The 70,979-nt window shown below is 40.8% G+C and overlaps 6 protein-coding genes across 9 annotated transcripts in view; 2 read left to right on the top strand and 4 right to left on the bottom strand.

Moving 5' to 3' along the window:
* Window positions 1–3,930, top strand: part of LOC146628134 (uncharacterized) — a 9,850-nt gene extending 5,920 nt beyond the window's left edge. For 2 of the 3 annotated variants that reach the window (XM_085359368.1, XM_085359367.1), the window contains exons 15-19: window positions 2,546–2,660; window positions 2,747–2,884; window positions 3,023–3,189; window positions 3,274–3,356; window positions 3,559–3,930. In XM_085359368.1, coding sequence (XP_085215494.1) covers window positions 2,546–2,660; window positions 2,747–2,884; window positions 3,023–3,189; window positions 3,274–3,356; window positions 3,559–3,754 — 699 coding nt within the window. In that variant the 3' untranslated portion in view covers window positions 3,755–3,930. The remainder of the gene's footprint in view (window positions 1–2,545; window positions 2,661–2,746; window positions 2,885–3,022; window positions 3,190–3,273; window positions 3,357–3,558) is intronic. The other variant, XM_085359369.1, reaches the window with a different exon arrangement.
* Window positions 3,931–4,842: 912 nt separating this feature from the next.
* cnot4a (CCR4-NOT transcription complex, subunit 4a) lies at window positions 4,843–14,263 on the top strand. Of its 2 annotated transcripts, none has more exons than XM_085357603.1 (13): window positions 4,843–5,055; window positions 6,870–7,067; window positions 7,269–7,466; window positions 7,750–7,836; window positions 7,963–8,064; window positions 8,297–8,422; window positions 8,509–8,633; window positions 8,723–8,929; window positions 9,047–9,104; window positions 9,235–9,490; window positions 9,847–10,344; window positions 10,580–10,813; window positions 11,795–14,263. In XM_085357603.1, exons 2-13 carry the CDS (start codon window positions 6,894–6,896, stop codon window positions 12,121–12,123), a joined length of 2,394 nt encoding a protein of 797 aa, XP_085213729.1. In that variant the 5' UTR covers window positions 4,843–5,055; window positions 6,870–6,893; the 3' UTR covers window positions 12,124–14,263. The 2 variants fall into 2 exon arrangements, with proteins under 2 accessions (XP_085213729.1, XP_085213728.1); XM_085357602.1 differs by having other exon boundaries at window positions 6,845–7,067.
* Window positions 14,264–32,352: 18,089 nt separating this feature from the next.
* LOC146628132 (potassium voltage-gated channel subfamily A member 1-like) lies at window positions 32,353–34,649 on the bottom strand. Its single transcript, XM_085359365.1, has one exon. It carries the CDS (start codon window positions 34,382–34,384, stop codon window positions 32,909–32,911), a length of 1,476 nt encoding a protein of 491 aa, XP_085215491.1. The 5' UTR covers window positions 34,385–34,649; the 3' UTR covers window positions 32,353–32,908.
* Window positions 34,650–37,061: 2,412 nt separating this feature from the next.
* LOC146628131 (shaker-related potassium channel tsha2-like) lies at window positions 37,062–40,446 on the bottom strand. Its single transcript, XM_085359366.1, has 2 exons — window positions 38,728–40,446; window positions 37,062–37,561 (listed from the first exon to the last, which is right to left on the bottom strand). The coding sequence occupies exon 1, from the start codon at window positions 40,176–40,178 to the stop codon at window positions 38,748–38,750; it is 1,431 nt and encodes a 476-aa protein (XP_085215492.1). The 5' UTR covers window positions 40,179–40,446; the 3' UTR covers window positions 37,062–37,561; window positions 38,728–38,747.
* Window positions 40,447–52,624: 12,178 nt separating this feature from the next.
* On the bottom strand, window positions 52,625–53,548 carry LOC146628130 (galanin receptor 2a). The gene has a single exon (XM_085357601.1). The coding sequence runs from the start codon at window positions 53,546–53,548 to the stop codon at window positions 52,625–52,627; it is 924 nt and encodes a 307-aa protein (XP_085213727.1).
* A 4,920-nt stretch (window positions 53,549–58,468) lies between these two features.
* On the bottom strand, window positions 58,469–60,567 carry LOC146628129 (parathyroid hormone-related protein-like). Its single transcript, XM_085357600.1, has 3 exons — window positions 60,161–60,567; window positions 59,891–59,996; window positions 58,469–59,373 (listed from the first exon to the last, which is right to left on the bottom strand). Exons 2-3 carry the CDS (start codon window positions 59,992–59,994, stop codon window positions 58,977–58,979), a joined length of 501 nt encoding a protein of 166 aa, XP_085213726.1. The 5' UTR covers window positions 59,995–59,996; window positions 60,161–60,567; the 3' UTR covers window positions 58,469–58,976.
* Between the last annotated feature and the right edge of the window lie 10,412 nt (window positions 60,568–70,979).

Below are 70,979 nucleotides of genomic sequence, written 5' to 3'. Positions count from 1 at the left end.
AGTGTGACTCTGAAGTGCTGTACTGTATGTTTGTAAGATTTCTCCCCAACAAACACAACAATGTCGACGAAACGTTTGCATTGCCAAAGGCACCTGTGGTAGCACCCAAAAGGCAGAGGAAGATGGTACCGCACAAAAAGTTGGACTTCTGGACATGCTAAAGTAAGGTAGAAGTATAAGGCACACCGGATTATAAGGCGCATTAGGCAAAACAAATTTCACCTATTGCCGGTTATTTTTAGAACGTAACTCCCGCGATAAACGAGAGACCACAATACACAAATTTTTAAAAAAAATTACATATGATAAAGGATCTAAAGGTAAGGACATTTATTAAGACGAAAACAGAACTGCACTGTGTTTGTGTCTTATTATGGAAGAACTCCACATTCATTTCTTATGTACTTGCTAACATTTGTGGTGGCAGTACTCATAGCTTTCTGGCTTTGTATGTTTTCAGACAAGCTAGCTTCTGACATGATTAAAACATAAATTTTAAGATGACCTACCCAACTAAGAACGTTTTACAGACATGGTACACAAAAACACTTGCAACAGAGGCAAAGTTACCCAAGTATACGGGAACTGTATATACAGGAACTGTATACTTGGCTGAGCACATTACTGCCCTGTAAAACAGGAGAAATAGTGCAGAGGAAACACGCTGCAGTTGGCCTGGTCAGTCTTGCCAGAACTATGTGCACAACTCAGTGCACAACTGAAGAGAAAATCTCCGTCCCGGTTTCCCTCCAAGGCGTGAGCACCGATAAGCAGAGTTTTGTCCTTTCCTTATAAGATTCCTAATTATTCAAAGTAACGCTCAGGTATGCCGTTCAGCGGGTTAGTTACAGCGCCGGGAGTAGCTTGGGAGAACAAGGAAACACAGACTGCTTCAGGTTGCCTTCCCAAACCAACTCAAAGGTTTATTTAGTACAAAACAGCTTATATAGAGGAAAAAAAGGTTCGTGTGTCAGCAGATTCTCAGTTCAAACCGGTACAGACCAAATAAGGAAACGTCTTCCTGCCTTCTGAGCAAAGAAGTATCCTGTGTGTAGTTTATCAGTTCAGCTACAATTTATGATCATCCCAGCAAAATACACTCCTAGACATAGAATACAGAGTTCTTTCATTAGTGAATTCTGAAACAAACCACCTGGCTTTTAACAAGCTCTTTTATAAAAGATAAGGAAGGGAGGATGGGAGTAAGGAAGTGGTCTCGTCTCTGTGGTATTTTCGACCTTGGGGTACCAGCCTGTGATTCTTACACATCAATTCTTGGGTCACAGAGAAAGAGAAAAACAACTAGTAAATGGGCCTTATTGAGCAACTCTTTTCTGTATAATATCACTACAAAACAATATCCTGTAAATGCTACCATGGTATCAAAATATCACAACAACAACAACTTGCCTACTGGTGTTGGCCAGAGGGGCCGATGGCGCGATATGGCAGCCTCGCTTCTGTCAGTCTGCCCCAGGGCAGCTGTGGCTACAACCGTAGCTTGCCTCCACCAGTGTGTGAATGTGAGAGTGAATGAATAGTGGCATTGTAAAGCGCTTTGGGTGCCTTGAAAAGCGCTATATAAATCCAATCCATTATTATTATTATTATTCAGTCCTAAGGTACTCTACTGCCATCTACTGTCCAAAGTGATATGCATGCATTTGCAATACAAAACTTGGAGGACTTCTTGAACCTTATCATACCAGTAAACAAAGTGAAGCATCCATGATTGCCTACATATTTAACAAGACTTGATTCACAATTTTGACCACATATTTGTGTGGGTCACAAAGGCTATAGTAACACAAATAATCTGTGGTTGCAGCCAATGTATGCAGAAGAGCATCTCTAAATAGTATGGAGCAGCAGATGACCACACCAGGCTCCAGTCCTATCAGCTAAGAACAGGAAACTGAAGCTAACGTTTGCACAGGCTCACTTAAATTGGACAGCAGGAGATTGGAAAAACATTGCTTGGTCTGATAAGTCTTGATTTCTGGTGGTGATTTGGGGCCAGCATTTGAAATAAGCAACATCAAACCACTGAATGATCATGCCTTGTATCAATGGCTCAGGCTGCTAAGATATTTTCTCAGCTTCTTCCAGCAGGTCGCCACGCCGTGTCACAAAGCTCAAATGATCTCAAACTGGTTTCTTGAACATGACAGTGAATTCACTCTACTCAAATGACCTCCACAGTCACCAGTTCTCAGTCCAATAGAGCACCTTTGTGATGTGGAGAAGCAAAAGCTCCTCATCAGCTGTTGAATTTACGAATTAAGGCAGTTCTGAAGGCAGATGGGCCCAACCCCGTAGCAAGATGTACCTAATAAAATGCTTGGTTGGTGTATTTGGGTTTTGTACAGTTTTGGACAGTTATATTTTCTCAATTTGCTGACTGATTTATTAAATTTATGAAATGATTGATTTACATTTTGCCATTGTTTTCCCTGAGCCCCTGTGAAGAACCTCTGGTTTTACAAAATGCTAAATACGCTGTACTTACCATTTCAATATTCTGTCACTGAATAATTTTTTGTAGGTGTCACAATTCAAGACGCAACTTTCATCAGCCACACTCGTGTGTCTGGATGGTAACATTCCCACCTCAACCATCAACTATGTTTGTTGTTTTGCTGAAAAGCGCAACATAAATGGTAACCAATGGAAAGACATGATTCTAAAAAATCTCAAAAATGTGCTTTTATTGATTGTAACACTAAGATTTCCATATGTATCGCAGTTTGGTATGAACCGACCGACTCAGAAAAGGCTTGTAAGCCTTTCCTTTCAAATGCCTGGAAGTCTTTGTCCTATTCATCTCCAAACCTGGCAGAGCTGTGCACCATGAATAAAACACTGGGTGTCAAAACACCTGAAGGTAAACTATGTTACTCCTCTTTTATCAGCGAAAGCCATCAAAAAACAAATTCACACCCTCTGCTATTGATGTTAGAGCTCTTGTCAAAAATGCAAATACTCTGACGGAAGCTGAGGATGTGGTTTTGTATTGCGGCAGTGCTGCCGAGCACACTCGACGAGACGCTCAGTGTTGCTGTGGCTCTCTCGCGCCCTCTTCTGGAACATCTTCACTGCCTGGTGGTGACTCTAGGGGCTAATGGCGTGTTGCTGTGTGGAGAGTATGATGAAGGCACAGTCAACTTGCAGCCAAGAAAACAGAAGAGGGTAAGGATGGTCTTCATGCCAGCCTGTAACGATTTGCTCTGACAGTAGTGGTAAAAATGGCTTTTTTCCTGCTTCTGTTTGCAGAAGAGGCAGCTTTGTGGTCTCCACTACCCAGCACTTGCTGTGACCCCAGAGGAGATAATGAATGTGTCGGGAGCTGGAGATAGGTGCTAAAAATTTGCTTGACCTACTTCATCCATCTTGTTCTTATTTGACTTTCATTTCCTTTGTTTCTTCTGCTGCAGTTTTATCCACTTTTCAATTTCTATGACCTCTTTCTCTCCCCATCTCACTGGCATTCTTTCACTGAGTCACAAAATGATGGTGAAACACTCAAACAAAAGACTCTCATCTCCCCTTTGTTTCCAGTCTTGCAGGTGCCCTAATGGCAGGGATTGTCCTGGGGAAAGACACAGACAGCTGTGTTCGGATGGGACTCTTGGCTGCAAGGACATCTCTGGCATCCCCGCACCCCATCGCTCCAATGCTCACTTTAGATGCTGTAAACCCCAACAAAGTCCACACTCAGACCTGGCCCAAACCAAGCCTTGTGTGGATTGATTAAAAAATAATAAAAAATTGTGTTAGCTTTGTAATATTCTTATGGAAACTGTGTGTATTGTGACCGAGGAAACTATAAAGAACAAAAGAAAAAATATTGAATTCTAATTTTCCTTGATTATTAATGTTCTGTAATAATTGTATCTTGCAAAATATGTCAAGCAGCTTTGTTAATTTTATACAGCCATATGATAACCAAGTTCAATAAACAGATTATAAAAAATTATGAATTCAAGGGCATTCTGGTGCTTTGATTTCTAAAGAATGAGACAGTCAATGGCTTGCAGTTGAATAATTACTATGATGATTTTGTGAAAGGCACTAAATACAAAAGAATCTATAAAAACATTACATTAAGGACAGACGGAAAGCAAGTTATTATGAACCAGTGTTTTTGTATAAATATTTTCTATTTATGTTTTAATTATGCTTACACAATAACATATAAAAACAAGATTCTATAATATTGGATGGGTAAGATATTCCTTTATATTTTTGTGTCACCGCAACTATATATTGAATAAAATCTGTTAAAAAAAAAAAAAAGCTTAAATAATCAGAATCAGAATCTTTAATGACATTGTAGGAGTGAAACAAACATTGAACAACGAAATTGAGTGTCAATTATCTCAGTACAAAAGAAGACATAGATAGATAGATAGATAGATAGATAGATAGATAGATAGATAGATAGATAGATAGATAGATAGATAGATAGATAGATAGATAGATAGATAGATGAAAAGTACACATAAGGAGCTAAAGATAAAATAGTGTAGAAAATAAAATAATGGCGAAAAATAACACAAAATCTAAATGTAGTGCAAAGGAATGATATGTAAAAAGTTGAATATAACTAACATAGTAATGACGGCTGATTTAAAATATATGCATTTTGAATTTAGAAAATAATGGCGAACAAAATTTCTTCGTAAGTGCGTTGCAGTGGGAACTACATTCCTCTTGAACGTAATGGAACGATGGGAAAATGTAAAAACTACATCTCCCTGAAAGCATCAGCCCATCTGCGCAGACTCAGTGGCACTGAATACTTGCCCCACTCCCTCCTCCCAACTATAATGCTAGCTAAGATGGTGGTTTGAGCGTAAATTGTCTCCACAATACCAAGAAAAGAAAGGGGCAAAATATCTTTATAGCCTTTTAATTACAACAGAACAACACAACTACTGGTATCTTACGTAACCCTCTATAGATATTTTGACATTTCAGATACATTGGCTCGCAGTCCCCGCCCAATTTAGTGTGACTCCCTTGGAGAGGAATCCTAAGCTAAATACGGACAGGGTAAGTAACGCTAACCAAGCTGCTAGCTGAGCTAGCCAGCTTCCATTCTGCCTCAATAAATGAAGGGCAATTATGTCTGTTGCGATTTTACTGACTGACTGTAAAGTTTTCTCACTCTTCATGAATTTCTGCCCAGCTAATCTTAATGTCGTTTGAGCAATGACAGTTGTTTATAGTGCCAACAACTTGTTCCCTGTTCAGTGTTAGCTTATGTAAGGCCTCGTCGTCAGCTCAACTCCAAACCCTCGTACACTCTGATAATGTAGCCGGCTAACTACGGGTTAGCTTAAGCAAGCTGTCACTTTTTATATAGGGGGGCACCATAACGTTATATCATACGTTTTTTTTAAACTACGAACGTCAATATTGGGGAACGTCTCATGTCCACATGCATTATATTTGTGATTAACATCGCAGTTGTCACGGAATACTTGGTCTCAATCAGACCGGCGTCTTTTGCCAGTTCGCGGCTAATGTTAGCTTAGCCCGTGGTTAGTCAAATAACATCTGTCATAACGTACGATCCAGGAGACTAAGCAGCTAAAGTTACCAGCTTGGCCAACACGATTTGTTCACGACTTTAGTGGGGATGTCTGCGAGTGAAAATGCTAAACGGCGATAGCCGTGTACGTGTAGGGTTATTTGCGAAAATGCTGCCCGGCATTGGATGTCTATAGTCTTTTAGGTTTTTATCGAGCTCTCGATGGGCTCGTCTGCTGGCAGCGGTGTTGTCACGTAGAAAACAACAGGCGATTCATTCCTAAATAAACCTATTTTATTGTATTTGTCTTTAACGTCGACCATGACGTGTCAGCCCAAGAAAGATACCACAACATCCGCATTATCACTTTGCGACCATTAGTTCTGTTTTTTTAAGGATTGGGTTGGTACGTACACCAATTTGGCTTATTTTAGACCTAGCTAGAAAAACCAGTGCCGCCCAATGAAAAGACCTCAACAGAATGCAACAAATCTTCCATCTGTGGAGGCCAGAATGACCCGTTATTATTCAAGCCTTTTCGTGGTCATCTGTAGAGGTGTTACCGATGAGTGTTTCTCTTTGCGCGATGTAGCACACTCAGATATATTTAACTGTTATTGAGGACTAACGAAAACGGTCGGATATATTAATTTAGGACCGTTTGAAATAGTATTGAGACACAAATGTGTCAATTGTTGACACCTTTTTCTTAATCTTTGATGTATCACTTAAATATTACAGCTCTGTGTGTAGCACAATGATTTTCAGCTGTATTACTCGGGAAGCACTGAAATCCTGAGCTGATACAATGTTTGAAATAACAGTTTGGCCTATAGCTGATGCCGATAGGGGTGGGTGTGTTGTTGTTTTCATTTATACCTCCCCCCCCCTTTTTTGTCTTTTTTTCTTTCTTTTTTTTACAAAAGAAGCAAAAAATCTTGACCAGATTGTTTTAAAAATCTCCAGGTAATCAACTAGGCTGATACTGATGTTTAGCTATTATAGTGGTGCTTCTCTACTTTGTGCTGTCATTTGATTAAAAAACGTTGTTTTAAAATGCTGGGTGATCTTAAGTAACTGTTTTGGCATTCAAAAAATTGCATTTAAAAATGCAATTAAAAGTATTTTGGCGTGTTCACTGATATATTGTCACGTTGGAAGTTCAATTGAAACTGCTATACCTTTCTGCTGTTAAGCATCTGCACTGACAACAAGTTCAGTCATTCTAAATAAATTGTAAATATATTGCTTGCTATATTTAGTCAGTTCTGAGTGGAGCTCTTATACTCTTCATTTATGTTTTGGTAGCCCTGTGCTCTGTGATCCGCTTCAGTACTCAGCCTTGCTGCGCCATAGGATGTCCCACAGCCCTGAAATGAAGGACGACCCCATGGAGTGCCCACTGTGCATGGAGCCGCTGGAGATTGATGACGTCAACTTCTTCCCCTGCACCTGTGGCTACCAGATCTGCCGCTTCTGTTGGCACCGCATCCGTACAGATGAGAACGGCCTCTGCCCCGCATGCAGAAAGGTGAAATGGATGTAGATGCCATTAAGCTCATTAAACAGGAGGATGATTTGTCTGGCTCAGCAGTCTTGTTGGAGGAGACATCATGTAATTAGAATTACACAGGTGTAGCTTGTGTGTAACCATGCCTTAAATTAGTAATTTTTTTTCCTTTGAATGGGAGATATTTCTGTTTGTAATGCAGTTCTTTGTGTTTTTGTGTAGCCTTATCCAGAGGACCCTGCTGTGTACAAGCCTCTGTCACAGGAGGAGATCCAAAGGATAAAGAATGAAAAGAAGCAGAAACAGAATGAGAAGAAGCAAAAGGTGACAGAAAACCGCAAGCATCTGGCCAGTGTCAGAGTGGTCCAGAGAAATCTGGTGTTTGTGGTGGGGCTCTCGCAGCGACTCGCTGACCCAGAGGTGAGTGTAATGCTGACATTACACTTCAGCTACCTGTGACAGGAGCGTTGAAACTTATGGTATTCAGTTTGATGCAGCTAAGGAAGTGGCTGTGTCACTGTAGATTTGGGCTTGACAGATGCAGTGAAGTTTAAATGTACTTTGTTGGAGAATGATCTTTATGTATATTTAAATGTTTTTACCTGCAGCTTCCTCGTGATTCGTGATTCTGTTGAATATTCAGTTTGAAAGAGCTCAGTATCTCCAGCACTTTGTCACAAGTGTTGCTGTGTTTTACCCACAGGTCCTAAAACGGCCGGAGTATTTTGGGAGGTTTGGGAAAATCCATAAAGTGGTCATCAACAATAGCACATCTTACGCAGGTTCACAGGTGAGGAGGGTGGATTAGGTTAAAATGGCAATTTAATAATGAAAATCCTCTTTCATAGCTACAGTGAGCTCATAAAAGTATGCAACCGCATCAATGCCATGTTTATTTACCTGTTTTGTTTTTTAGGGGCCTAGTGCCAGCGCTTATGTTACTTACATCCGCTCTGAAGATGCTCTAAGAGCAATACAGTGTGTGAACAATGTGGTTGTTGATGGCAGAACACTCAAGGTGAGAAGTTGACCCAAAAATCTTTGTTAATTTTTAGTGATTTTAGTAGTCTTTTAAAGTGCACAAAAATTAGTCATTTTATTCTTCATTTTCTTTTCTGCTTCTAGCTATTTAACACAAACGTCATTGTAAACAATGTAGATTACACAGAGAAGATAAAGAATTCTTTGAAAAGAATTAGTATGAATTTCTATGTAAAAATTTCTTCTTCTTCTATTTCTTTCTTTTGCAGGCTTCTTTAGGCACAACAAAATACTGCAGTTACTTCCTCAAAAGTATGCAGTGTCCCAAACCTGATTGTATGTACCTACATGAGTTGGGGGATGAAGCAGCTAGCTTTACTAAAGAGGAGATGCAGGTAGACTTTTTTTTTTCCTCTTCCCACAATGAGAGTCAGTTGTGGTTTAAAGCACCTTTTTGACCCATGTTATGTTGTTTCTTCAGGCAGGAAAACATCAAGAGTATGAGCAAAAACTCCTCCAAGACCTCTATAAAATTAACCCTAGCTTTCTACAACCTCCAGCTTGTGGAACAGAAAAGTCAAAGAGTAAATCCAACTCCACACAGAGGTTGGTTTTTATTAATATTTAGATTTGTTGTATTTTTATTATTTACTCACAGTGCAGCGGAGGCTAATTTCTGTCCTGCTTTGTAACAGAACCAACAGTAGCAATGGTAAAGATGGGTGGCCGACGCTGTCAGGGCATAACAAACTGTCCAACGGGCTTTCAGAAGACCGCAAGTCCCCTCCACTGCTAGACTATCTAGACCAAGAAGCTATTACTTCAGATGGGCTAGAAACAGAGCTAGGTCCAGGCCAGCGTACTGCCTTGTCCCCCTTTTCCTCTAACTGTGACAGTAACAGGTACATGGATTTTTCCTCCGGAAAAGGACTTGCATGTTATTGAATAAAGCAATTGTGTATTTATTTTGCAATGACCTTTTTTTTTTTTCTGTCTATATATAAATTTTCTACCTGCAGTCCCAGTGACAAACCTCCAGAGTCTATCGGCATGGTAAATGGCGAGACTTTACAACAGGTAATATAGCATTAACCAACCTCTGTGGTTCTTTTGTTTGAATATAAATCTGAGTATGAATCAGCAGTAATAAGGACAACTTCACAAACATTTTCTTCTTTCTTGGTTTTTTTTTTCTTTTTTAATAAAGATACCCACAAGTGACTCGCCCTCCCCTCCCCCGGGTTTAACTAAGCCCAGCCTGGTAGTGCCCATCAGCATGTCAGACATCACAGCCCGTTCGCCCTTTGAGGGTGCTGCAGCTGAGTCCCAGTCACTCTTTTCAGACAACAGTAACTTCAGACATCCAAACCCCCTCCCTGCTGGTCTGCCACCCTTCCCCAGCTCCCCTCGCGGCAGTTCCGACTGGCCTATGACCCCTGAACCACAGAGCCTCTTCACATCAGGTAGAATAACACCATGTTTAATCTAGCTGTCAAACATTTAGATTACTTCTATCTGCTGTATTCTAAATTTTCTGTTGAAAAATGTTCCGTTTTCTAAACATTGAGCCAATATTAACTAATGCCAGTAATGTAAATGATAAGCAGAAAATGCTTAGGCACAAGTTGCACTTAAATTTTAATGTATCTAATACCTATTCAAGCTCAAACGTATAAGACTATAATAAAAAGGGGAAGTTTGTTTAATTTGCATGTAAGGAAATTTCAAAACTATTGCAGGTGTAATCTTTATCATCTAAGTTTATCAGGTAGTCGAAGTTTTGTGTCTCCTATAACCTCTGTGTTTTCTCTCCCTTCAGACACAATACCAGTGTCGTCCTCCACAGACTGGCAGGCGGCCTTTGGCTTTGGCTCATCCAGCAAACAGCAGGATGACGACCTGGGCTTTGATCCTTTCGATGTGACTCGCAAGGCTTTGGCCGACCTGATAGAGAAGGAGTTGTCAGTACAAGATCAGAGCCCTTCATCCCCAGGGCCCCTCACCCAGGGGAGCAACCATGGACCCAGCCTGCCACCCTCCAACCCTAACCCCAGCGCTTCCCATCACTTCCCCAGTGGCCTCCCACGTGTCCCACAGCACCACAGAACCATCTACAGCTCCTTCAGTTTCCCCAGCACTCACAACAGCCAGGCCAGTCAGCAGCAGCCAGCTGCCAGACACCCCTGGTTGGGCGTGCCCACACGGAATAACCTCACACACTTGAACCACTCAGCCAGTGCTGCCTCACACAGTAATTTTCTGGACCTGAATCTGCCGCCTCAGCACAACACAGGGCTGGGAGGGATCCCCATCTCAGGTACCAGACCCGTGGGTCACTTTGGCACCTTTCTGTGTCACATTGCAGTAGTGCATGTTAAAACAGACAATCAACAAGCTATTTAATTTCACAGCACATGTGTGCCGCGGCATGGCATTATGATACTTGTTTTGATTAGCATGTATTGATTTTTTTTTTGCTGGCAGATGCAGTTTTGTACTTAAACACAAAAACACCTGAGGAGCTGACATGTCTGTTTACTTCTCTCTTGTAGAAAACAGCAGCTCTATAGACGGCTTAAATGTGAAAGAGTGGCAGGATGGTCTCAGGGCTCTTCTGCCCAACATTAATATCAACTTTGGGGGCCTCCCAAATTCCTCGTCCTCTTCCTCCTCCTCATCCTCCAACAGTGTTAACCACATTGGTGGGCCAGCTGGACCTGCAGGCATGTCGCACAGCCTGAGCTGGGACGGCACAGGCAGTTGGATGGACCCCGCTATTATTACAGGTTGGCAATTAGTTCACAGCAACATTTCACATCTTTTATGAAGCAAAAATCCAAAATAACTGGTTTGGGCTTTTGTTTGTTTGAAATTATTGTTTAGTCCTAAAAGATTGGTCTGTAAAAACATCAGCACTATTAGTGAAATTACTTGATATTTAATATTTAACATGATAAAGGCTGACACGTTTAAGCAAGTTTAAAACTGGGTATATACAAATCATGGATGAGTTATTAGATTCTTTTTTTGTTTTGTCTTTTGTGGTAATGGAAATCAAGTTATTATCTTTCGCCAAGTCATAATTGTAAGCAGTCATTTTCCATCTGGTCTGGTAGTGAGGATGAGTAGTTTGGTATGACGTCTGATTTGAATGTCAAACATATCCTGGGAAATTCCATCAGCGTATTTAGCAGAATAATAGCAAGGAAAGAGCACCATAAATATTTTACAGGCATCAAAATGCTTCCTCCTTTTTTAACTATCATAGAAGTGGGTAAAAACAACTGGCACAATGTGGTCATTTATGACATTTTTGAGCAGAGGGAGGAGCGCGAGCGACAAGCTCACACAAGACTAACCCTGGAGTTCTGAAATTTTTACAGCTTTGGATGACAAAATGAAGAAAGTATGAAGAGTTTCATTTTTTTAGCATAAAGCGTAAATGTGTGCCAGCTATTATGACTGATAACAGAAAAGACAAAAAACATTTTAAAGTGTTTTTTAAACTGATTTAGTGTCTTAACTACATGATTAAGAAAAGCCTTTCAAATGAAGTTGCATAACTTTTCCATTTTGATGTGTCATATAAGCAATATATTGTTATATCGAATAGAAATGATGAGTAAAGTCACCAATGACAGCACTACTCTAAATGTTTCAACAAAGCAGCTGATCACAAAAATCATTGTCTTTATGTCAGATTTGTGTTGTGGTGTTTTTTTTGCCATCACTCATCTCTTGTCCTCCCTCTCCATAACTCCCCGCAGGCATCCCAGCCTCAGCCGGCAACAGTTTAGACTGCCTCCAGGACGATAACCCACCACACTGGCTTAAATCCCTGCAGGCGCTCACAGAGATGGACGGCCCTGCCAGCTCAGCGATGCCCACTCCCCAGCCCCTCCACAGCAGCCTCCTCGATGCCCACATCCCTCTTCACCACAGAGCCGCCGCCGGCTGGGCTCCCTACCTTCCCCCTCCCACAGCCAATCCCGCCAGTCAGTTCCACTCCCCTCCCCCAGGCTTCCAGACCGCCTTCAGACCCCCAGGACAGCCCTCCACAGAGCTGCTACAGAGTGCTGCTGTGGACCGCCACTGAACCTAGACTACAGCAGACACCCATCCATTGCCCCACTACCACTTTATACCCACTCATCTTGTACCCTCCCCCCTCCCCCTCCCAATGCAATACACACCAATCTGCAGAGTATGAAAAATTAACAAAGTAACAAACATGCTTTCATCTTTTTTCTCTTCATCCTTCCTTTTTGTCCACTCTGAAGGCATTTTATTTTGTTTTGTTTGTGGCACACAAGTTATCAGTACCTTTTTGTCTGCTGCATTCACCACTCCTTAGACCTAGTTCTGGGTGTAACATGGGATTCATTATGTAGCTTACTGTTAACGGAGAGCACAAGAATCAATATAGGATCGAGCACCCAGTGGTGACATGAGAGTTAACTCCACAAACTGGCAAATAAACAAATTAGCTGATGTGAGGTCTTTTTATTTTAAAAGTAACTAATAATTAAGCATGAACAGCATTTGTGTTTTTGAAAGTTGAAGTCTTGATTAGTTTTCGAGGAATGAACCAAGCTGTGAATCTGCTCTTTGAAGCTTTGCCCCAAAGACCCTCATCCTCCCCAGTTTAACAGGAGTCTGTGAAACGGTTAATTCTTACAGTTGTGTTGAGAATAAGGAGAGATGATAGAGGGAAGCCCTTTTCAGACATGGGATTCGTGACATCACCTCGTTCAAAGGGAGTTGTCATTCTGTCTTGAGTCACCTTTATATTTATGTTTATTCAGATAAATAAGGGAAGGGAGACAAAAAAAAGAAAAGACTTGCTGCTTTGCTTCTCCTACCGTACCCTGCTTCTTACACACAGGCATCGAGACAGATCTGTCTTTGGAAATAGGCAAATCACATCAAAGAAGATTGTAGTAATCACATTGTGAATGAGAAAAGGAGTCGATTAGATAAATTATCATTGTGTACATGTAATTGCTGTTTAGAGCCGCCTCCTAGTGAATCATCATCGTGTGCGTGCCTATCCACCAACATGCCTGTTTGCAATCAAACTTCAAATTGATTTGTAAATGCCGTCAGGTCCAGCCGTACAAGACGGTGATTGAAATACAGAAAAAGTGACCATCTAGACGTTTAGCTGATGTGTAAGATTAACAAAAAGAAGCGCATGTCTGAAGGGGGCTGGAGAGAAGAGGGGTTGGTCTTAGCTTTTTGTTGAGTGGGTTCAAAAATGAATAAATAAAACGAAACCTCAAAAACAAAAAAAAGCTAAGAATTGGTTAGTAAAGGTCAAAATGCAGATGAGACGGGGGAGTTGAGGGCACAGGCTATGCATGGGCTCCCTGTTAGGTAAGGACACAAATGGCCTGCTTTGAGAGGCCACTTGGCTCACATTCTCTTTAGTCGAGGGGAACTCCCATTGGCCCCGTCCTGCTGGAGGGAAAATTTTGCTGAACCTCTGTATCAGAGGATAGAGCATCGCCTAACCGCAGGGAGCCAGGGCTTTGGGAGATCGTGGCACACATCCTGAGCACTAGGGTTAGACTCACAGTGCCACTGTGTGGTACCTACAATAGCTAGCCCTAACATGGACAGCCACCACTTAGTAAGGACAATGACTAGATGGATGAGGATATGTCGAATACTAACGAGGGTAATAAAGGGGTTAACAGGTCCCTTTGTTTGACCCACGAGGGCTTAAACGAGGCCTTAAAATGGACAGATGAGAGAGAGTGAGAGAGAAGCTTGAGCGATAGGAAGGAGAGCATCAGGACTGCTGAAAAATATGCAATATTGTACATGACTTTGACAACTGTATCTGATCATGTGTCACAAAGGAAGGTGCCGCAAGACAATACCAAGTACTGTAGTAGTGATTTAAGGAGCCTTTAGGATTTGAAATCAACCACCACCTTTTTTTCTTTTTGAAGTCTTAATTCTGATCTGTGTTCGCTCTCTCTACCGCTCTCTTCTCTCTCAATCTTGCTCTGTCTCTCTGATCCCCATCCTCCCCCCCTGCTGTTCTCTATTTAACAGTATTCACAAAATGAACAAAGTCATCCAGGAGAAACCAACACAGAGTCATACAATGGGTTTTAACATGATGTTGCAAGGAAAAAATAAACAAAACGACAAATTTGAGGCGCTTAAAGGAAGTGAACTGTCCTCTGCAGGTCTGGAAAAATGAACCTTAAATAAAACTAAAAACTCTGAGCTGGTGTTTGTCTGCTGTTGTCTTCTCATCACTGCCTTTCTGCAGAAAATACAAATCCCAGGAAGCTCACTTTTAAGTTGCTCCTCTATTATTCCAAATCCTTCCACTGGGGGGCAGATCACTTTTTGTCAGCTAGGAAGCTCTGCAGTCAAACTTCAGCTGAGCACACAAGGTGACACAGAACGACACAGACTACAGTTTTTCAAATACACCGCATTTTCACCACTAAGCGTTTTCAGTGATTGGATATAGGCAGAGTACTGATGGGCATGATCCTTGGTCAGATTTCTTTGAATGCAACATCTTTTCATTGCAGCATTGCTGCCAGGAGCAGAGCATGTGTGCGTATCACTGTCCTTTAGTTTGCAGCTCTGCACTCTCCCCAGCCAATGCAGCAGTAGATACCTGCTGCAGCGAGGTCTCTTCTTTTTTTTTTTTTTGTCCTGCAGGACTTCTGACAGACACGGGGAGGAGCACAGTTATTACTCTTTACAGTGTCTCCACTATTTCTGCAGTCAGTTAACTGAATCTGATGCCTCCAATATGCTGTTTAACTCTGAATATTGTTTCTATGGGAGATTAATTACACATACATGATCTGAAGGTCCCAATTAGAACCAGAAGTAAACGTTTTTATTTGGCAGTTTAAGGTGTTAAAATTACTTATAACTGTCATAGTTTAAAGTCTTTCAAGCTCACTATCCTTCTGTAGCATGTACAATAACATTTCAAGTTCAACAATATCATATCAATATCACAATATCATTTTCAAGTTGTTTATGAAGACTGTCCAGATTCAAATGCAATAGTAGGTATGAGAATGCTTTAATAATAAATAAAAATAATGATGTGAAAATATTAAATCCTTAATATCCAGAAATAAGCATCATAATAATGAAAACTAAAGCAGAAGCAAATCACACTGAAGAATCAGAACAAGCAGCACTTGAAACTGTTTTTTCTTGGCGTATTTGTCTATGATCTCCAGATAAAGTTTCAATAAACAAAACACACTCGGTGTATTCGCCGATCAATCGAAGGAAAGAATTATTCAGTTGTTCAAATGGCCAATGACGTCTTTGTTTCTTTCATTCGATTAATCGATGAGTCGGCTGGTGCTAAGTGGACATGTGGCTAAAATGAACACCCCGGGATGCTTGGAGCTGCCCCGCCTCTAGTTTTAGGCTGCAGGTGCTGAGGAGGCACCAACAGAGGAAGGTGAGTGTAAATAATGCAGGCAGGCAGCAGATTCAGGGGTTGTGACAATGAGTCAGCAGCAACACAGATGGAGGGGGTGGGTTGGGGGGGCTCCGCTGTGAGTGTTCCCGGGCCAACAAACACTCGTGCAGACTGATGAAACATAATGGAGGGATCGTAGCGATGATGCATGACTGACGTCTTTAGAAATCTGTTTTCTCCAGCTATGGAAAATAACTCTGGCGTTTGGCGCCGTTTCTGCTCAAGTGGAAAAAGATCGGCACTGAAGAAGGCACGATGGACTTGCGGATTAGTTTATTGATTTGCTTGCTTTGATGAAGCTGCATAATTACGTTCATCATAAGGCTAAAGAGGATGGTGGATGACTAAGGTGTAAAGGTTAGAGGTAATTCGTAGAGAGGTATCGATTTTTGCAGCACATCGCAAAACACCTGGGTCAAAGCAGATCATATTGGATCATAAAAGAACGTTTATGCTTATGAGACTTTAAATTCCAGGCTTCTTTTGTCTGTTTTTCTACAAAACCAACTCATTTTGCACTGAAGTTAAAAAAAAAAAACACACACATGAAACTCTGCTCAGGTGTTATCTCTGGATGAAGCAGAAAAAGCCCTGATTTTTCACTCTTCCACAGAGCTGTCCTCTGCAGGGGTTCAGTCTGTTAAACTGCTGAAGCCTCGCTTTCCTTGAGGACTGCAGCTACAGTATATGAGGATGTGTGCAGAGGGCACAGTAGCTGCAGTCACTGTGAAGTATGACATTGACAAATTATTGACCCTTACTAAATTAGAACTTTAAACTTAAAGATATACACAAAATACAAAAGTATGAAATACTAACACAGAAAAAGCCTGTACAGAAATGATGTGTGGAAAATAAAAGGCTATTTTTTTATTGTTTTCCGTGGTGTCTCTCTTAGATACAGGAGCAGGAAAATGCCCAGCAGTCAATTCCATTTATTTGACAGGAAGTGACATCAGAGGTTAGGGGTAGCAGCATACTGACCTTGCTGTACATCTGTACAGCTAGTCTTCTTCATGTTACCTGAATCAACCAAAGTCTTCAGCATATCAGAAACCAAGTTACTGGTCTTCAAACCGTGCATTTGTGTCAGACAGGACAGTCTAAACGTAGTTTTAGGCTATGCAGTCTTTCATATGACAGCGTTATGATGGTCAGTGATGTACATGTGTAATTTCCTGGCCCTGGGCTGGTGCCCACTTGGGAAACCTGCAGGGACTGCTCTCAGCAGAAAGCACTCTCTCCATTTGTCAGCCTCTGACAGGCCCTCTCAGCAGTGGAGCTGCATGCACTGCAAAAAATGACCATTTTCACAATCTGTTTACTCTCATATTAGACTGATAAAAGTGGAGCAGAAATCTGAAACTGGCTAATAAATGAGTTGGTGAGCAGAAAACTAGACCACGGCCTTTGTGACAAATAAGTCATTTTAATGAAAAAACAAGGAAATGACTTTTGATAAAACATTTAAAGAAAACCAGAATGGTCCACCACAGTCAGCATGACTGGGCCAGGTAACACTCCATGTTACCTTATTTGACAGAACATTTTCTGTATATTTATCATAATACACATAAAATCCTTTAATGCTTGGATAAACAAAGCTTCAAATAACAAAACTGGTCTTAAAACCAAATAATTTGCCTTTGGGTCTGACTAAAGTATACAGAAAAAAACTTATCAGTGTTCCAAAAGCATAATGAACATATTTAACGGATTAATAATAAAATCAGGAAAATTAATCAATAATAAACATGAAATATTTTTTTAAAAATGGAATCATAAGAAAACATTACGGTGAATATTTTAGACTGAATTAAAATCTGTTACTTTTTCATAACTCAGTGAACGTATTAGCAGTTGCCTATTTATATTTTCCCAACCACAAATAGCAATGTAAGGAAACATGACAAGTCTGACAATTTAAGACACCTGGTGCACAAATTTAAGAGATATTTTATTTAGCTGAACAGTTTAATGAAAGAAATACTTTTTGCAGTGTGTACAACTCTAGACTGACCCACACGAGCCTTTACTGTAAATCCTCCAGCAGTCCAGTTAATGTGCCCTGGCCAGGAAAGCTGACATGATCCTCTATCATCACAGTATGTAATGGCTCCGCCATATGGGATCTGTGTGCAGTGCAACATGCACAGCAGCTTAGATCCAACAATGTCGCTGCATCTTGTCCTCTCCTGTGAGTTCAAACTAAGGCCACACCTTGCAAATGTCCAAGTACTTCTGAGCCTCTGAAAACGGGGGACTGTGGATAAAAGTGGCTTTAATTCCTAAAACAGTTCATGCTTCAAGTATGCACTTCTGTTGCAGCTTGTTTGCTTTAAAATTCACTGCGATGGTGTACAGAGGGAAAAATTATCCCCAAAATTTGCCATCGTCTAAAAACATGCACTAAAATCTACCTCCGCTTGCAGTAGGGAGTAGATTTCATCACAGTAGATGTCTTTCTGAAAGTCCTGTAACTAAGTTTAAGAGTATAATTCACCCACTGTTATCATATTCAAGGCCTTGTACCAACACAGAGCAGAGCAGCTACCTGAACGCCACTCCAACAGAGCTTTATTATCTTGTTAATAATTTTACCTCCTCACTATGTATGACTTTGGATACTGTAGCTGCTGTGAAAAAGAGAGCCTCAAATCAGAAGTACTTGACTCCCTGGAATAACTCTCAAATGGGCACCTTAAAGGAGGTAAGTTGTAAACTGGAGAGGAAAATCAAAAATTTAGAAGAACATCTTTTATCCTGGAAAAATAGTTTATAAAAAAGCTAGAATATTCATCATTGATTGAAGAAAATAAGAACAACCTTAGGTTTCTCTTCAGCACTATAGCGAGGCTGACAAAAAGTCAGGGCACCATTGAGCCAACCAGTCCTTCAGTGATAACTAGTAATGACTTCATGAATTTCTTCACAAATTTTTTTTTAATTATTAGAGAAAAAATTACTCATAATCATGTCACAGATGTAACATTATCTACTTTCAGTACCATTGATATTCATTTACAGTCTTTTTCTCCAATTAAACTTTCTGAGTTAGTTCAGAAATTGCTTCCACTATGCGTGAAAGGGTTAGGCCAATCTCCAACCTTCTATTCATCTCAGAAATTCCTGAAAGAGTAGTTGTCAAACAGCTAATAGATCATCTGATCATCTGTAGAGGAATGGCTTTTTTTTTTTTGGCTTATTTAAGTTTCACCCAGGTTTCAGAGCTCATCACAGCTCAGAAACAGCTTTAGTGAAGGTTACAAATTATCTTCTTATGGCCTCTGACAGTGGACTCATCTCTGTGCTTGTCCTGCTAGACCTCTGTGCAGCATTTGATACTGTTGACCATAACATGTTATTAGAGCAGTTGGTGCAAGCTGTAGGTATTACAGGTACTGCACTGCAGTGGTTTGAATGATATCTATCTAATAGACTTCAATTTGTTCATGTAAATAGAGAGTCCTCTTTACACACTAAGGTTAATTATGGAGTTCCACAGGGTTCAGTGCTAGGACCAATTCTGTTTACATTATATATGCTTCCCTTGGGCAGTATCATCAGAAAGCATAGCATACATTTTCACTGCTATACAGATGACACCCAACTTTATCTATCTATGAAGCCAGATAACACACACCAATTAGTTAAACTGCAAGAATGTTCGAAAGGCATAACGACCTGGATGACCTCTGATGTTCTGCTTCTGAATTCAGATAAAACTGAGGTTATTGTACTCGGTCCTGAAAATCTTAGAAATATGGTATCTAATCAGATTCTTACTCTGGATGGCATTACCTTGGCCTCCAGTAACGCTGTGAGGAACCTTGGAGTCATTTTAGACCAGGATATGTCCTTCAATGCACATATTAAACAAATATGTAAGACTGTTTTCTTCCATTTGTGCATTATCATTTTGAAATATCCTGTCTCAGAGTGACACTGAAAAACTAGTTCATGCATTTTTTTGCTTCCAGGCTGGACTACTGCAATTCATTATTATCAGGATGTCCAAAAAATTCCCTGAAAAGCCTTCAGTCCATAATGCTGCAGCAAGAGTACTGACGGGGACTAGAAAGAGAGAGCATATTTCTCTTATATTGGCTTCCCTTCATTGGCTCCCTGTTAAATCCAGAATTGAAAAGGTCATGAGTAATTAGGCCCCTTCTTATCTTAATTACCTTATAGTACCATATCACCCTATTAGAGCACTTTGCTGGATGTGGGCTGGATCAGGTGACCCTGAATCCTCCCTTAGTTATGCTGCAATAGGTGTAGGCTGCTGGGGGATTACTTACCATCCCATGATGCACTGAGTATATCTTCTTCGGTCACCTTTCTCACTCACTATGTGTTAATAGACCTCTCTGCACTGAATCATACTTGTTATTAATCTCTGTCTCTCTTGCACAGCATGTCTGTTGACCTGTCTTCCTCCTCTCATCCCAACCGGTCGCAGCAGATGGCCCCGCCCCTCCCTGAGCCTGGTTCTGCTGGAGGTTTCTTCCTGTTAAAAGGGAGTTTTTCCTTCCCACTGTCGCCAAAGTGTTTGCTTAATGGGGGTCATATGATTGTTGGCATTTTCTCTGTATGTATTATTGTAGGGTTTGCCTTACAATATAAAGTGCCTTGAGGCGACTGTTGTTGTGATTTGGCGCTGTATAAATAAAATTGAATTGAAACTGAATTGAACCTAACTGTATTTGTCACAATAAGATGTGTTAAATTGCAAGGGTAGATGGAGGTAGTTGAGTTAAAGGAATAATTTGCCATTTTGATGAAGATTCTGGTCAGTTAACATTCTCATGTGTTTGGTAAATATCAGTCAGCAACTTACTTTTTAAAATGGAGACACATTCTCTGGCCTAATGCAAAAAAACTCCCACCCAGCACTTTCAAGTACAGTAATTACATTTCTGCTTTAATCTGTATTACAAACAAAGTTTAAAAACAAGAAGTTATGTGCTGGGGTTTATTTCTTCCATACTCTTCACTGGTTCCTTGTTACCTCAGTATCAGTACAATATCATTCTAAAACTTCGCTCTCATAGAGACAGCTTACTTGTGCTTCCCAGAGTTTCCAAAAGTTAATTAGCAAGTAAAGTTTTCAAAGGCTGGACCAGTCTGTCTACACAAAGCAGACAATTTAGCAAAGAACCTATTTTGAATTTAATCTTTGGGCACTTTGGTACTGGCAGCCTGTCACAAAAACATGTTATTTCTTATTTCTTGAATATAGAAAATGTAACAGTAAAACAGTATGTTTGCATCCGCAAGTGGACTCTCAAAGAGCTACTAGCTGATATTTTGGTATTTCTCTGCATGGTTAAATCTGAAGAAATGATGAGCAGTACCTGAAAGTCATCTCCTTAAAAAATAGAAATAATCTCCCAGAAAGCTCTGACACAGGGCCAGAGAGAAGCATCTGGCCCTTCAGCTGATCCATGTACTGTTTGTAACAAAACAAACAAAAAAAACCCCAAACAACAACAACAACTAAGGTATGCCAAATTACACAATAATTGGAATAACAATCAATGGCCACAGGTCTTATGGATCCAATTTTAAAATTTGTGGGTCAAATCATTCATTCATATGTAGGCTTGCATTTCAGTCAGTGGTGTTGGAGATCTTCCCAAAGATGATGTATCTATAATTTATGGAATTATAGATGTAGAAAAGTAAGATCAGATTAAGATCCATCATGCGATACTGTCTGGAAAGCGTCAGATTGGCAGCAGCTTCATTTTTCTGCATGACTGTGATCACAAACACACTCCCAGTAAAAGCATATCTGGATAGAAAAACAAACAATGAAATGTTATCGGTTATGAATTGGCCTCCCTAGGGCCCAAACCTGAACATTATTGAAGCAGTGTGAGATCCTAGTGACAGACAACAGAATAAAAGGCAGCAAGCATCCAAAGAAAAGCTTTGAATATCCTTCAAAAAGCCTGGAAAACTATTCCTGAAGACTACTTAAAGAAATTATAAGAGAGAGTTCAGGCTGTGTTGAAAAATAAAGGTGGTCATTCAAATGATTGACTTAAGCTTGTTAGAATCATACAAACTCTGTTTTTGCCTTATATACTGTATTTCCATGTATATTTATGCATGTTTCAATAAACCACTCCACCTATTTCCCATTTTTCTGGCAAAATATAAAGAAATGAGAGTTGACTCGAGACTTAAGACTGAGAATTTAGCTGAACTCAGAGCGTTTTTTTCATAAGGGAGAGGTGAAGTAGATGTCCTGACTTTTGGCTCTCTTGTCACCACCATGAGAAAGTTGAACCGAGTGTATCGAGCCAACAAATAATCCAGCACTTCTGTCTGTATGATCTACCAAACATCATCTCCAGCATTGCAGTGACCTTTTCTGGTGGCTCAGACCCAACTCAGCATGCCCAAAGGGTTGTCGGGTTGTGTATATCTCAGCAGTGCTTCACATGGTGATATCCTTTTGTGGTTTTGTATTTGCCAGCCTTCTTGAGTTCAGCGGTGTAATTGAAGCAGGAAGGTCACAGCGGCAGTTTTGTTGATGTTAAGTTTTGAATTTTCTCCCTCAGACAAGTACGCTGACGCTGCACACTGGGCAGGAGAAGCATGTGAAATGAGATCCACATCACCCAATACCACAAGGACATATTCACACTGTGAGCACTGATAACGGATTCTACCAAATCTTGAGAGGATTTAAAGAAAATGTCCATAACAAAAAGTATTTAAACTGATGTGTTTTGAGCTGCGCGCTGGTCCACCGCTTTGGTCCAAACTGAAAAGCTACTACAGGTATTGGACTGAGTGGTTTTGTTGTTCCCAGGTAAGAAATGACTTTGATGATCCCCTGAATTTTCATTTAACAACACCACAACATTTACTTTTATGGGTCAGAGTGAACTCTATCAACACGTTGCTTACAGACAAGTTCCCCTGAGGGACATTTGAAGACCTTATTTGACCTGGAAAACTAATGAAGCCTCAGCTCTACTTCGTGTTTAGTGCTAATACTCAAATTCTGAGGTGCTAAAAGCAACAAATATTCACTTTTGTTTTTTTGTTTTTTTTAAAAATGGAGTGTTTTCTGCAACCTGTTGGGGGTGAGGGGAGGGAGAGGGGACGAAAGAAAGACTGTTAAAGACTAATAATAACTAATTTATTCATTTTTAGACATATACACATAACATGCCTCTTTCATGCATCCACCTGTAGATTCCAAGGGGATATTTACTCATCACTCCCAAGTTTCCATGTCTATTACATCTGTCTTGATGTCAAATTAAATGCAGTTATCTACTGTAATAAATAATTTTAAACATGAGAGGTGGTGTCTTTAGGTTCAGCTTGGGGTGCCAAACTATATGTTAACATGATGAGTGAATAATGGAAACTGAGTAAAGTCATGAGATTAGCGGCTGATTTCGGAGTTTTTCTTTGGGAACTTTCCCCTATATGAGCCACCAACTTCACTGGATCTTCTGTATCGCCACAGAAATGTGGGGCTGTCAGTGGCCTGAAGTGAAGTAAAGAGATACATTTAACTGCACTAAGTTTCACAGAGACCATTTGTGGACTTCTACGAGGACGAGGAAATTATGGATATGCCCTTAATTATTAAACAAGTGTGTCAGCAGCTTGGTCTGATGGAGGTAATGCAAAGAGGAAGTGGGCCAGCGAGAGGGCCTCAGCGACTGGGGGTGGTGGTGGTAAGAGACGGTGGTGGGCTTGGACTTTGGGCCCAAGGGCTTTGCCTCAAGTATGGGAGATCCAATAATGCTGTCACAGCTATTTTGCACATTGTTAACAATGAAGTACCTGTATGATGCTGTTAGACGTGGGCTGCTGTGCACAGACTTGTCACTGATTTGGAGCTATAAATTCAACACCAGAGGACACTTGAGATTTGATATAGAGAAATCATACGATACTGTGCATACACAGCTGACTGGGCCTCAGTGAAAAGGCCCTTGAGAAACATTTTGGATGACATCGACAGGAATGGCATTGCATTTTTGTACGAGGGCTGTGGAATGAGTGTCTGTCTTCACAGAAATCAATCTGGGAATATCAGGAAGCCTGACTCAGGTGAATGGGCCAGCCGTTGTGTGCGAGTATGTGTGTGTGTGTGTGTGTGTGTGTGTGTGTGTGTGTGTGTGTGTGTGTGTGTGTGTGTGTGTGTGTGTGTGTAAGAGAAGCAGAATGAATAACAGAGAGAAGGAGGTAATGAGTACATGCAGCCACAGTACATCTCCATGCAGACCCAGCTGTAAGAACTTTTTGATCACGCATTTGTCTAACAGTTAACTAATAAAGTTTAATTCTCTGAGACGTGCTTAAGTGGTTGCGAGCTGCTCTAAAGCTTCCAGGGAGAAGGAGGAGGGATGCATTGAGCTCAGCTGAGGCCTGCTTCACCACAGCACTTCTGACTGTGCTCAGCAGGACAGTGGCTTAAACCCTCACAGCTTCAGCTACACTGAGGATGTTTCCTGGGTACATCTGTTCTACAACATGGCACTGCAAACAAACATCTGTGTGTAAAGTGAACTTTCTAAAGCAGGGGTTCACTAAGCACCCATTTGAGAAGCTGGTGCATGGATTAGTGTTAAGTTAGCGTTTGTAATGTGTCTATTCAGAGAGCGCTGATTTATGCTGATGATTGTCATTTTTAAGCCAAAGTGGAAACAAAGGTGAGATCTTTTAGAGACCATGTCATGTTTCTTGACTTTTAAATTCTTAGTCAATATACAGTTGGAAAAGTGACTAATAGTAATTTGATCGCTTGTAGAATTTGTAAGTTTGCTCACTTCCAAAGAAATTAATTGACTGGACACTTTATTTTAATGGACAGAGACACAGAATATCAGCTAAAAAAATCCAGAAAAAATGCATTACATGAAAAATATAGACTCATTTTCACAAAGTGAAATAAGTTTTTGATCCCTAAGCAATACACGACTTAGTACATGGTGGAAAAGATCTTGTTAACAAGCAAGATGCTTCTTGCAGTTGGTCACCAGGTTTGCACACATCTCAGGAGGGATTTTGTCCGACTGCTTTTTAAAGAATCTCTGAATCCTTTACATTTCTTAGCTGCCACTGGGCAACTTGAAGCTTCGGCTCAATCCACAGATTTTCTAAACGATTGAGGTCTGGAGACTGGCTAGGCCACTCCATGGCTTTAATGTGCTTCTCCTTTAGTCTCCTTTGTTGCCTTGGTGGTATGTTTTGGGTCATTGCCATGCTGGAACATGCATTCACAACCCATCTTGAGTGTTTTAGATGAGGGAAGGGAACTCTTGTCCAGTATTTTGCAGGAGATGGTCCCATCCATTGGTCCCTCAGTGCAGTGAAGTTGTCCTGTAGCCTAAACAGAAACACAGCCCCAGTGTTGTTTTACTGTGGGGATTTTGTTCTTTGGATCATACTCAGCATTTTCTTCCTCCAACACGACACTCCCACATCGATTGGGTTTTTTCTTCATGGAACTTTTTGTATTTTGTTTAAGGTGTTTCATCAATTATGATAAAGGATGGTTTTTGGGTTAATATTCAGTCAACGATGTCCTGCAGTCTGGTCTTCTCCACTCTACGCCTTAACACACAACTCTATTTTTTTCTGTTAACGACATTTAGAAGGCTTTGATAAATAGAACGGACAAACTGAAACGATAATGCTTTCTCTATCGTATGACATGAACTGCGGAACCAAATACTTCATATTCAACCTTTGGTTCATAGCCCTTGGAGATATTTGTTTCCTATTGTAAACAAGTACCCTAACACACAGCCCACACACTAACATGTGTGTTAGTCAATGCTTTGTGTAGTCTGTTTTCTTTGTGCCACAGTGTTTTTACAAATCATGTTTGCTGCCATAAATACACCTTCGTCCTGCGTTAAATATTCACTAGATTACCAAATCTTAGCTAAAAATAGATCAGGACAAATGGACAATTTACTCTTGTTTGTTTTTTAAAGATAAATTATTTATGGATTTTGTTACAGAAAAATAGAGGCCAACATAGTCACAGAGGTGCAGACAGCACACAAACCCTCACCCTACTCCATTCACAATCCCAACATGCTAACCAAAATAAAAGCATCAAACAAAATAACAACAAAATAACAAAATCTATTCTTATATAAAGGTAAGACTGGTGTAGAAATTTATAGTGCATCATTTGCTGTTTTGGACTTCTGGATGTCCACATGTTGTTGTGATTTGTTGTGATTTGAGGCTGTACATATAAATACAATTGAACTGAATCGTTATAGCTAAAGAAAAAGCAAAACACGAGAGGTTAAAGGTTACAATCATAGGGATGTAGTCATGGTCAAAACGACCTGGTCAAGTTCAAACTCAGCATCAGAATGGGGCAGAAAGGTGATTCACGTGACTTTGAACTTGGTGTGTTTGTATGTCCCAGACAGGTTACACTGAGAAAAGGTAGATGTACTGGGATTTTCCCACACAACCATTTCTGGAGTTTAGAGAAAAAGGCAGTTCTCTACTTAAATGATGCCAGAGGTCAGAGGAGAACAGTTTATAATTTGGAATTCATCAAGATCTTGTTTACTGTGTTATCCTGAACTGTAAAAGCAGATTTGTGCCTCCAGTGTGCTCAAAAACTGAAAATATTAATTACTTAACTTAAATACCAGTGACTCATTAAATAATAATAAATGGCCTGTATTTGTATAGCGCTTTTCTAGTCCCTAAGGACCCCAAAGCGCTTTACACATCCAGTCATCCACACATTCACACACTGGTGATGGCAAGCTACATTGTAGCCACAGCCACCCTGGGGCGCACTGACAGAGGCGAGGCTGCCGTACACTGGCGCCACCAGGCCCTCTGACCACCACCAGTAGGCAACGGGTTAAGTGTCTTGCCCAAGGACACAACGACCGAGACTGTCCAAGCCGAAGCTCGAACCGGCAACCTTCCGATTACAAGGCGAACTCCCAACTCTTGAGCCACGATCGCCCATATAATAATTATGACCTTATTAACAGCCAATCAGTTTGGTCCCATGGTTAAGCTGTAGCAATGCAACACTCCTTTGAAATCAAATGCAGAATTGTAAAGTAAGGCAATATTTAGCTGACTAAACAGCTTTGAATTGACTCTTTCTGTGGGATCAACAGTCACTATCATTAACTTTATTAATGATGAACTCACTGCACTGTTATTTTGGATCAGTCTTTGCTGAGAAAGAAACAAAACAATGTCAGAGTAGTCAAGTATTTATTTATTCATACCAGATATAAATGGCCAACAATTTAGTTATGGAAGTATTCAAATGAAAATAAAAACTGGATGCTAAAGACTGAAAACAGAAAAGCTACACTGCAAATAGGTAAAGGAGACAGGGAAAAAAGTGGGCCTGAGCGTGACGGCAAAAGATTCGTGTTTCAGTGGAATCTTGGGATGCCTGTGTTGGTTTAAATGCATGTAACAGAGAGTAGAAAACTAACAAGAGTGGTGTGAAATCCTCTGCTGTTACCGAGCCCCTCTTTTGCACGCTGCCTTCTGTTATTCCAGTCCAGCGGGGCTTACCAGCAGAGAGAGTGAGAGAGTCTATGTGCAAGAAGAGTGGGACCAACGCCAACTCACCCCACCCTTACTGCTGCTGCCTGCAGAGTGAGGAGTGCTGCATTTCCTGAGGGCAATGCAGAGGAAGGGAGAAGAGGCTCGCTTCTGTTCAGGTCACCGTACGGCAAACAAAAAGCAGGGAAAGTGAGATGGGCAGAGTCAGGTGGACAGCGGTAGACAAGCTGCAGCATTCACCAGGATGGCTCTCTGCTGTAGGTGTTAAACGCACCGTCAGAGGACAGGAGTGGGAATAAAGCTTTTTTTTTTTTTTTTTACATTCAAAAAAACTGCACCCACTTCTTTAACTTTCTTTGACTGCTCTGTGACCGGATTCTGTCAGACACTCACAAAATCAAGATGTTTTAGAGTATGGTGAAAATGCGATAATTTATGGAGAGCAAAACCGCAACACTGATAACAGGTCAGCAAATATTTTGATAGTAATTGTAGAGCAGGGGTTTTAGACTTTCACTCTGACAAAATTAGCGGTTTGAGCATGTTGCTTTGTGGCTTCAGGACATACTGGTGTACACTTTTCTTTATATTCTGTCATTTTATAGAGCTAGGAAATTGATAGATAATGAAAAGGTGGCTAAGAGTGAAGCACTTCAGGTGTCTGACATGTGTAACAACTCGGAGGTGATGACAGAGGTAAGCAGCCCCCCTCCTGGGACAGGAGGATTAGTGTAGACCCATTACCTTGCCCCCATGAATCACTGTTAATGGCTTCAGTGATAGGATCCAGTAGTAGTGAAGGTATTTAAATGGAGACCTCAAGTTGTGCTGTTAGAGCCACACGGTAAAGTGAAGTCTTTTATGAATAAGCTCGTCCACGCTGCAGATATACGCCCCCATTCCCAAGCTGAAATGAGCATACACCATCTGATCCTTAAAAATTTATTGAAGTTAATGTCAGATGAAATCATAAGTGATATAAGAAAAAAACAAGTAACCCTTGCATAGATCACAGACCATGCCTTTGTCGTCATCCGACAAACTGAACACATTGTAGCATAACCCTTGGTAAACACAACATGACAATGGCGGCTGGATTGGACAAACACAATTTGAGTTTGGCTCGCTCACTGGATGAAAAGAAGAGGAGACGAGTTCAACAGTCCTTTAGGCGCTTTGCTCCAAAAAAACAAACAAAAAAACAGGTCCTTCCCCATCGGTGAATAAATGTACAGTCCTGACAGAAAAGACAAACTCGTAGCCATTCTCATACAAACAAGAACTTCTCCCAGTATTGTCACCTTTGGCAAGTGAGATACACAACATCGCAACATTCAGTCATGTTCAGTGCCTCTTTATAAGCAGGCAAAAAGAAATGGAAAAAAGCAGTCCAACATCGAGACTTTTAATAAACAAGTATGCCTTTAAACCAGTGAAGTACAGAGGAGGGTGTGTGGCACAGGCCCTGTTTAGACAAGCTGGACACGTTTCCCACAACGCTGTCGTTACAGTTTAGACTGAGATCAGAGGGGGCGAAATGTCGTTCGAGAGAGGATTTCAGTCCTACAGTGGAGATAAAGTCTAAGAAACTAGCCCTTGACGTCCTTGCTCACATTCAGAGCCTCGCAAGCACAACCTGAACATCACGCACAGACGCTGACAAACGCCGTCTCAGTGATGAGGTCAGCGCTAAAGTGCTTTTAAGAAATCCAGCAAAGGACACGACAAGTTCTGAACAGGGCCTTACAGGAAGCCTTGGTGCAGATGAAAGCAAGGGTTTTCTTTCTTTTGTTTTTTTTTTCTTTTAAATGATGCAACTGTATTATAGTTGATCCACAGTTTGAAAGGCAAAGCTCATGCATTCTTCCATCAATCATGCAGTTTTTTGCAATTAGTAGACTTCTGTAGAGATACATTTTAGCAGTAGAGATTTGGAAAAAAAAATGTGAACGTGGTGATTTTGAATGAATCGTGGTTTTTTTTTTCATCATCTTCTTGGAACCAAAAAGACAAACTTTTTTTTTTTTTTAAATATATATAGTTTGTACACTTCTTGTCCATATCATCTAGTGTAAAGCACGTGGTCATAATACAGTAGTTTCATTATCATGGCTTACTTGGAGGAACATTTTGTTTTGATATTCCAGTATAAGGCATGTTCTTCCTAAATCATTCATGTTACGGTGCCACCACAAGTCAAACAAAACAAAGGAAACTAGGAACACACTTTAAAATTGTTTCTCATATATAATTGTAGTATATATTGGTTACTTTATCTTACTGTAGCTAAACTGCATGTTATTCTCATGACATTTTGTGATATTTTTTTCTTAATTAAATGTTTTTTTTTAAAGATCTTCTCACTCATGTTTGTTTGCAGAAGCATAGCATCTGACAGGAAGCTAAACAAATGAGGATGTAAAATAATTTAGGCACCTTCTCTGTCTTTCTCTCTAACAGCTGATTCTCTGTAAGTGTGCTCTAGGCTCTTCCTTTGGGACTCTGCTATAAGTCTGACTGAACCCTTCGGGCGGCTTTGTTCCTCGCAGCGAAACTTCAGTCCGACCGGGGAGCTCAGTGGGAACGGCCACTGCTGCAAAGCCTACATTTGGATTTCTCACAAGAAAATGTCAGCCTCTACAACTGACCCCTCTGACCTTTGCAAAAAATCTCAGAACGAAAGACAAGAGGTTGGTACATAAGCAGCCCTGTTGTATCTGTCAAGTGTTTTTCTGACATTCAAAGTTGTGTTCCCATTTTTACAAAAAGCTTTTAAGGAACAGGTTACCTCTTATTCTATTGCTGTTAAGAATGCATGTTTCAGTTGGGTATTTGAATGTGTAGCACCATTCACACATGCCCTCAAAGCAGGAGTAGTGACAGTAATGTAAATGTGAGGGCAATCACTTGTATCTTCATCCCCTCGTGTTGGCGTTTCATGCAATCCTTCAATGATTTCTGGGTAGCTGCATGTAAGAAATTGCTATATTTTTTGTATTCTTTACGAGAAATCCTAGATAGAGTGATATCGTTCTAATTTTTTTTTTTTTGCATTTACTGACATTTGCCGTGCCTGAGGTGGACACACTTCATCAGTACAGTACAGAGATCAGTCCCAAATGAAATGACGGACAGTGCCGCAAACTACTCAACCAGCCACCAACAACATAACAGAGAGGAAGATAAATTACTGAGAAGGAAATCATCTTTTCCAAAATGATTCAGGAAGGCTTGCTTCAGCCGCAGGAAACGTGTTAAGGGAGCAAAACAAGAACGGTAGTCGTGTACTAGCACCGCAAAGAATAACCAAACAACTCTGACATTCAAGTAGCACTGCAGTGTTTTCTTTTTACAGGATACTGTCAGGAGTGTGCTAAATGTAAAAGGAAACAAGGCAAAACAAAAATAACAATAGCATACAGTACAGTATAAAATCTAGCTATCATTCAGAGAAATTATTCTCAATACTGAGTGTAGGTTGATGTACAGTAGCTGGAGAATTTCAAGTACATTTTGTTCTACTCTATCTGCAGTCTGCTTGTCTGGAACAATATGCTGAGAAACGATGCACGACGAATGAACAAGCACAGGCAAAAAGAAAGGAAAATCTCACTAGTAAAGAAAAATAAGGACTTACGCAGCAGAATAAAACAACTGTGCAAAGAGATGGGCTTCACTTTGCTGTGCATCACATTGCCCAAAAATTTCAGTGTGACAGCTTTTAAAACTAGATTCAACTTCTCTGCCGTTTTTAAACACATTCGCTAATTTTCCTGTGACACTACGGTAACTTGACATGGCACTGTTTCAAAGAAACGGACACATTAAAAAGTCGACCTCATCCCATTAGGAGAGTCAGGCAATCTCTACAAACTACAAACGCGTTCTGATTGTGCGTAGCTTTGAGTGAAAAAAAGGAGCAGGATTGTGGTACACTATTTACCCTAAGTGCTTGTGTAAAGGCTATGCTTTGGGACTCTCACATTCAATATTGCATGACTGCAGTTTACACTTAAGGTTCCATTTTGCATTATGGTATAGGAAACCCTGCGTTGAAGCTTGCAGCTCTGCAGTGTGTTTGCAATGACCTCACTGAGGTAGAGACCTTGAAAGGATGCATGGTGCACAAAGAAAAGCATGAAAAACAAAACAATGGATATTCCCTTTTGAAGTGGAGTGGTAAACATGCAGAGTACAATACATTGCTGCTCAAGGGTATAAATAAGTGCATGACAGCATAAAAACGGGTTTGTGCATGACAGCATGGATCTGTTTTTTTTTTCCTATCATATTGACCCAAATCACCTGCTCACCTGGCATCATAGCATCATAGCAAACACGGTTTCAACACTAAGACAGAAGGTGGACCAGCTCTGCTCAACCACACAAACACCGCTGAACACAGAGGCACTTTCACTGGTCCTGTTGATGAAAGGGGGAAAGGCACTAGCAACTAAAGTCAGAATATATTTCTGATAAATATCCTTCTCGGTGGATTCAAAACCAGCATGACCTAAATTGGAGATGGAGACAGAAGCATGAGTTTAATCTGTTCTGTTGTCAAAAAAGAAGGTCCATGCAGTGCACTACTGACTAATACAGTAATCGGTGCTTATTAGGATTATATGCTTTTTTGATAATATTTATTCAGTTTCTTTGCCTACTCTTAAATGATAAACTCTGCATCCTGAAGGTAGGTTCGGATATATTTGACCACAATTCAGAGACATCCAGAATTTGATTTCCTTAGTTTTCCTGACAATAGGGCACCACAAAGTGCCAAGATTTAGCAACAAGCTGTATACTCACGTCATGCATTAAATATACCAGGATACAAAAGTACCTTAGTTGACAGACCATAATGCAGGTTACTTTTTTTTCATGCTATGATCTCATTTATGTACTGTTCCCTTAAGATTTAACATTCAATTTCTATACTTCTAAATGATTTGCATTTTCGAACCAAAAACTCATCCAGTGCACTCGGTGTGAAAACAGAATGGAAGAGGGGCAGGGTGGGGGGTTGTAGGAGGGAATGGAGGCAGCTATCCAAAAGAACATCCTTTCCGGTGTTGTGAGATATGTCTTGTGCATGCCAATATCAAAATGGAAAGTCTCTAATCATGCTCATGTGAAGCTCACGTTCTCATTGTGCTGTGTCGCGTCTAAAGGGCATGGCATTGAATCACTTGGTGATGACACAATTACAGCAACTGCTGAGGAAAAAAACGAAACTAAACAAAAATGAAACAGCAGCATTGCAGATGTCTGTGAAGCAAGTAGATCGCCGTCTGTTTATATCCAAACAAGAGAGATCAGTCTTCCTCCTATAAGGTGCTTTGCCGAGTAGAAGATCCTTTGCGGAGAGAACGGGGAATGGAGGGAGGGTGTGTGTGGGTGGGGGTGGCGGGGGGAGGTCTCCTAACTTTTTTTGGCGCTTACCATTTGGCCGCAGATGCTTGCATGTCTGCAGTCATTTCTGGTGGGTTGTGCAACTTGCTGAAATGTTATCTGTACTCCATGCATATAAGATTTTAATTATCACACTGTGGTCTGAGAAGACGGCGTGTGCTCTGGGTCCTCGAGGGAGCCTGGTGTGTGTGTAATGATCAATGTCTTCTCTCTGATGTGACTATATATTTGTAGTATCAGAATAATAATTCTTTCTACCTGTCATGTACTCTAACAGCTTTGTTTTGTTTTTTTTCTGCTTCCTTTCGGTATAGCTGAGCATAATTGCAGGCCTAATGCCATAGAGTGCTTTGGGGAGGTAAATGAAGCATTCCTAACTTACAGTCTACTCCATCTATAACAGTCTTGTAGAGAGACTAAAATTCCTAGCTAGTGTCTAAACATCAGTAAGCAGCTTGCTTTTGTTTACACAGTTCTGGTTGGCTATAGTGCAATTGCCAGTTCTGAGGTTTGCCTCCCTAAAGTTATCGATGCTATTGTTTATGTCTCCATCAATCTCCATGTACTCTGATTTGCTGACGGTAGACGAACTACGGCGGCTGGAGTTGGTTTCAGACGGGATGTTGGGAGTGCTGACGTTGAGCAGCTGGGCTTGCTCTTCTCCCTCAGTTTCCCTGTGGTAGAAGTAGTTGAAGTTGGACACGATGACAGGCACTGGGAGAGCAATTGTCAACACTCCAGCGATGGCGCACAGAGATCCAACAATCTTGCCTCCTATAGTGACCGGGACCATGTCCCCATAGCCCACAGTTGTCATGGACACAACAGCCCACCAAAATGCATCCGGGATGCTGCCAAAGTGCGAATCTTGCTCCTCTGCCTCAGCAAAGTAGACAGCACTGGAGAACAAGATGACTCCAATGAACAGAAAGAAGATCAGCAGTCCTAGCTCTCGCATGCTGGCCTTGAGGGTCTGTCCCAAAATCTGGAGTCCTTTAGAGTGTCGTGACAGCTTGAAGATCCTAAACACCCTGACCAGACGGATCACCCTGAGTATGGCCAGAGATGTTGCCTGCTCTCCCACCCCCTCGTTTTCTGGGTCTTCAGCCAGCTCAGTGCCAAGTGTAATGAAGTAAGGGATGATGGCCACTATGTCAATCGTGTTCATCATGTTCTTGAAGAAGGCCGGTTTGCTCGGGCATGCTAGGAAGCGTACTATCAACTCAAAGGAGAACCAGATTATACAGAGAGTCTCGATGATGAAGAAGGGGTCAGTAAGGATGTCGGGCTTATAATAAATTGTAATGTTCCCCACTCTCTCTATTCGGCCTGCTGGATCCTCTTTCAGTTGTGGTAAAGTCTCTAAACAAAATATAACTATTGAAATCAGGATCACCATCACGGACACTATGGCAATTCCCCTGGCAGGGCCCGAGCTTTCTGGGTGCTCGAAGAGGAGCCAAATCTGACGCTGGAACTCCTTCTCGGGTAAAGGACGCTCTTCCTCCCTGATGAAGCCCTCATCCTCACGAAACTTCTCCATCGCCTCTACTCCCAGCTCGTAAAATTTGATTTCTTCTGAGAACATATCCAAGGGGACATTCACCGGTCTTCTCAGCCTCCCCCCAGACTGATAGTAATAAAGGATGGCATCGAAGCTGGGACGGTTTCTGTCGAAGAAGTACTCATTTCTCAGAGGATCAAAGTACCGCATCCTCTTTTTCGGGTTGCCCAACAACGTCTCCGGAAACTGGGAGAGCGTTTTCAGCTGCGTCTCAAAACGAAGACCGGCTATGTTGATAACCACCCTCTCGCAGCACTCGTGGTCAGTGTGGTCAGGGGGGTAGGTGTCCTGAGGGTGGCCAGGGACAGCTGAGGTCTCGTCCATATTATCGCCCGCTACTACGGTCATTTTGGGACGAGGAGGTGATTAAAAGAGGGGGAGGAATTTTGCTGGGGTGTTGGTTAGTCTGGCTGAGCAGGCATTCAGGATTGGGAGGAAATTTTCCACTCCTCAGCTCCCCGCACCCCTGAAACTGTTGGAGACGTCCCCAGATACTAGGGGGGGGGCTGGCTGCTTTGCCTCAGTGCGGCTCCACTGTGGTTCTTGCTGGCTTGACCATTGCTCCTCTCCGGTGCATCTGCAGCTATTGTTGCTGCTGCCTCTGTCACCAGGAGAGAGGAAGAAAGGCAGAGATAGAAAGAGAGAGAGAGGAAGGGAGGAAATAATGGGATCAAACAGCCCAAGATATTTGCTGTATCAGCATTTTCTGCAGTTTATTTATTTATTTATTTATGTCTCTCAGTGTGCATTGAGTGCAGTTATCCAACATTTAACGTGTAAGGAAACACATGTGGTGGAGAATTTCTGTAAAATGTGTCAAATATGACCACTTTAAAGCTCCCTCTACAACTTAATAGTGACTTTCTAGTGGTGATATGATGCGGCAGTTATTTTCTACCCTGGCTTAAAATTCCTATTAAAAACAAAATCCACTGGCATTTTCATGTAGTTGCAAAATATTTCCGTAAAACGCTGACAAAGAAACGCAGGATCTCTTTCTTACAGAAGAACAACAGTGATTTGTCCTACGCCACTCACAACAGCCTGAATTATGACGCATAACATTAGCTGTTATTACTATTTGTACATGTAAGCACCCTGCAGCCCAAGTGCGGGGGAAATGTGCAAAAGCAGTAGAGTGAAAACACTTCAGCACCCCCACCACCACCACCACCAAAAAATCTACCTATGAATAAAAATAATCTAACCAGAAAGTGTTACATAAGTTTCGAGGCTTACCGTGGTTTGATCTTGAAAACGTCTTGAATGCGTCTTATCCTCGAGTAAAATCACCCAACAGCAGCGCGCCAGTGGGTGTCATGTGGCAACTTCACATTGTACCAGCAAAAAGAAGAAGAAGAAGAAGGAGAGGAAGAAGAAGAAAAATCCTAGAACCTCACTGTGCCCATCTCCATCCAAACTGTGTCAGTAAAGCACGATACAAAATCAGGTTTTTAAAGAAAAGAATTCTTGAAATGGGGTAGTGAGGGGAGCCTGAGATGGAAAATGAGCGAAATAAAAAAAAAGGGAGAGAGGATCGCAAAGCTGCGGCGTTGGCGGCACGGTGCTGTGAGCAGCTCGCTGTATACCGCAGGAGAAAATCTTGCACTGCAGTTCGGGGGGGAGATACATTAAGGGGCAATAAGCGAGCCCTTGACATTTCCAGACATCACTGCATCAGCAGAAATCTGTTTTGGTTTTTTTTTTTTTTTTTTGCCACTAGACAAGATGACGGGTAGAGTGGGCTTCAAGGCGGCATCGAGAGCGAAATGTTTCTGTTTTTTTTATGAATAAATAAATAACATTGGTGAGCTGAGAGAGAGTCAAGTGTGGCAGCGATGTCCAAATGTTTGCTCAACAGTGTCAAGCATGTTTTGCTGTGCGTTTTACATGCAAGTGCAGGGGAGGCGAGGGAGAAAAGAGGATGGGGAGGAGAGGGGAGAGGGAGGGCAGCAGAAGGAGGAGGAGGAGTTGGAAGGTTTCGACGCAATGCAGACCGGCTCTACCAAAGCACGCCGCCAGAAGTTCTCCATACACCACAAAAACAAGAACGCTCGTGTGCCAGCGCTGGTGCAATCACACCGCAAAGAAAATACACAGATCCCCGGAACCCACTCCACGTCACATCTGAGATCATCTATATCTTAGAAAATGAGAATCTAATCAGTTGTTTGGCGATTAAAGCATCCGCTTTCCTTTCCGTCTCTTAATGATTTAAGGATTAAATCGTTAGTTGGTCGCGTCAAGGACTTCGATGCGCAAGTCTGTATCTGAGCCAGTGCATACCAGATTCGGTGTAGTAAGTTTGAACATTGCACTAATGAAGAGCGTGCTACATTTTACTCATCAGCAATCGGTTTGAAGCCCTTAAAGCTACAAAGTACTGCTTCCTCTCCAGGCTGTGCAGCTCTCACATCCGATTCTTTATCATACGGAGTTTAAAAGGTTCCTCAGTGGTGAAGTCGCTGTTAGATTTTGGCCCCTGAAGGCATGCAGGTGTACCAAAAAAGGTGGGGAATTTTCCATAATGCTCCGCTGATGACTTTCAGCACCGCGGACAGCGCAGATGATTGATCGACGTCTGAAAACTTCCTTCGAAACAAAAATGAATAAAAATAAAATAGACGCACTGACAACGAAGCAAGTAAATAATCTGCTCCATTAGTTAATTGCTGAGCTGTATGCAGATACCTGACGGTGTGAGCAGATGGGCTCCTCTTACTTAAAGCAAGCATCTTCTAACTTTCAAAAACACAGAATAAACACAAAAGTCGGGTGATCGGATTTCTGTCTAATTTCTTAAAATGTGCTTAAAGACAAACCCCTTCATTTATCACTATGACATTTTATTAGGTTAATTGGTTTCGTGGCAAGACAATCCGATGTCTGCTTCTGCGCCCATTTTCCACGATTCAGCACCAAAAGTGATAAAAACGTATTAAACTAATTAGTGAGCATAGATTTTATTATTTAATTTTCTTTTTTTAACAAAGGGTTTGGTGTTTTTCTTTTCTGCTCTCCTCGGTGAAACAATGAAAAATGACAAGTGGTATTTTCTTCTTCATGAATCATTTATCAAAAGGATTAAGTTAAGTTCACGTTCGTGTTTACATTAGAAAAATAAATATTTTATTACATTTTTAATCCACAATGAATTCAGGTCATGCAGACGTTGCATTGTAATGCTCTGGCCTAAGATAAAATAAAGGTACTTTTTTTTACAACGTTGCATTATAAGCGGCAAGAGAGCAATATATACACAGTTCTTCTATACAAAGAATGCATGGTCATTTTTAAAGCGTACACAAAAGAATGTTTTTTTCTAACACAAAAACGTATGTCCATTACACAAGACTGAACCTTTTCCATGCGTTTCCACTGTAATGTCTCTGTAGGTTATAATACTGGCTGTGCGAGAATAGTCCGTGAGAAACCGATCCAGTGTTTTGGAGGAGAAGAGAGCGCCACGCGTGTGTCTTGTTGTGACTCTGTGGGAACAACAAGCTCCACTTAATCTTCTGCCTCCTGCAAGTAAGCACAAAACAAAACCCACCCCGTTAACATTTAGGAGGTGAGGGAAAGCAGTCGAGCATGTGCTGACCTTACTTAACCGCCACAAGTATCCGGATACATACAGAGTCAAATAGCAGGATCTCGGGGGCTTATGGCTAAATCAGTAAAGGCCAACTGCAACAGTGCAAAGACACTTAAGCTAAAGCGTTAATTTTGCGCACTGAGGAGCCTGAGCAGGAGTGCTGACTGCATGGATTTTTATCATCCACACAGCGGCGCACAGAGCTCACTTGTTCTTACAGACCAGAGTTCCACAGAAGCACATGTCCCAAAGAAAAATAAAGACAATGACGATTTCTCTCGTCTTTCATATTGTTAACTTTGAATTTCACATTTTTTTGAGATTTTATAATGCAAGAAGAAAATTTCATCAAATTAAAACGTGACACACACAGGGCTGGAGTCCCTGTTAACACACAAATGTACCATCCAAGAGGTCATTAGATCTTGACATGGGGGCTAAGGTGAAGCAGCAAGGTTTACAAAAAGCAGGATAAAAGTGATTAAGAGTGGGCACGAAAAACTGTTCACCACAAATCAACATCTGAGCGCCAAGTGCTCTCGTGACTGCAGCCATCTCGCCACAGAGCAGCCAAATACAGACACGCACATGGCCAGCATAAATCCCCGCTCTGGTTTACACGACGATTGTTTTTTTAGTGGTTCTGTTTATTACTGAATTATTTTCTCTGGTTTTATTTAAAAAACAATATTTTTCATTAACAAAAAAGGATAATGTGCGCTTTGTTTTCCAATGCCTTTGTGCGTAAACAAAGTAAGGCCACATCACTATTGTCATCTACAGAGGGTTTAAAAAAATCTGCAGTCAAACCAAAGTCAGGAAAATCTCCCCAGTTTTATTTTTGCTTGTTTACTGGAATTTCCTCTTCGAGTCTGTTATCATAAACTGTTCACTGATGGTGTGAAAGCCACAACAATGAGCGTAATGTTTTTGTTTTTGATTTTTTTTTAAATACCTGTGTGTTACATAAGCGGGAGGAATTACTGTTTTCTTCATTCGTTTTAGTGAAATCAAGTCAAGCTTTATTCTGAGGTGAGTTACAGACAAAAGGCTCAAAACGCCCACAGAAACCTGTGTCCACTGAAACAAAACTCACCAGATTTTTTGAGGTCTTCTTTATACATCTGTCAGTTTCACTGTGTATGTCTCCACTGGAGTCACGTGTAGATGTGTCAGAGCTTCTAAGTCGTCGCTTTCTTGGTAGGACTCGGTTTTGGAGAACGACTGGTTACTTTTGATCGAATCACTTTCACCGAACGAGGGCTGCGGCTGATGTCCACAGGTCACGTGTACGTATTGGAGGTTTTCTTCCTGTTTGTTCTCTCTGTGGTAAAAATAATTGAAATTGGACACGATCACAGGAACAGGTAGCGCTATAGTCAGCACTCCGGCGATGGCGCACAAGGATCCGACGAATTTACCTCCGATAGTGGAGGGATACATATCTCCATAACCGACTGTGGTCATTGTCACCACGGCCCACCAAAACGCATCAGGTATACTTGTAAATCCAGACTCGGAGTCATCTACTTCAGCAAAATAAACCGAACTTGAGAATAAAATAACTCCAATTAGGAGGAAAAATATAAGCAGCCCCAGCTCCCTGAGGCTCGCATGAAGCGTTTGCCCGAGAATCTGCAGGCCCTTTGAGTGTCTGGAGAGTTTAAAAATCCTGAAAACACGGACCAGACGGATGACCCTCAGTATGGCTAGCGAGGCCGCCTGCTGACTGCTGCCCTGATGCTCTGCGAGATCAAGGCCCAGGGTGATGAAATACGGAGCAATGGCTATAACATCGATTAGGTTCATCATGTTTTTGAAGAAAGCCGCTTTACTGGGACACGACAGAAACCTCATGGTGAATTCAAAAGAGAACCACACAATGCAAAGTGTCTCCACCATGAAAAATGGATCTGTGAACGGACTAGGCGCTTTCCCTTGCGCACTTGCATTGACCTGGTTGTCATGCACTGCGGGGACCTCTCTGAACTCGGGCAAAGTCTCTAAGCAGAATATAACAATGGATATTAAAATAACCATAACAGACACGATGGCAATCATCCTTGCGGGTCCGGAACTCTCTGGATACTCAAACAGAAGCCACAACTGGTGCTGAAACTCGTTGGAAGGCATCGGTCGGTCCTCCTCCCGAGCCAAGCCCTCGTCCTCTTTGAAAAGCTCTATGGTCTCTTCCTCGAGTTCATAAAACTTTATTTCTTCCAGGAAAATATCCACAGGTACACTGACGGGCCTCCGAAGCCTTCCTCCGGACTGGTAATAATAGAGGATAGCATCGAAGCTCGGTCTGTTCCTGTCAAAGAAGTATTCATTTCTCAGCGGATCAAAAAAGCGCATCCTTTTACGCGGATCTCCCAAAACCGTGGTCGGAAAGCGAGAGAGTGTTTTTAATTGCGTCTCAAAACGCAGACCTGAGATGTTTATGACCACCCTCTCGCTGCACTCCTGGTCTGCTGATTCCACGTCTGCAGCATCTTGTAACAAAGGAGTAACGGCTACAGTCTCTTCGTGGTTCTCCACCACAGTCATCTTTTTCACCCCGCCGAGGGTAAACCCGTCACTCACCTCCTTGGAGGCTTCCTCTTGCCCTTTTGCTTGCACTCCCTCCTGTCTCTCTTTCTCATGCAGCCGCCCGAGATTCAGGCCAAGTCCCTCCTTTTCTTTCTTTCTTTTTTTTTTTTTAATCTAAAACTATTTTTACTTGGTGATATGCAAAATGATTTGGTTGTTGTTGATTTACGCCGCCCTTTTGTCAGGTTAGTGCCTCTGAACTGTCAACTTTCAGTGGTGCACACAGATCTCCACTTGCGTATGCTATACCAAGAGAAGGCTATCATATTCACACCATTTAAATCTCCAAAGCCCTCCCCAAGTTGGAACACCAGATGACACTTGCTGCTGCTGTCCCTCTCATACCAGTCACTGCACTGTGGCAGTGCAGTGATTTTCCAAGTAAACATGTAGCCTTAGAACACGTACTTTCAATTTGAATTTTATGTTTTGCGTGATATTCCACACTTTATAGTGCCCTGTCTTGTTTTGTTCAGAGTGGGGGCTGATACCTTTTCTTTTTGTTTTCAGATTCAGAGTCTATTCAGAAACGCAGTCTCTCACTCTGCAGGTCCTTCATTCATGAAATCATTGGGTTATTCTTGTTCCAAGGGGAACCTCCACAACCCAGGCTGTTTCTACTTTGGGCCACAGCCTGGTATTTTAGATACCAGATGTACAGATGAATGTAACAAACAGATATAGCTTAGTTGAGCACCATGAGGGGTTTTCTTCTGCAGCTACTCATTAGAAGTGTCTTGAAATGAATTAGATGAAATAACCTGAATGCTTTGACGTTCTGGGCCTCGTTTAACCAGGGGCCAGTGGAAACTGCTGGCTTGACTGATACTTGAGCAGCCAGAAAAGATGGAGCCTTCTGGAAGCTGCAGCCAAAATAACATTCATGGCTTCTTTTATTTAAAGGGCTCAATTATATAAGTTGGAGCAAGTGGAGCCCCAGAAGACAACTGACCTATAGCCTCATGGTTACTGATATTCAGAGGTGTCGAGCAACTCAGTTGCAATTCTTCAGACCTCGTTAGGCCCTTGTCAGACTGCAAATCCAATCAAACAGGATAAAATGTATTATTTTTCTCTTTCTAACAGTTTGAATCTGCCGCTACAACTAGTGAAGATTAGATAATAATGAAACATACAGACAATGTGCGGCCTACACGGTGAACTTATATGTGCACTGCAGCAGCAGAGTGATCTAATTATAGCTCGATTTTTCCACTTTCATAAAGCTGTGTCAGTTATGTCATATACTGCAGACACACAAGCACAACAATAGCACCGGGGTGCTAATCAGGGTTATTAAATTCAAACGGGATGCTTTGCCTTATTATGCATACACAGACAGTATTTTACAGATAATTATATTCCATTATAAGTATATTTCACACCAAAGGGCGTGCTTCTTTTTTTTACTGCAATGTTAACAAACCAAAGTTGTCAATAGAGCTCAATTGTTCACCTGCTGAACAAAAGGTTGGATCTCAGACTCGCATGTCAGTTTTAGGACATTGTTCCACCTGCTAATGTGTTAGCATATAGCATTCTCCAAATGACTGTCTGGGTCAAGCCAAGGTGTCAGGCCTTGGCTGTATCCTGGGAAACAAACAATAACAAACAAGTTAAGGAAGTGACACATGGCGCTCGCGTATCTGTCAGAGCAAAAAGAAAAGGCTCAAAGAATCCACAGTTGATAGTTCAGCGAGGATGGGCAGCAACGTCCTTCGGGGTATTCATCTGATCCCATTTGATTAGTTGCTAAGAGTATGAAATTGTACTGTGCGTGTGAAATTGTACGCACACACACACACACAAAGTATCCATTTAAACCTGTGGATGGATATGCATGTGCATGCAATGAGACACATGCCATTCAGCCAGCAGGGTGCATGAACGCTGACAGTAAGGAACCTCCCATCATTATTAATGGCCTGACCTATGATTGTCAGAGAATCCCTTGGCAACAAGACCAGGTGAGTTCACCGAGCACCTCATACATTAAAAACTTTCTTTCTGGTTTTGTTGAGAGCATTTTTTATCATCATATTTTAATAACTCTGAGAGCAAATATGAACTATATTGATTTTCAAAATAGCACGATGCAAATCATGTAGAAGCTGAGCGAATAACAGATAGCCACGTCTTAAAATGAACACCTTCTAATAATCATATATTACTATAACATTTCAGCACTGCTCACATATTAAGATGAGCACTAACTATATTTCTTGAAAAGGCGTCGATATATATATTAGCCTCGTGATTAATTGCACCTGATCCGTTGAAGCTTGCCTTTGTCTAAATATACACAGGTTGAGTTTCCCGGCTAACCCATTACAGACGTGAGGTAATCACAGTAGCAACTTGCGTGAGTGACCCCCCTTGGCTTTCAGCTCCTCCCCAAGCCCAGGCCAAGAATTTGCCAAGTGTACGTGTGTATTTCTGTAAGCGTGCATCTGGCGCTGGTGCGGCTGGTGAATGAACGCATGTGTGTATCATGTTTGCGTGTGTGAGGGTGTGTTAATAAATAAGTTGAAAGAGGAGTTTTTCTAAGGTCAGCAACGCGAGTCAGCAGGTCCTTCGGATCGTATCGTTGCGGTGCCAGTGACTCTGCTCAAAATGAAATAGGTGGCATTTGAGCCAGTCTGACGTATGCCCTTTAACGCTGGTGATGACAGCTTCTCAGGCTGGAATGAGTCTATAGCGGTGGAGTTATATCTGGGAAGCTTTATGGTAACTCTGAAGACTTATACAACAATCCCAAGTACAGATAGAGAATGAGGGGGCTGTCAAGAGCCCATTTAGGTTCAATTTGAGCCAAATTTACATAAAGTCAATCATTTTTACAGGTCTGATGAACATCAGATGAATTTTTGACAGCACAATCCATCTTTACTCAAACTTCTTTAGTCATCCGTCCTAGGCGTTTGACCTTCACCACATAGAAATGTGTGAGTTATTAGTGTGACAGTAGAAGGTGGCTTTCTTTTTCCTCCATGCAAAGTGGAAAGTTTCTGTGAGATATGCAACTTTAAGGCATGTCAGTGAGAGCTGGATTTATGACATCACATGTACCAGTGACAGTGGGTGACTGGCACAGGCGTGTTGTGGATATATGGGGACATATTCATCTTCAGCGGGGAGGGAGGAGTAGGTGCGATTTTAAGATTACGAAAGTAAGAAAATTACAAAAGTAATATAAATGCGCTGTATAACAACTGCTACAGCAGCAGGTCAGTGATGTTTATTAAATAGATAGTAAGGCTCTGGTTCATTGTGAATTACAGTTATTTCTTGTATATAAACAACGGGTACATTCACACAGTGTATGAATGTTATATCTGGGAAGCTTTATGGTAACTCTGAAGACTTATACAACAATCCCAAGTACAGATAGAGAATGAGGGGGCTGTCAAGAGCCCTTTTAGGTTGTGTGTGTGTGAATGGGTGGATGACTGAATGTAGTGTAGAGCGCTTTGGGGTCCATAGGGACTAAGTAAAGCGCTATACAAATACAGGTCATTTACCATTTACCATTTACAAAAACACAAAAAGGTTTATGACTTTGTTGATCAAAATGTTGTTTAAATCAACTAATTTTAGTTCAACTAAACATTTTAAATTATTCAAAATTTTAAAAAGTCTTACACATCCTCCTATATTGCAGTTTGAACTTTTAGCAGGGGGGTCAAACATAAGGCTTGGGGCTCAGAATCAGCCCGGCAAAGGCACCAACCTGGCCCACTGAATTAATAAAATGTGAACTATATTCACATTCTATAATAAATTGTATGGCTTTTCCGAACGATTAAAAACCTCCCACCGTGGTCTTTCATACTAGACCAAAGTAATTAACTAAGAGATAAACAGTTGAAGTTTGTGTTTTATACACGACAGTCTTGCCAACGCGCTGCCAGAACTTCCTCTCTAATTTTAGACATTTATTTCTTACAATTTAAGTCTAAAGAGTCATGCTGAACGATTTCTTTCATTTGCAGTGGCAGAGACGTATCATTGAAATTGCACTTCTTTGCCTTATACGAAGATATCTGAGGGAGTTAAACATCTTTGCACTGAAGACAGGGGATTTTCCCTGGACTGGCCCACTTAAAATCAAAGTGACCCACAATGTAAAATGAGTTTGACATCACTAACATGTGTACAACAGCATGTGTGTGTTTTATATATGTGTGGGTTTAATCCTATATAACCGTTTTTATTACACATTTTAATAATAGGACTGCCTACATTTTAATCAAGCATCATTGTGCACTGAAAACATTCTGTTTTAAACAAGTTTAACTCTGTTTTAATTTGCACATATCACAACTTGCATATTAGTATCAGTGCATACTTGAAAGAACAACTCAGATGCAACCCCTATTTAGGGTTTATACTACTTTAAATACGCAAGAGGCCTTCTCGATGTCGCCTACAAGGCAAAGTCGTCTTGAATTTTGCCCAAGACTCCTACTGGAATTCTGATCAAGTGATAATGGCTATTCTTAGTCAAAAACTGATACAGTAATGTAAACTACGTGCAGCTTACAGCATACATTTTGGTCTTCACTCATCAGCCAATGTATATGGCAAAGATGTGAGGACCATGCGCAGCTGCATCTAATTAATAGTGTGAAAGTTTTTGCCTAATAGCACCTAAGCTGTGTTTATACCATTCCCATTACCCACTCTGCAAGTGAGGAAAGTACGTAGTCCCCTCACTCCGAGGTGTCTGTACCCAGGGCTTCCACTTTAGAAAGAGGATACCCCACTCAAGCTGTTTGCCAGTTCCTGCATTTTGATAGCCACCACTTTTAGACTGCAGTCATCTGAAGTTGATGTTCCTGTTTTTGCTGATAGGTAATGAAGCATGCAGCAAGACTTGAAACTGGATGCCTCAAATCCAGAGGGCAGGGTTCTTTGGAATTACCTCTGCATGTCCCATCCCACACCTACCTCGGATTATCATTTCACTTCTTGATCAAGCCTTTCCCTTTTTTAGCAGGCAGTGTCGTCCAAAATCCAGGCTGAGGTGGGGGGTGGGTGGGGTGGGGTAGGCAACTCCAGGCGGATCAGTTCACAGGAGAACCACACGTGGGGTATTAATCAAAGGTGACTTCAAAGGTCTCAAATTACAATTTTCTTTATTGGTAACTTTATGTTTATATCATCCTCCCCTCAGACTCCTCTTTCTTGGCACTGGGAGCTCCTGTTAGCTGCTGTTTGTATATGTTTGTGTGCACGTTCTCATCATGTTGAGCACAGCCAGAGTGTTTCAATGCATCACACAGGACCTGATTTATCTGCAGTATCTGAAGCAAACTGATTTGCATTTGTAAAGATCTGCTGTTTTCCCTGCTTTAAAATCAATTTGGGGGCTAGGCTGGGCAACAGCTTTCATTTTATACTACACTACTGTAGACTTAAAATACATAAAATAATACTTCATATATGCTTAAGATGGACAGACTGCCAGCAATGCAAACAGACTCCCCCAGAGTGTCTATGTGTATATATAGTAACATTTAACTTCTAAACCCTCATCAGGCAAATGGTTAATGACAAAGAGAAGACCTCTTATACAGGAAGCTTAAGTCATACAGACACCCACATTCTGCAGGTGCTTCACAAGGTGAGACTGAACTTTCTTGTGAGACTGTTTACAAAATTACTATAATTTAGTGAACTAACTAATAGAACAATATACAGCTTTTACTACTACTGCCTACTTTTGCCTAAGTCACCTTCATGCTTAGAAAACAGCTCGGACTCATCAGGGGACCTTTTGATGTGTACTTTGGTGTCTGGCACTTGGAAGTAGATCCTTTGTGTTATGTTTACATACACTGCTAAGATGGTGAAAGGTTGCTTAACAGGGGGACTGAATATGAACATATACACAGTTACCAGTTGGGGGTTCTGTGACTGATAGAGATAGAATAATGAGAGGAAGAGAGAGAGTATTGTGGTATGTAATGGATGGCTAGCTACTGCTGAATACACGTTCCACTATAAACCAAGCTCCATCTCCGTTCTTCTGTCGAATACACCACACTTTGGATTTTGTGGGCTGAGGGCACCAGGCCTCTGAATCCCGCAGAAGCTCAATCAGATTAGGATGTGAACTCTAGCTATTCTTGAGCTGTCTCCTCGATGTGGCTGTTCTGCTGGGTCCTTGTTATCAGGGAGCACCGCAGCCATCAGGAGAAGGGCTTGATTTGCAGAGATGCTTGGATAGATGGTATCTGTCAAATTGAAATATGCATGCCAAGGTCTCTTAACAGAACACCACCTTGCTATGAAAAGATCAATATTATTTGCATCACTTGTCAGTGGTTTAAATGTTTTGGGTGTAACTGAATCAAGAAAATAAGCATCATTAGGTTTTAATACCCCTTTTTGTCATGCTGCTCTGGTCACAAGTTGTTTTGGTGTCCTGTCAAGACCAAAGCAAGACCATGCTCAGAGTTTTGCTGAGGGTTGACCCCAAAATCTTCACATTTTCAATCTTCACATTACCTGCCGTGTTACAGTGTGTGCTGCACTGTCAAAGGGCTGCTGGACTCTGATATTAGGTCAGCCTGGAATCATCTGCATACAAGTTGTTGCCATGTGGCAGATAGTCTCCACCAGCCCACACCATGGAAATCTTGTGTTTTCTCTAAAACAAATGAAGCATTACTTCAATGTGTTCATAAACAGGGTCACCTTAAAGCAGAGGGGCTGATCTCCCTCTCTGCTTTCACTTAGCTTTCTGTTATTTGTTTTAAGATGATGCAGGGTGCTTGATGGTCCTATTGTATTTCTGCAAAGCAGCTTCTGAGCCCAGTGGATCTTTGGGTTACTCACATAACCGATGGAGAACTGGTTTTGTGATGACATCACATGCTGAGCTGTCCTGGGGTGCTTTGCACTTTGTTGCACTTTGTATTCCAACTAAGAGTCAGTCAGCATGCTAAGAAAATAAACGCACAGCATGGTATATTTAACAGCCTCTCTTTTGAAGAGCCACCACTGCATAGTTCGGCTATTGTAAACACAGCACAATAACCTCTGTAAACCCTGTCATATTAAGAATTTACACTCGTGTTTGTGTCTGTATAGATGCTGTATTTTCATCTTTCAGCAGTGCTGTAATTGAATCCCGCTCACAGAGCAGCCCTCCGCAGTGAACCTTAGAGACTCCTATAAATAAACTGACAACTCTCCTTCAACACTTGCCTATATGGCATATGGAATGATTAGCTCATGGCTGGAGCCCTCTGATCTTACAGTGTGTAGCCACAACTATTTTCTGTCAGCTATTTGCATTGCTTAACTCGTGGATTGCATCAAGAATGGGGTCTCTGAGGAATTCATAAAATGTAGCTGTGTTGCTGTGTGTGTTGGCCAAACATTAACTTATTATGTGTAACATGATATTGTATTAACAGGATAATTTGTTACAAGAAATGTTTATAAGAGGACTTATTAAGATTGGTCAGTATAACTGTATAAATTGTTGTTTTGATCATTAAAAAGTGCAGTGAAATCTGCATCGATGGCAGCAATAGATAAAACAGATGCATTTAATCCCTTTGATTTTTGCGCTGTCCTGTAAAGACTTTGCTATGACATGTTCTTAATACTAATCTTGTCACCTCTACACTGTGGCAGAGGATCTTTTGGCATTTTTCACCTGTGTTAAGGAAAGTCTTACATGGATCAAGAAAAAGGATGGGCCAGCTAAGCTGCCTGCTCTATCCTCTGAGCACCTTGCCATCACCGTGACGGAGACAGTGGTCACCTTTAGGTGCCTGTAGTAGAATAGCTCCAGCTCCAGTCCCTGCTTTCTTTTCAACTTTCTCATGTGCATGAAAACAACATGGAGCTTTCATGTCAGCTGTAATGGGTAAACACTCTTTACCCATTCTGAATGAGGCCATTTGTGTTGGATTTAAGACTTTTTTTAGCGCATTGTTAGTACTTATTTTAACATCATTTTCGACATTGCTGTTGATTCCTTCATCGACCACAGGTGTTATAGGTCACCAGTTCTAATGTAGGTATGATGCAGCACAAAACACTGGAGCTGGTAACCCAGTGCACCAGCATTTTTATTCAATAGGAGTATTTTTAGTTTCAAGCACACTGTACAAAAATATGACGCACAACTCTTGTTATGCATTTTACTTTTCATTTATTCAACATTAAGTGAAGTATTAATTTGAGGTAAGCCTTAAACTAACTGTTAGTTTTGATTCTTTGCTGTTAGATGATTTTATTTTGTTGAGCAGTTAATAAAGCTGCTATTTTGACTTGAGTTCAGTTCATTTGCCCTGTTTTAACTGCTCAGTGTTAGTTCATTTTGTACATGTTACGGTTCTGGGTCAGTTTCTACCCAGTATTTTGAGTTTATTATGTTTTGGTTTAATTTTGCATCAGGAATTGTTCTCTTGTTTGTGTTCTCATGCTTTGTGTTCTCATGCTTTGTGTGGGTTTAGTTCCATGTGTTTTTTTCTGTCGGTCTCTCAGTGTCAAGTCTGCCTCTTTGTGTAGTGTTCTTGTTTCCTGTTTTATTGTGAAGGTCTGCATCTCATGTGAGTGTGTGTGTGTGTTCAGTTTTACCTCTGTGTCGTCTTGTTGATTACTCCCAGCTGTGTTCCCCACCTGTGTGTAATCGCCCTGTGTTTCTCTGTGTGTATTTAAGTCGCGTCTTCTGTGTATCCACCCTGCTTCATCTGTGTGTTTCCCTGCTGTCAACCGTCATCTTTTTCCGCCCACTCTCATTCATGTCCAGGTTCGTGTTCTGTAGTCAGTTTGTTCCCAGTTTAGTTTAGTCTTTGCTCCGTTTGCCGTTTGTCCATTTCATTTTTGTGTTTAATAAACCACCCTCACACCTGTACAAGTGCCTGCGTTTGGATCCTCCTTTATTTTCCACACGGCTCATCTCACTCGCTGTGACAGTATATTTTTGCATTTTGGGGGTAAATAAAATGCACTTTTTCAAAATACCCACCGTGTCCTCGTGTCTAACCATCTCAGTCCCTCACAGTATACATATTATAAGTAAGTGTGTATATATGTATGTGTGTGTGTGTGTGTGTGTGTGTATATGATGCAACGTCTGGGCTTCAACTGAGGCCACAACTCAGCATGAGTAAAACTGCATTATAAGGGATGAAAGAACGATGAAGAGGAAAGTCATACAACACTTGCTGGAAGCCAACTACACACTACTGGGGCACTTATTCTGTCAGTAAGCAAACTGAACTGCTAATACAAAGTAAAACACCACACTAACAAAACATGCAAACAAATGATATCACCAGCACAAGTGAGCAAACTCCCAGGACAACAACCGCTCATGTGACCTGGGTGCAGCCACCTATCAGGGTATGGCACTGACAACCCAAATACAGAGGCAAAATAAGTGAAAGCAAGCTTTAGCTGCTGATGAAAAGTTCAAAGGTAACGAAAAGAGAAGTATGAAAACACAGGCAGCCAAAGACACCAGGAGTACACACTGAGTAAATCTTACAAGGAAGGGGACACATCCAGGAACATACACAGATCCTCTGCCAGAGAGGAGACAGGACTATATTTAAACTGACGACTGTCTGGGGACTGACAAACAGGAGAGGAATGAGATGAAGGTAAAAGTGACACAGAGGTGAGATAATCACAAAACAGGAAGTAAAACAAGACAAGAATGCAAAGAAAGCTTTAAAGAAAAATGGGAAATAAACAAAAAAATATCACTAGAAATAGGATTATCATTAAACACACAGAGAGGGTAGAAGTTCTTAGTAGTCTTCACAAGGGGTAACACGGGAAGATATCACATCAAAACTGCAAAAACTAAACAACACAGTAAAAACCTAATTACCACAGCAGCAATAACAACAACTACAGTGAATTAAACTGATTTCAAAATAAAATAAAACTTCCATACAACAGGACCTCTGTGACCGGAGGAGTCGTCCCCTGCTGGCCATTAGAGAGGAATTTTAAAGTTGCCTCGTATTTACTTAGTTTTTCATACCTCTGAGCTACATCCATGTTTTCTTAATAGTTTTTGATCTATCCTCATACTTAAAACACACAAATAGCTCTGATCGTATTGGCTATTGTTCCACAAAGGACCAACCAATCGGCTACGACTGCACAACTTATAGCCTGGCAAGCTATTTAATAACCAGACATTGTTACCTATAGTTTTTTCCCTGCTAAATTGTATTAGCATCCTCTAGCTTTGCCACAATAAAGTTATTTTGACAAATGCCATCAGAACAAGTTCTTTATCACTAATCTTCCTCTGAAAACAGTACATTTGTTTTTGCTACACTGAAACACTCTGCGTGCATTCTTTATTGTCTCACCACATACAGCATAGGGACTGACTACTAGCCTTACTGGTCAGTACAAGTCAGGCCAGCTGTACGGTAAAGAGAAGGCCAAAAGTCAGGGGGCAAGCTGACAGAGGGAGGGGCTGGTTGTCTCCTATTACTTGCTGCCAGAACTCAGCCAGCCTCATTATAACTTCTCTCACTCTGCTTTCTGTTTAACCACAACACCTGATACACAGTCATCATCTTACACCCTCCACAAACTTTAGGCCTGTCTCATCAAAGAGTGTGAACATAGATGTGGGCTTTTATCTGGGACCTGTGATCTTTTTGTGAAAGAGAAATATCAACCGCTGTTGGCGGTGCTGCCATGTGGTTAATCAGCAGCTCTTGAAGGGTTGAGCTCATTTTTAAATGAACATTATTGGTAAGGTTTGATTGTGCAGTTAGGATGTGGTTAAACCCCCAGTAAACAGCTGATCGCATCACCTTATATCATGCAGTCACTGCCCTCAGACAATCACAAAACAGCATTAAGAGAAATATCAAATACAAAATCACGCTTACGTGAACTCTCCAGTGTGAGAGTTTGGACCCGAGGCTTTCGAGATGTCACTTTTGATGGCTCACTTGAATTGTGTGAAGGTGAAAGCTGCGGCTGACCTCTGGGTTCTTCATTACATGTAATGTAGTGTAATACTACTGGATCATATAGTCCATATTTAATAGCCATTAGATGCCAAAGTAGCAAAATTTACTGAATGATTTATGGCTGTTTGGAAGAATAGCTGCTCTGTGAATGGAAACCAGATTTGTGGCAGGGTGGGTGGGGGGTGGAGGTATGTGCACACATGTGTAGAGAGTAACAGGAAGCAGACCAGCTTTCTCAAATAAATCATTAAATAATTAAATTTCAAGTTTCTCTCCAAGCAATATTCTACTTTCTGTGTACTTTATGACAAAAAAAAAATGAGTATCAATATCAGCTGGTTTCTAGTGAGTCTCCCACCCTGTCAATGAACTCAGTGCCCACCATCTTTGACTGCAGCCTCTGGTGGTAACCTTAATCACACACGAGCTAGTTCTACACCTGCTACAGGTTCTGATTAGAGTGGCCCTCCACCTCAAAGCTGGTCATCAGAGCCGAACAAGGACTACAAATTCCACTTTTTTTCCAGATGGATGAGACTGGAGTGCTTTGAACCACAGGATGAGATCCTCTCTGAATGATATGGAGTACTGTCACAACAGCAACCTGAACACTGCAGCGTGTTTTATGAGGCTTGTTATTATATTCCTAGAAACAGAAGCAAATATTTAAGAGAAACACTGCGGCAAAACAAAAGAAAAAGCAAACTGTGCGCAATCAGTGTCCTGACCTTTTATCCATCCGTTTATTTACTGTTAAAAACATAAAACTACAGAATAATTGAGGTCATCATATTAGTTTTATTCTGAAATTTTAGTGTGTAAGTAGTGAAGGTAACAGTGAAAGATTGTGTACAAAGTTTCTCTTAAAAAAAAGTGAAGGAAAAAATCCAAACAGGGATACAAAAACATTCAAGCTTCATGATGTATTAAGTCTGAAAAACCTCTACATATTTTTACATTTACACCACAAATACAGACGGTTTCTCTAGTGATTGTGATCTCATGATTCTTCTGAATGTGTTTCTGTTAAAACAGATAAATTGTAATCAGATCTGTATTAATCCTCAAACACATTTCAACATGATGGGGAAAGAAAATTGACCCCCCGATGGTGATGGGAAATCACAGTCATTTGTAAAAATAAAGTAGGATATTGTTTCAAAGACAAATCGTCATTAAGATAGCGATACAGAAACTGATTCCTCCTGCTTTTTAAGGCACATAGCAGATGTGTCACGCCTGAAAATAGACTTTTGATGTCTACTTACTTCTATATTTAAAGCGCACACTTGGAATGGGAAACTGAAATAATCACAAATGTCAACAACAGCAACAACTAAAAAAAATGGCAGACACAGCAGAAATTTTGATTTGTACAAACAGTAACTGTAACAAAAAGGTGTCTTCAGCTCACAAACAAATCAGCTGACTCTAAAGGCTGTCTGTGGTAACACTGGTGACCTGCGGCTGCACCCTGTTCCTGTTACAGCTGAAGAGCCAGGCTGCCCTCCTGTGGCGGTAGCGCTTAGACAGCAGCACATAGAGCACTGGGTTGACACAGGGGTGCAGGTATTGGAGCACAGTACAGATAAAGTGGAATATATCCCAAGCCGCTCTGTGGCGATACAGCCCCAGGTACACACACAGCTCCAGCACATAACTAGGCAGCCAGCACACTGAGAAGGTAGCTGCAGCCAAGAAAACCATGACAGAGGCTCTGCGGGTGTTTTTGGCACTGGACACTGACATTACGGGACTCTTGTGGAGAAACAGAGCCAGACGGACATAGTTGAATGCAATGACTAGCATCGGAATAAAGTAGTAAAGTACAAACTGGCTTAGGACCACTTGGTAGTGGTGCTCATGAATGGTTGGAAGGCAGAAGGTGAAGTTCGTCAGGTTTGGGCCCATGCTCTTTTTGGTAGCAAACATTCGCAGAGGCAGGCTAATAAAGAAGCTGAGGGCCCAGACTAAGACAAACATAAGAATGACCAGATCCATGGTGGGAGGCTGGTACGGGTTGGTGATGATCATGGCTCGGGTCATGGACACAGCGCATAGCGAATAGGTGCTAGCTGCCAGACTGAAGGCTAGCAGGAACTGGTAAACCTTGCAGGAGATGTCACCAAGAGGCCAGGAGTGACTTACAGCAGAGTGCAGTGTGAAAGGGATGAGCAGGAGAGTTAGGAAGTCAGCCAGAGTCATGCTGAACAGAAGGATATCGAGCCGGTTCTTACGCAGTGTGTTGTACTTGGCAAACAAAGAGAAGACCAGCAGGTTGGCACACAGCCCAATGCCCAGGATCACACCACAGGTACAGGCAAAGATTAACCCATAGGTGTTGGGAAAAGCCATGTTGTCATCGGAGTGACATCATCTGTCAGAAAAGAATGACATTTGGATTTTGAGATTTGGGTTAAAAAAGAACAATAAATTAATTAGGGAAATAAAATCCCGATTAATGACTCAACAAACTGAAGTCCTGTTTATATCACATTTACTCTGCTTAATGTTAACACACAAGTGACAGCTTCATCACATGGCACCTGTAAGGCTTGTGTAGACCTACGTGTCACAGTAAATGACACATATATACCAAAACACATATATGATGCAAGGCAGAGTAAATGTACTGATCAACACTTTTGTTTACTGACAAGCCAAATTTATTTCAATATCACTTTAAGACGACGCTGAAAGCTACTAAATATCTACATTTACACTAAATATAGTGTTAAACAAATTAATATGGTTTAACTCAGACGTGATAGCACTGGAAAGAGACATCAGGTTAATCATTTTTTACTTACCATTGTTGTACCTCCATTATTAGCTCATGTCCACAAGTGAACTAACCTCATTATGTAAAATGAAACATTTGCTGGTTTGTATCCCGTTAAAACAAACTGTGAGATGTGAGAGCCTCTAAGGACTCATTACAAAGTGTGATCGCTGAATGTGAAGGCAAGAAAGGCAAACATTACTTGGGCCAGATTGATTCTGGTTGACTAGGTTTAAAGAGAAATGGACTCTGGTCACTCTGGGAGAGATCAGTGATATACAGTGCATACGTGTTTTGTTAGCATTCATGTTTCTTAGTTTTGTTATATGATGTTTGAAGCTCTGTAGTCTAGCAGTACATGAATAGACAACACTGGCCTATTTAGGGACATAAAAGGTGCTTTGTAAAAGGTCTGGTCTGGCAATTAATCATCAAAGCTAACTAGGCACCTATGTAAACCTGAGCAGATGATAAACACACTGATAAATGTGAATGCCCTATAAGATGTGTGGCAACAGCAGCAATGAGCATTGCAAAAGTAAACAGTAGCAGTTTTTCTTTAACCTCTAATCAAACAAAAGTGTTGATCATTTCACTAATGTGATATTTGCAGTACGATAGTGATAAGTTTTACTTGAGGGAAAGATTTCTTTTGCATTTAAAACATGAAAAAGAAAGAAAACGGGGCTACTGCAGTAGGCCTACCCTTGATGGTAGGCCTACTGCAGGAGTTCACAACCAATTCACTGTATTTATATGAAATGTTTAATGTCTGAGTGCGTATGCCCTGTGAGCCAAACACTTCCTGTCAGAAGTCTATTTAGAACTAGAAACGTCTGTTCTTGAACACAAGCAACAGAATGAAAGCTTTTCGAAGATTTGGCAGTTCAAGCTGATATTGTGCCAATTTCACTGTTTTATGTTTGAATGTGATATCTTAGCCCTGAGATGTTTTTCTTGAGATTTTCTTATTATTCATCACAAATGTTCACTTGGACTCAAGGATGAACTGATTCGATTTTATTTTTACTTCATAAAACAAGTTCTTATTCTAATTCTTACAAAAATTTTACACAAATTTCTAATAGGATAAAATGATAAAATAATAATGTTTTAAAACCAAAAGGTCAAAGTTCACCTTCACTACCCCATAAAACACTCCACCACAACTAAGGAACAGAGGGAAAGATGGATTTATGTTATCTATGTTTCGTAAGTAGGCGCAGCAGCGACCTGTCTTTGATGGTAAATGGCCTGCATTTGTATAGCGCTTTTCTAGTCCATAGGACCCCAAAGCGCTTCACACTACATTCAGTCATTCACCCATTCACACACAGGCAATAGCAAGCTACATTGTAGCCACAGCTGCCCTGGGGCGCACTGACAGAGGCGAGGCTGCCGGACACAGGCGCCACCGGGCCCTCTGACCACCACCAGTAGGCAAACATGGGGTTAGTATCTTGCCCAAGGATATTTGGCATGCAGCCAGGATGCAGCCTGGGATCGAACCACCGACCTTCTGATTATTGGCTGACCTGCTCTGCCACCTGAGCTACAGCCACCCCGATAGCAACAAACTAGCATTAGCTTCACAAGCTTTTCACCAGTACTTACCTGCAGTGTGCATTTGGTTATATGTGTGGACCAAAGAGAGGGAGCAAAATACTGACAACTCTACATCAAATGTAACCTGAGAGAATATAAAGATAAATGCATGAATATAAATGTGCTTACCTCTCTCTTTACCACTAGTCTTTGGTGTATTATAAACCATCTTTTGCTCGTATTATGTTTTTTTGATGTTTTGTTTTTGTTTTCTCTTGTTTTGTTGTTTTTCTAATCCCATAATATGGCCAGTGAGCGATGTCAAAAAAACCCCCACCTAGCTCATTGATTATGTTCTCTGTTCTTTCACGTCTATAGATATTAATTTTTCTCTGCACTGTTTGATTTCTTCAGTGTGAGCTGCAGGCTCCTAACGGTGGCTTTATCAGGCTTTCCACAGCTTTTATGACTCATTTTAGCTAATGGTGTACACTGCTGCTCTTAGTTCAGGATAGCTGACGTCGATGCATCTGCTAACCCCTCCATTATCGGTGTCTGTATCTTACGTTCAGTGGCTGTTAAAGTGCCACGTGTTCTCAAGTGGAACATTAACAGCTTCATTGTGTTCTGTTCATGCCGAAAGTCAACAACACTGTTTTTCACGCTGCTACCTTCAGCAAACATTTTAAACGTCTGTTTTGACCCAAATGTTACACTTACTATTATTCGTACTATTTTATCTTGATAATAATACAGCATTTGTAACTATTTTTCAAAGACTTTGAGGGAAAACTTACTATGAGCACTATAATAACAATATAATATAATAATTAATCAGTTATTGTATAAACGTTTTTTCAGACAATGTTGTAATCTTATATGATTCACAGAATTCATGGAATATGTTTCTATTCTGAAGTGCTGGTTAAAATAAAAAAAGCAACTTGGTAGTGATCTCAAAGGCAACACACGGTCACAATAGGCTCTTAAAAATTGCATTTTCTAGCTCAGATTAGTTATTGATGATGCAAATAATCCCTTGTGTTGTCAGAAAATGTATATATTGCATACATACATCTGTAGGATATAAAAGAGTACTGAACGCCAAGTTTACTTATAATGGGTTGGATCCCCTTTTGCTCTCAGAACTGCCTTAACTTTTTATGTTAAAGATGCTCCTCAGGAATTTTGGTCCACGTTGACATGACAACATCACACAATTGCTGCAGATTGGTGATGTGAATCTCCTGTTTCATCACATGCCAAAGGTGGTCCAGCAGGTAGAGATCTGGTGACTGTGGAGGCTGGTGAGTGCAGTGAACTAATGATCACATTCAAGAAACCAGTTTAAGATGATCTGAGCAAGTTATCCTGCTGGGAACAACCATTAGAAGACGGGTACACTGTGAAAAAGCGATTACTGGGTAACATTACTCAGGCTGTGGGATACAAGTGATGCTCACTTCATTTCTAAGGGGCTCAAGTGTGACAAGACGATATCCCTAACACCATTATACCACCAGCAGCTGGAACCATTGATACCATTGATGGAGCCATGCTCTCATGTTGTTAATGCCAGATTCTAGTCCTACCATCCAAATGCTGCAGCAGAAACCTAGACTCATCAGACCAGGCAACATTTTTCAACTATTTTATTGTCTAGTTTTTGTGAAGTTGTGTAATTTCTATCCTTGGGTTTTTGCTCTTAGCACAGCACTTGGTGTGGGCTTCATCAAAGGTTGATTTGTGGTGCTGTGTGAGTGTATTTCCAATCTAACCATTCTCTGATCTCTGGCATCAAAAAGGCATTTCTTACCCAGAGAACTGCCACTCAGTGAGTATTTTCTCTTTTTTAGACTATTCTTTGTAAACCCAAGAGATGTTTGTGTTGGAAAATTCCAGTAGACCATCAGTTTTTGAAATATTCAGACCTGGCTATTTGGCACCAACAACCATGCCACGTTCGGAGTCACTTAAATCACCTTGCTTTCCCATTCTTAAACTTGAGCTTTAGCAGGTCATTCAGGTCATCGTGCCCATGGCTAAATACACAAGGTGTGACTGGTTTATTAGATAGTTGCATTTGTGAGTAGCTCAACATATCTACCTAACAAGTTGGCCATTGAGTTTAGGATTTCTAGGTGATACAGACCGACACAGTTCACTGCATCATAATGTTGTAGTGTGACACCCACGAGGAGCTGGCAATGCCTGGTTAAAGGGGGATATTTTGCTGATAATCATATGATCAGGTCTGTGGTAAAAAACTAAAAATAAAATGTTTTTTTCATGTTTTTTCTTAATTCATCCTCTCTAAAGACTTGAGCTGTGACTTGAACCATGGTTTTAGAGGATTATTAGTCTCTTAGTAATTTGCCATTTCTAAATTTTCTCTTATTTTCTACATTTGTATAATTTGAATAACAAATTCACAATTATCAGTGCCTTTATACGCTTCTTTTTCTCTTTTTTTTTGTTTTTGCTTTATTTTGGTCTCACAGTCAAAAATTAAATATTAAAAATATTAAATGCTTTATTTTTAGAAGGAGTCCCAATTAATCAAATTATTTGAATAATTTTTCTCAGCAAATCATTTTGGCTCTTTCTTAATGCCAGATTTTCCATTTGAGCTGCATATATCCTGGTAATAAAGACACAGAGAATAAAAAAAATAGCTCTAAGGACTACATATTTAATGTTTGAATAACTGGAAAATTATACAGTATGCCCTCAGTGCACGTGCAGAACATTATCCAGTTGATGATTCTGGCTTAATGTAAAAGAAAAATCCAATGTTAAGTGATTGAAGTGGGTTTAATGAAGCGTACGCTGAGTTATCTAAGGTGTGAAAGAAAAGCAGGACCATCATAGAAAAAAAAATTACTAAACCATAATCTCAACCACAAAAGAACATATACAGGATATAGCTAAAGTGCATTATGGGATTTAGTCAGCAGCACTGAAATACATTCACAAAATAAATATACATTTTAAAGTACAATAAATTATGAACTGATGTATTCATTGACCAGTTTGTTGTGTGTAAGTCCGTAACGGTCAGCACTCAGAGCCAAACAAAAAGCAGGGTGCCCAGCATCGCATTATTTGTAGAAGTTATCATGTATAGGAAATAAATACTTCCTCCCGTGCTCTTGCATACATCTGAAACTACAAAACATATCACTGCTTGGAAGTATATCAGGGCTGCAGAGTTGTAAAGATTTTCCAAATAAATATGGACCTAAGCAGGTGTTATCATGAAACTAAAATGAAGTGTGAGATTGTTTTACAGCAAAAATACAAACAACAAAGCCAAATATTAATATACAAGCACAAACTCAGGGTTAAGATATAAAGTGACTGAGTCTGGCATCGTTAGTCTGTCAGGCATCAGTCAGCCTGCGTCAGTGTCTTAGTGCAGTACATAAAGGGTACTGTTTTTTTAATTTTTTGCTTTTAGATAGCCATCCGTGGTGGTGCCTTTGTTAGAACAGACCGTGCTCGCCTCCTCTTCTTATCGTTTTCTCTACGCCGGCCCAGCCTCACCTTTTTTTTCCTCTTGGTGGCAACTTTAAGTGACTCCTTATAAGCCTGAGCTTTGTTGGTCTCCTGAGGGAGGTTAGGGCCCACTCTGTCCTGCCTGAACCTGTCAGAGAGATCTTTGGTGGCTCCCGAGGGCTTCTGGTGGTTTCCACTGAAGCTTTGGCTCGAGGTTCTGCTTTGTGCAGGTGGAGCACGATCATCAGCCGTGTGCACCTCCTCCAGCAGCTCGTGTAGCCACATGCGGCGCGTGTACTCATGTATGGTGCGGCCCTTATCATGCATCAGCTGGGCATGGCCTACTGACCTCTTCCTTACAGCAAAAAAAAAAAGTGCCAAAGTTAGATTAAATTGTATCAAAAACAAAGGTAGTAAAAAAGCCACATGGTGGACTATTAGAAATCCGTTTCAGTCTCTGATATCTCTTAGATTACTGCTGAACATTAATCCCAGAGGAATATATCATTTCCTCTGGGATTAATAAAGTGTCTGATTCTCAGTCAGTCATTTAAGAACTTTTTTTGTTCCAACTTTAAATTTTATTTGACATCTCAGTGTTAAGTTAATAGAAGAAGTGGTTGGCTATTATAAATTTTAGGTCAAGCTTTATGAAACCTCAATACAGTAGGTGGCAGCATAAACAAGTGTGAGAGCTGTCACTAATCTGAGTTTGATATGGACCTAAAACAGAGAAAACATCCCATGCCTTACTTTAAAATATTCAAACTGCAGAAAATCTCAAATATTTTTTTCTTAAATTGCTAGCTTTTCGAGATCTTGCATAGAATGTGTTTATTCGTTTTTTTAAAGGTATCACAAAGGTAACTCACATTCTGCTACTAAGTGCATCAACTGGTCTCCCATCGAGAGTCACCGGAGAGCACAGCAAGAACACAGCCAGACTCCACTGATGAAGCACGACTATAGAGCACATCCCTGAGGCAAAAACGGAAGCAACACAATGAATATCATCAGTCTCTCTAATGAGTAATGAATTAATCCTAAACTGTGTCTGTTTTTTCAGTAGAGTTCGTTTCATCTGAAAAATGACACACACAGCCTTTAAACAGTCCTCTAAAAATATAAACATTTAAACTTACTTTGTTTCCAGTGAAAATCCCCCCAAAAAACCGTAAGCTCTTAAGTGTTGATGTTCTTGCAAAAATGATTTCACAAAAAAGATGTGTGAAAATTAATGTGCCAAACACAGTTTGGCCCATTCAGAACTTGTGAGCAGATCCATTGGTGTAAATGTAGCCTAGGGAAATCCCCTCCGAGTCGACTCCATTAATTTGCCTCCCAACAGTGTGTGTTAAGCTATTTATAACTTCCCAGTGTCCGAATAAAAGTGGGATAAAGATAGAAAGAAGAGAAGCCCATCAGCTGCAGAGCCACAACTCTGCTCAGTCCTGCAGTAATCTCATGTGAAGTCGCACTGAAGCATCATCTGTGGTAGTCAGAGCTGCTGAGCCGAGCTGAGAGCTCTGTGTGTGAGCCTGTGTGAGTCCGTGTGAGAACAGGCACTGAGAGAAAGTCAAACTCCTCTTTGGGTGAAGATGCATGCGCTACCTCAGCCCCTACCCATTAAGTCCAGTGCTAACACCCTGCCCAACCTCCCAACCCTCACCTCACTCTCACTCCCCACCAACCCTTCACTCACACCTGCTGTGACATGAACGTGGCACTGATGCAAAGTCCAGTCATACAACAAACAGCGTACTGAAAAAAAACTAATGAATAAACATATATTTAGAGGAATTTCTATGGAATTTCGCCATACTTTCAAAATGCAGTCTACTAGTATATTTTCATTGGGTGCTCAGAAATGACAGGTGTGCACCAGTGTAGGTAATCACGAGTTACCAAGCAGAGAGTGAATGGTATAAGGGGAGGGGCAGGGTTACTCCAAAGTAAACAGCCAGGCCTAACCACTTTCCCAGGGGAGAATGACCATAACCTCAGAGAAACCCAACCCACAGCCTCTCACTGCAGACCATTCAGTTCACCTCCACTCTGCCTCTGCAAACCAGCTCACCACCAAATGGTTACAGTGGGTTCTGAGGTATCTTTCATATTCAGCTCATAATGAGACTACTGAGGTTTGCATTAAGGCAGCTGTATACAACCTGAGGTTCACTATGCATATTCAGGTGCTGAACCGAGTCTCGAGTGCCTAGTGATTTAATAAATGCACTTGTTAAAGGCTTGGCACTCTCACATAAGAGGTGCCTCTGTGACTAAAAGTGCATGTATTTTTAGTCTCACATTGACAGACAGTGCATCATGTCCCAAGTGTGGAAGTGCATGCAGCAAGAAGGAGTGTCTTTTTTAAATATAATGCATTGCTTATATTTGAACCTTTGTTTTTTGTTTTTTCTGAAAAGCCTGATGTACACAATCAGACACTTGCAGTGCTACTGTGAGCAATAAATTGTGCAGAAATACCAGATGTAGCAAAAATAATAAAAAATTAAAACTCAAATATACAAATTGACATTCAATCTTCAAGTGCCCCAAGTTTCAGTAACATTAGAGTTTCAAAATAATATGAATTTTCTAGCAATTATTTCATGGGTCAGGTTTTACAGTGTTAATTTGAACTACAACTCCTGTCACCATTTGAAAAGCTGGGCTAAAAAATAAGTGAAAATTACATTCATTTATAATTTACTAGACCAGTATGCAAACAAAGAAGTTTTTGGAATAGTTTCTTAATTTGATGATTTTTATATAATTGCACATCTCACAAAACAGATATATTTATGTTTTATCAAACATGCTACCAGTGCCACGCTAAAGTCCTAAATGCGGCACAGCTATTTGTATTGAGCTAAATAGAATTCTACTGTTTTTACAAGCTTTGTCACTTGTTTTTTATCTTTAATCATGCATGCTTTGTCTGGTATCTGTGACAGCAGGCTAATGTTTCTGTATGTTTATGACAAAGCACATCACTAGATGCTAGCAATAGAGTTAACATAGCATGGAGGAAGCTAAAAGCCAAGGGTCCTCTAGTTTAAAGTTTGCACTGCTATGCCAACAACTTTTGTTTGATTGCAAATTTTTGACTTACCTGGAGTTTGCATGGCTCACTAGTTCAGATGGTGCTTTCCCTGTTGGCTTCTTTCATCCATGCTTACGTTTGTAACATTTCGTCAGGAAGATTTTATTACACATGTGACCATGTTTTGTTGTCACCTCAGTTAATATCCTATTGCCGGTTACTTATGAGCTCAACTCCACAAGATGAGGTGCACTCGCAGTAAAAGCATGTAAGTGAGAAACTACCATGACCATAAATGACTGCTGTATGCATAAAGACTCTCACACTAAGCTGAAATCAGACTAATGGAAAATAAATATTAATAAAAGTTGTTAAATAGGAAATCCATATTTAAATTTTTTATTAGACCCCTTGTCATAATGTAATTTTTGTCGTCTGCTTGCAGAGTGAAATAAAGCCTCTTGATTTATTAATCGAATCTGGAATCGGCATATTTTAGAAATCTATATACTGTTAGCATTTATCTAGTTTACTATTCATATTTTGTTCTTTCCTGTTTATATTATGCACACCTGTATTTTAAGCTTTTTAGTTTGTGTTCTCCTTACTGTTTTATAAAGTCTATTATTTGTACTTTGTTTCCTCAGTGTTCTTTTTGTTCAGCGAGTCTGTGTCTGTGTATAAAAGTTGTCCTTTGAGTTAGATTCAAGTTTACTTTGGTAGTTAGTTGTGTCCTGTGTTGAGTTTACTTCCTCCCCTCCCTCACTGTCTTGATTGTCTACAGCTATGTCTAGTTTGGTCCCCTCTATATTCTTGCTTTTTGGACTTTGTGTCTCTGAGTCTTGACCTGGGCTAATGAAAACGGTTGCTTTCTGTTTTCTTACTCTGTCTCCTGTGTTTTGGGTCCTTTTAAAAGACTTCCCTATAACATCAGCTACATAACTCCAGATTTAGTCTTTTCTTTCTTAAATATTGTTTAGGTTGCTGGGATATTTGAATTGCTTTACTGATGAATTTTGTCACGCACTATTTGGTTTTCTTTCTTTTCATTTGGATTTTGAAACCCAGCATTGTGCCTGCAGTTTATTACAATAATAACCAGCACTTATTCAAATGCTGGTTATGTAAGTCTAAATGTAAGTCTTTTTTTTATTATGTAAAAAAATGCAATGTAATGTACACGATGAACAGACTCCACAATTGTTCATCTATTAATATTTATATATTATTTCTAAGGCAGTAAATACAGTTTATTCAAAATCCTGAGTCATTTATGTAGTTGCTGTAGCTTGCTGTTTTACTGGATGGAATAACTGGCATTTATCCTCATGAAAAGGAACCATAAATAATTTCTGTGTGCAGTGATGATTACTAGAATCACTTCAGGGCAGTCTGGAGACCAGTTGGTGGTAAATTATTTAATAGAGGGCTCTGTATTTTACAAGCAGTCATGATTCAGTTCAGCAAGGTGTCCAGAAAGGGTTTGGGGCTAGGACAAATATATGGCGGACCCCCCTGCTGTCTCCCAAATTTTAGCTTTCTTCTCCTGCCAGTGAGTCTGCCCCAAACTTCCAACACTTAAACATTTGGTACGGAAAAAATACCTCATCTGATTCCGTTCTGCAAAGACTTTACCTACAAGAAATATGAAAAAAATCCCATTTCCTGGCAGACTGCAGCATATGGAATAGGAGCCAGGAAAGCTGCTTTTGATTCATGCTAAATTGCACTCTCAACACAGAACAGTATTCCTGTCGGTTTTTCATCCTTTTCACTTTGCCCCTACTTTACATTCGCACATACAGAACATATACACACCCGCCCACTCTACTTTCAAAAAATGTGGAACCAACCGGCATTGACACACATTGCATTCACAGAAACACCTTCATTTCATCTTTAAATTCAGAGTTCATCATCTATTTTTAGATGCTTTTTACCCATTGCCTGCACTGGCCCACCCTATTAGGTCATAAATCCTGTCTCAAGATGCAGTCACAGTTCCTGCTTTTGTTGTGGAGTTGCATTCAGAGTCACCATGTGGATGTATGATTTTGATTTTAGCAGTTCCCTATGATCGCAGTCAACATCCTTTATTATATTATAACTATCTCAAAGTTCGTCTTTAACTCTGAATGCTGTTTGTTCTTTAAGAGGGATTAAAACATTTTAGCAAAAATAAAAGCAGTAGAATTTCTTTTTAACATCTGTAGTTTAGTATAAGCTTGTTTGATATAAATATGTGACAATAATCAGCTGCAATGAATAAAGTTTTAAGTTTTAATGTGTGTTTGATAATGGTTCCTTTATTACGCAGTCCGGACTTTGATCGTTTGACCATTTGTTCACATGAGAACTTCAGGTTTGTTATCCTGGAAAACCTCACTTGAAGAATGACTTTTGCAGAGTTACTTTCCCCTCTTAATGGTTTTTTAACGGCGAATTTCTGTATGGACCATTTCAGTTAGTTCATCTGAGGCATGCTTCATAATGTCGAATTGTGGGAAGTTGGAGGAGTTTTCTGCAGATCATTCACACCTAACAATCATAACTGTCATCCAAGGAATGCTCTTTATTCCTTTTTACCTTCAGCTATTTTCATCAGCTCGGCTACAGGGGCCCATTTTTATTCACAAGTACTCCTGAGGCAAAATGTTAAATTGATCCGCTCTGTTTTCTTTGCATTTGGTGGTTTATTGATGCTTAAATCGTCACTTATTTAAGAGCAGGTTTTGAATATCAAGCACATACTTTAGTGAATAAAATGAAATCTGTATTAAGTTGAGTTTACTTTTTTTTTAACAAACTCACTTAAAATGGGGGAACTTTTAAAAATGCATATGAAGTGTAACTATCATGTTTATAAGTCCTAGGGATGTGGCACATTTAATGCATTGTTTTTGCACTGTATGATCATGAGATTTTAATAATATAAGCATCAAATTGACCAAATCCCCCCACCCTGCCCTGACCTGTATTATTGAGCTTCTAGAATGTCAGAAAAAATTTGGCACACTGTGTTAAATGTAAATAAAAATGGAACCCAATGACTTTCTAATCTCAAAACCAACATTTGGTCAAATGTTTAAATTGAGAGGAAACAAAATGTAGAAAAATAAGGTCATTTTGGATTTGATGGCAGCACCATGTCTCAGAAAGTTGGGTTAGGATCAACAAAAGTCTTGAAAATAAGTTGTACTACAGCTGGGGGAACATTTTTGCAGCCAATTAGAGTAACTGAGAACAGGTCAGTAACATGAGTATGAAAAGTATTAAGAGTGCACATTAGTTTTTCAACAGTAAAGACAGGCAGTGGTTTACCAGTCTACAAAAACTGCGTCTACAAATAATGTTCCTCAACATACAACAGTAAAGACTTTGAATACCTAATTATTTACTAGGGGTGCAACGATACACAAAATTCACGGTTCGGTTCGGTTCGATACTTTGGTGTCACGGTTCGATATTTTTTCGATACAAAAAAATGTTCATGCCTTTTTAATTTGTCATTTATTAAAATTATAAATATATATTTTAACTCAAAAGTACAGTTTTTAAATTTAACCCTAACCCTTGTGCGTGTTTTTTATTTTGACAGCGAATGCGCACCTGCGGACCACTTATGTGCAGCCCTGGTTATTTAGCTCGTCATATTGCAGCCACAGAAATTCTTTTGTCCATGAAACCATAAAGCTGCACTTTCTTTTTGCCTTATAGTCTGATTTGTCATAACTTCTCCGTTTTGTGGTAAGCTTTTCTTTGGCTGTCACTTCTTCACCCTGACCTGTCTTATTTGGCTCAGCAGAACTGAAATGCTTTTACACATGCACTCACATAAGCTCAGCGATTCTCTGCGCGATCAACCTCTCACATGTTTAAGCTTGCTGCGGGAGATTTCACTTGTCATGTTTGCATAGTAAGCTAACGATTAATAAGACGATGTCAGAGGAATTGGTGCACAAATTATCATCACTCACAGATCAGTGCTGTCGCTCTCTATACACAGTTCGCACGATTGCAAAGTGAAAGCAAAAAAACAAGCGCAAATTCAAACGCGACTTCAATATGTCACATATTGACAGTGGCTCACCGATGCCAATGACATAATTACCCAGCTACATTTCCGAAAGAATGCAAAAGCATTGACATATATATTTCCTTCCTACAATAGCCCGACAGGCAGGGAAGAGATAGATTTTGGTAGCCCGACTGAAAAAAATCGCTAGCCCCAGGACGTCGGGCTAGCGATATTGCAAGCCCTGTATCTGATTGAGGAATCACTCATCTTTGGAAAAGAGAGTTTATTACAGAGAAATGTCTCTTTCCAAAATAAAAGCTATACTATCCGCTTCTTCTGGGCTATATTCTCAGCAGCATAAGGAGAATCATGTGCTAACAGCTGTCTAAATGACTCGGCTAAAGTTAGTAGCATGCTTGTTGTTTTTGTCTTTGCACTAGGATGATGTCGGCGTAAATGTGCAGTCATATTCGTTGTGTTCCCACTAGTGCTTTCAGGTTAATCTCGTTGAAATGACCTTAACGCCACAACACGGCAAATCTCCGTTAACGAGCTACCGCCGATCGCCCGTGCATGGGGCTAGACGGCCAACACGTTAACGAGCTAACTGCGCTAACACACTAGTTCCCACCCATGTAATTGAGCATTGCATGGCACATCCAACATACTGTTTTACTTTAGTCCATGACTCGCTTACCTTCAGGGTCATACGTCACATGAAAACCAAAATAATTCCAAACGCCAGATCTGAATGAGGGTGGGGGAGGTCCATGTTGCAAGGAGAGCTTAACTTCTGTCTTGCTAGCTTGCCCTGCGCTCTTCCTTCTGACTATGCTGTCTGTGTTGAGCGCTCAGTGGATCTGCGCTCGACAGTGCAGCCTAGGCGGAGTAGTCGAACGCAGATTCACTGAGCGCTCAACACAGACAGCATCGTCAGAAGGAAAGTTGATAAAATAAATTACAAATGTTGTATTGTTCGATACATATGCATCCCGAACCGAAAGCACTGTATCGAACGGTTCAATATCGATACGAATATCGTTGCACCCCTATTATTTACAGCACATAATGTCATCAAATGATACTGAGAATCTGGAAAAATCTCTGTGTGGAAGGGACAAGGTGGAAAATCAGGCATGAAAATCACTGCATGGGCTCAGGAACACTTTCAGTTCACCGTGACAATGTTCACAAAAAGGCAGAGTAAAGCTCTATCATGCAAAGAAGAAGCACGTGTGGACAAGATCCAAGTTTTAGAATATGAGAGGTGAAAACTGAAGTCTGGGAGTGCCAACTACATGACATCTTTTCCGGCAAAGTCATTTTTCAGTCTCTCACTTTGTAGATGGTCCCTGTACACTCATTTCGCAGACAGCTCCACATGGACACAAGGAGAAAGGAGAACAATATAGAATTTTTACGACTCATACCGATATTTGGTGATTTAAAAATCAGCCGATGTTTTTTTTCCTTCAGACACACAAAACATACACAGATTTCCCTAATATTTGCCATTGCTAAGATCACAAGGCAATGCAGTTTAAAAAATAATCGTTTATTGTCACAAGTCTACTCATTTACTGGCCAGCTCTGCTCGGATGAGCTGGTTGTTGTGTTTGTGGAGTTTCAAACAGGTGGTGCTAACAGAGAAAACACAGAGTGCCCCCTGATGGAAAAATTACGGAACATCAACACTCACAGCATCTCTTCTTTACCTTATAATATTTGTATTAACTGGCCATTATAAATGTCAATACTGATATATCAGGAAATAGCCAACATCGGGATCTTAAAGTTGTTCTTGTTTACCAGATTGGAGGATGACTTGTTTTATTTTAAACAAGCTCATAGTTTGTTGTCTGCCTTAATGATATAATTTGAAAGTGGTGTTATTGATCTTTGAAGAGGTTCAAATATGATACTTTTTTTCCAACTTACGTAAAAACTATTTTTTTAAAAAATAAACCCTTCCCATTACCCAGCCCTTGTGTATGTTACTTTGACTCAAAATAACATTTAAAATGGTTTTGTACCACCACCACCACCACCCCCACCCGAATCCACATTCATGTAAAGTTTGACAATGATATGGCTTAATTTATCTCTCATTATAATGTGCCAACATGATCAAGGTCTGCAGCTATTGTGCAACGACATGATCAGCTTGTTGGTTTTCCATTTGGCTGTAATAGAGTTCAGAGTTCCTCTTTGGAGAAAATGGCTGGAATAGTCATAGCTTTTGGCCTTGCAGAATTCACCCCAAGTTTTAAATTCAGGATTTGTTGCCATCCTCCATCCATCCTCAAGATATGCAGGAGGTTAGGTTAATTGCTGGTTCTAAATTGACTTTAGGTGTGATCAGATGGATGGATGGATGTTTACTGTAATTTCTTTGTGTCAGTCGCTGAAAAAAACGGGATCCCAACAATACTGTGAATGTAGCTCAGGGTGTTTAACACTGTATTTCACACCTCAATCTCCATTGTATAACATATATCAATTCACAGCTTTTGGGTTATTTTCCAGCTGCAAATACAGACTTTCACCCACAATGCACAATGGCCTGTTCAGTCAGAATGTCACAGAAGGGTCACTGCTCCACGCTTTAAGAGGCGTACATCCTGAACATTACCTAATTCCTGTTCAGGGTTACCCAAACACGGCCTCCTCCGACATTTATTTGATCTGCAAGTAGCTGCAAGATTTGTCTGTTTCTGCTGCCCGATATATAATAATCCTTCTCAGGTAATGCTTTGGGGCCGATTTCTTATTTACAACTCCTTTTTAAAAAAATGTTAACCATAAATGTCAAGCTCCTGGAGACAGTGAGTCGGGGAGGTCCTGCCAGGACAAAAGCATGCTGTCCAGACTCAGTCTACAGCATAGGTGCATTAAATCATTATTTTTCAGACAGGAAATCTGCCATTGGACATTTTGCCTGTAAAATGTATTTTTAAGATTAAATGATTCCTGCCTGGCATTGCTGAAGTGTTCTTACACTCATCTATTCAGTGTTAAAGCTTGTCTCTAGTGAAAACTTAAAATGTTGTTCATCTTATGATTAATCCGTGCCTGATCAAGGTTTACTTAAATGTGATTCAGACTGATTCCAAAAGGGGGAAAAAACAAGTCCGGAGCTTGAGTCTTTGACCTGGCCTTATGCAGAGCCCACCACATTAGCATTTTTCTCTTGGCAGATGTTAATGGTGAGGTGCCTGACTCTCTGCAGTAGCCCTGTGCTTGAGGCTCTAGGGAAGAGGGGGGGCTTCTTGCTTCTTACTCCTTACTCACCCACCTCCAAACCACAATATGCTCAATGTCTGATGCCCCCCTCTCATCTGACCTCAGAGGCAGGTACCAGAGCAGTTGGACGTGGCTTAAAGCCCCACAGGGCCACCACCAGTGACCACCACCACCCTCCTGTCCCTGACCTATCACCCAAAACATTACCATAAACTCCTGCCCAGGTGCCAAGCATCACAGACACAGCCGTGCTTACAGTTATATGCTCTGCACTGACTCTCCGTGTAAAGATAGCTTTGTCAGAGGGCAGAAAGTGGAGCTGGTGGAGAGGGAGAAGCACCCTGGTTTATAATTGCATTTTACACGCGACGTTAAACCTACTGTGGTGTTTTTACGTTTTGTGGCTTGGGGCATTGCCCGTGGAACGCGCCCCTACCCGCTGCATCAACTACTGTGCGATATTTGAGGCTGATGAAAAATGCGCCCGCCAGTGTGTGAACTGTTTTATAACATGCCACAAGCCAGCATGTGCCATGTCCTTTACTCACTTGACAAATCACGCCGTTTTGCGTTGCCCCAGCCCCTGTGAAAATTGAAGAATCAATAGAGGTCTGAGGGAGAAGACCACACACACATGGTGTTACGGTAATGATGGGCTGAGTCTGTTTGTTTGCACAAGCGAAGAGCAGGCTCAAATCATTAATGAGTGCTTTGCGTCCAGCGTGTAACCACAGCTAAGCCAGTGGGTCAACAAGGTAGGCCAGACTAACCACTTTGTGTGTGTCGTGCGCAGATGCATGTGTGTGTGTGTGAGTGTGTGTGCTTAAGACAGAGCGAGAGAGACAGAGATCTGTACATTTCTGCATGTCTTTGAAAATAAAAATGAAATCATTTATTATTAAAATGTGTCTTTTTCTTGATGTGTTAGTCGCTCTTCCATTATCTAGAAAGACTCACTATAACGTTTCTATATTTAACATGGTGCTATATTTACTTGCGCCGTGACACACAAATGCTGTTTTGTTTTCCCAGTGAGTAATATTTCTGAGACATTTCGTTGTGAATATTTAAACACGTCAAAAAAATGCTTCACTTGAAATTTCCAAATCGTTATAATGCAGTTTTAGCCAAGTGCACTTCAGCAACTCAAAGCTGATGCATTTACTGTAAATGAGCTTGTCTCTGTTGGTTTCCTGGCCAATTACTGTACAGTGAACTTAGGTCCTGTATTTATTTATCCATAGGTTATTTTAAATGGACTGCACTCAATGTAGAGGCCTTGTTGAACGGTCTTGTCCTCCCAGCCTGCCCTGGGACATGCTAGCAGTGCTTGGCAGACAGACACGGATGCTGAAGGCAGCCTCTGGACAGCTTTATCCTGAGTCGAGCGAGGCCACCCGCTTCGTTCTCACCAGGGCACAGTGACTGGCACGGCACTCCCAGGCTTCAGTTTTCACCTCTCAATTTTCTGCTTCTCTAAGAAAACTAGAGAACACTGAACACTGTTTAAAACCCAGAGTCCATGAGAGGATATCAACATTACAAGAGAATAGGAAAGTTCAAACTTGGCATAATACATTAGTGAGCAAATTATGCTTTAAAACTTTCCAATAAGATGATAATTAAGGGGATTGAATACATGCATAATGACTAA

Source organism: Diplotaxodon limnothrissa, linkage group LG7, assembly GCF_057381915.1.
Source record: "Diplotaxodon limnothrissa isolate DT_005_m linkage group LG7, D_limnothrissa_male_GT1.1, whole genome shotgun sequence".
Taxonomy (NCBI): Eukaryota; Metazoa; Chordata; class Actinopteri; order Cichliformes; family Cichlidae; genus Diplotaxodon; species Diplotaxodon limnothrissa.
Note: the sequence above shows the minus strand (reverse complement) of the source record. Positions and strands in the feature narration are given on the sequence as shown.

What these genes read in the sequence shown, in the direction of transcription:
- cnot4a (XM_085357603.1), top strand. Translation starts at nt 6,894, where the DNA reads ATGTCCCACAGCCCTGAAATGAAGGACGACCCCATGGAGTGCCCACTG. An exon ending in TCTAACTGTGACAGTAACAG is followed by an intron (nt 8,930 to 9,046) that starts GTACATGGATTT and finishes TTCTACCTGCAG; the next exon opens with TCCCAGTGACAAACCTCCAG. An exon ending in GGACCCCGCTATTATTACAG is followed by an intron (nt 10,814 to 11,794) that starts GTTGGCAATTAG and finishes AACTCCCCGCAG; the next exon opens with GCATCCCAGCCTCAGCCGGC.
- LOC146628132 (XM_085359365.1), bottom strand. Translation starts at nt 34,384, where the DNA reads ATGACCGTAGTAGCGGGCGATAATATGGACGAGACCTCAGCTGTCCCT.
- LOC146628131 (XM_085359366.1), bottom strand. Translation starts at nt 40,178, where the DNA reads ATGACTGTGGTGGAGAACCACGAAGAGACTGTAGCCGTTACTCCTTTG.
- LOC146628130 (XM_085357601.1), bottom strand. Translation starts at nt 53,548, where the DNA reads ATGGCTTTTCCCAACACCTATGGGTTAATCTTTGCCTGTACCTGTGGT.
- LOC146628129 (XM_085357600.1), bottom strand. Translation starts at nt 59,994, where the DNA reads ATGTGCTCTATAGTCGTGCTTCATCAGTGGAGTCTGGCTGTGTTCTTG. An exon ending in GATGCACTTAGTAGCAGAAT is followed by an intron (nt 59,374 to 59,890) that starts GTGAGTTACCTT and finishes TTTTGCTGTAAG; the next exon opens with GAAGAGGTCAGTAGGCCATG.